Raw genomic sequence first — 72089 nt, 5'->3', positions numbered from 1 at the left:
CTGTCCGCGAGGCCCGCGGAGTTGAGGCACCATTGCCGCTCCGCGTCTCATCACCAGACGGGTAGGCCCGACCCGGTCTCGGCCTCAGGCCCGCCTCATCCTTGAGGGTGTTCTTTTTCTTGGTTTTGGATATGTTGTCGGCGCCGTCTGTGAAGTAAAATTGTATAAGTGTTGCCATGTGCTCGCGTAATCGGTATTAGATCTGCATTGTCGCATTTGCTTTTTGTGTAAAATTGCATTGTGTTTCTCTTCTTTTCTATGTGCTTTTGGTGGAATTGTATATGTGTGCTTTCCGTTCATCGCGAATAAATGTGCTTTGTGTTGAACTGTTTCCCGCTTCGCTTCGTCATTTCTTTCATTGAATCCTCATCTTGCTTTACGTAAAGGGTTGGTAGTGGGCTGAATACGCCCGATAATTAATCGAACCGTCGAGGCCGACGATAACACCGCTCGGTTATCCCGATAGTACGGAACGGGTCGCTTAAGTGGCCCGTGTCCGAAGTCGACCTGCGGCGAGGTGCGATCGCCCGGTCTACCCTCCGTGTGGGTACTTCGTAGGTCGAATTTGGCGAGCAACCCTATCCCACGCGGGGGCCGATTGGCTCGATCACGGTGAGACCGAAAGGTCCACCCGTGACTGGTTCCCGGCGTTAGTCCGAGAGGGTCACGACTGGATTGTCCGTCCGGTGGGCGACGTGCCGCGATTAGAGTTACGTGGCCGTCCGCACGCCGGCGGGCGCGAATCCGAAACAATATTTATGTTTTAAACTGTGCTACATGGAACTCACCAACCACTGCAGGGTTGATCTATCTGAAGAAAAAAAAAAACTATGACCAAAGGTCATGAACGCAAACTTACTTTCAAGATCATCACACAAAACCACACTTGGTGTGACAAGTAACATTGTAACTAAATTAAATTTGTAAATTGTAAAACTCTCTGCCACCACCAAGTTATTGGGAGGTACCCGGTCCATTCACACCCCATGAGTCCCCAGCACATGGTACGTGTCACATACATTGTAGTTTTTGTAATTTGAGAGATGTGTCTGTGTAAATTATTTTTTGTTCTCCATTTTAAATTGTTGTTTCCACACTTTGTGAACTTTAACAGTTTAAAATGAATAATAAAAAAACATGGAAGTGGACCAGTTGAACCAGTGTGCTGGTGGTTTTACTCTGTGCTGGTTTCATTTTATTTTCCTCCAACAAAGGTTTCTCCACTTCAAGGTAGAATGGGCAGCGTTTATTTTCTTACACATGTACATGACACAGTGTGAGTGAATGCAGAAGACATGATGTTCCATGTGTGAGGTTGCCGAGCTCGTGTTCCATTGTGTTTCCTGATGAGTCTCTGCTTGTTTGCTCTGAGGTGTAAAGGCACAAACTAAATGATGGATGTTCATGTAACCTGTACTGATAAGGTGAGGTTGGGGCTTTGATATTTGATTCCCAGGATCAGATCTTTTCACAAGGATATTAAAAGTTAATCCCTTGCTGTTTCAGAATGAGATTCTCATTGTTTAAACTTTGTTCTTGTCCACAGAATGTGGTGCAAAGATTGTATTCACTCCCGTTGTTCAGTTCTGCCATGGATGAGTTGGTTCAGTCCTACAAGAGAGGGAAGGAATCTCGGCCTGTTCTTCTCTCTGTGGGTAATATGGTGGAACAGGGCGTTACGGGAGTAACTGTGATCGTCTCCAGTGGGATCCAACCAATCGCCAGGATTCTTCATCCACAGAGTGAGTGATTCTGTGCACATCGGACATGTCCGAAATTCTGTTTATATATTTATTTTTAACTTTGTGGACTTTTTTGTTTTTATTTTTTCCCATTTATTCTCAGTTAAGTTTGTTGACGAACTCGCTTGCCGGGGTCTGGATCTTGTGGAAGCGAAGGTCCCGATCTTGCAGCAACCTGCCAACAAGGTACGGGGAATGGGGGAAGTGATTGTGAATCTTTCTGTAGTAAAATGTAATTTGGTGGAGACGTGTATATGTCTGTTTTCAACTGGAGAAATAAATGTATCCTGTAATTTAAATGTTCCACTGTGCAGTAATTGATGGACATTTACTTGTTTGCAGGTTCTTGATGATGTGAAGAAGAACTTAGAAAATGCTCAAAAACAAATGGGGGTTCTTCTGGATTGGTCCAAGTCCCAGGTCGGAGCGGGTTTGGAGAGATCCAAGCAGGCCGTGTTGGACGGTACAGACTCGCTACTGAAAACCAAGTTTGGACAGGTGGTCATGTCTGGTGCAGACTCCATGCTTTCTCAAGTGGATGGATACCTGCCACAAGAACAGACAGGTAAGTTTGTGAAGTGTGGACATGATGCTGTTTTTTATTTTTCATACTTCTGTCGAGACTAACACTTGTACATCCTACAGAAGGTGAGAGTAAGGAAGAGAAAGTTGTCATACCAAGCTCCTCGGCCCTTGATTTTTACCGTCGGCTCTTTGCTGTGTCAAGCAAGGCTGGGCGAGAGCTGTTCAGGAAGAGTTCTTCTGGGATCCAACTTGCTGCAGAGAGTGGTCGTGTTCGTTTAACCGACATTAAGAAATCTCTAAACACGGTGTTCGACTCGATGCAGAAGACCCCGTTGAACGGGGAAAAGCCCGAGTCCACTCGCTCTGGTGATATCTGTCAATCGAGCGGTGCAGAGGCTCTGGGTAAACAAAGCAAATGAGAAGGTCTGCAGCTGATTTCTGATTCTGTAAATGTTTGTGCAGCTTCACATTGAATTGAATGGATTGGATTTCCTAGTTTTGTTGGTAATGGAAATAAAATTATTGCTGAAAGTGATTTTTGTTTTTTTGGTCCTCAATTCATTCTCCTCTTGGTTGTAATCTCGTCATGCAGACCGTCATGTTTCAGTTTAACAGCCCGTCATTCTTGGATAAACCCGAATTCCTTATTTGTGAATTCCCCCCCCCCCCCCTTCCCAATTCAAATGGAACACCAAATGCAGCATTGCATTAGTCAGGAGGAACCTGAAGAAGCAAAAAGAAAAGGGAAAGATGGTCATTTGAGGGGAGGAGGGATGATCTCGACTGACTTGTGATTTGTGCCATATGTTCTTTAAGGCTGGTGGATTTGGAGTTTTTGAGCGGGCAGGAGTTAATTTTTTTTTTTATGGTGTCCAGTGTAAGGGACTGAGTAACCTCAATTTTTTGTTATTCCGATGCAGATTTTTTTGGGTAAATTTTTTTTTGGCTTAAATTCTCGAACCCCAAGTCTGACAAAATATTTTCACCATAGTATGTATCGTTTGATAGCGTACTTGATAATTGACATCACAGGTGACATGGTATGGCAGTCATCTTGAAGAAAAAAAAACCCCCCAAAAACTTCACCTCTATCTCAAACTGTGCAATGAAAAATGTCACTTCACATGTTAATGAACTCCCCAGAGGAACACTTTTTTGTTGACTAGTGAAGCGGTGTCTTGGTAAATTTTTGACTGCTGCGTGGGAATAATTTGAAATTTCTTGAGCGTCATCGACAATTCAGTTGGGGAAAAAAATTGACGTCATCGGTGACTGGTCAGCCTCTTTATTGTTTTGAGAGAAAAAAAATTTAATCTTCCGAATGGCAAACAGATTGAGGTGAAACTTTACACACATTCCTCAACATCCTTTTACAAGTTTGTTAATTTAAAATTGATCAGTCACATGGTTTGGTGATCATATTGAATTTACCCGCAAACATCTCCAGAATGTTTGGTCAGATCAAGGGGAAACTTCAAGGTATTCTCCTTAGGTAGGGAATATAAGTTTGCTAAAGAATAATGCACAGGTCACATGGTTTGTCAGCCATATTGGATAGAAGAAAACTATTTTCTCTGGAATGACAACCAATGGAAGCAAAACTTTGCAAGTATCTAACACCATGGTGACACATGGTAAAAAAATTATGACATTACATGGTTTGGCCGCCATGTTAGAGAGAGAAATGAACCTCAACCGATTAACACGAAACTTCACGTGCATGTTTCCCTACCCGCATTGGAGGGAGAATGAAAATTTAAGATGTCATAAGTCATCGGGATTGTCAGCCATATTGGATTGAAAATTAATAAATTTTTAAATTATCCTCCAAAATGGCTGGACAGATTGAGGTAAAATTTCCATATTGAAATTGGTGGCCATATTGAATTTACCTGAAAACCCTCAAACATAATCGCCAGAATAGCTGGTCAGATCAAGTGGAAACTTCACTCACGCATTCTCCTTGGTTGGTGGATATAAGTTAGTTCATGAATAGCTGATAGGTCAGATGGTTTTGCAGCCACATTGGATAGAAAAAAAAAAAAATGTTTTCTCTGGAATCACTGACCCAACCAAAGCCAAACTTGGCAACTATCATCTAACGCCATGCCTGCATATAGGATAAAAATTACGTCAAGTCACATGGTTTGGTGGTGCTCTTGCATAGAAAATGGCACCTTGTCCGATCAACACGAAACTTAACAAACATGATCCACTACCCAATTCGAGGGCGAATTTATCTTTATTATTTAATAGATCACGTAGTACGGCAGCAATATTGGATTGAAAATTCTAAAATTTAAAAGTCTTCTTCAATGAAACAGCTGAACAGATCGAGGTAAAACTTTACAGGTTTGCTCCACCTATGCATGACAAACAAAAAGTTCCCACCTCCTTTTGATGTTGGACACATCATTCAGCAGCTATATGCGATTGAAGGACTAATATTAAATAAATATAACGTTTATTCTGGAACCACTGCATCAATAAATGTGAATCTTCACAGTTATGATGCAACACTCATGTGGAATGAAGGATTTAAATTTCAACCCAATCGGCAACACGGTTTGGCAGCCATATTGAATTGAAGGAAAAATATTAAATAATATATACTCTGGAACCACTGCATCAATGAATGTGAAACTTCAAAATTATAATCCAGCCAGGATGGGGAAAGTAAGTGTTAAATTTCAACCAAACTGGCCACATGGTTTGGCAGCAATAATAATTTAATTATTTGAATCTGAGAACTTTTAGAATTTTTTTTTTTTGCATCAGTCTCACTTGGTTGCACCAGCATGGGTTTGAGGGTATCGCAGTGGCAATTTGATCGATACCGATGATGGCCTCAGGAAAAATGGTCAATTGTGTACCAAATAAATGGATGGAACGTGGCCTGTTCTTCGGTCCATAACTTGTGAATCCAGCCTCTTGGAGAAACGTGTGGAGCCTCATTAGATTCAGAAAATCCTGCTGATGGTGCCCACATTTATTAACTTGTGTTCACTTTATTGAAACACCAATTAAATTGCTGCCGACTATGGATTCAGGAAAAATGGCTAACTGCTAACATAATAAATAGATTGAATTTGGTGTGTTGCTGCGTCCATAACTCATCAATCCCACCAAGAAGAGAGGTGCATGTGGGGGGGGGGGCTTACAATTACTCTGAGGAGTCCGGTTTACATTGTGGACCCACGGTGACATTTCCCACACATTTCTTGCTTCGTGTTTAGGTAATTGAAATGCCAATTCAATTGATACCGACGCTATCCCCACTAAAAAGGGCTAACTGCATACGTAATAAATAGATTGAACACTTTGTGTGACTCAGTTCGTAACTCGTCAGTCCTGCGTTATATCGAAGCAGGTCGGTATTTGTATCAAAATCGGACGTCTGGGTACCCGGTCATCACTGCCAGCAGTTATAAAGTTGCAGTTCCAGTTGTATATATTCTTTTTTTTGGTGCAAGACATCAAATTTATACTTATCAGATAAAGCTTTCCATTTGTATAATTGACTTAATACAGGCACCTATTACATAAATCTTTCACAATGGGGAGTTCTTGACATGTTCTGAGTCAACAACAAAAAAAAAATAACCATGGAGCAGTTTCAGACAGAGGTCCAATGTTTTTCTTTTCCAACATGGCTGCCACACCAAATGACCAATGACTTCACAATTATCACTGAAAAATCTACATGAGTCACTCATGTTGAAAATTTTGTGTCTCACTCCAGCTGTTACAGAGAAAATTAATTTAAAAAGTAATAAACAACCAAAATCACGAGGGAAAGATGATTGGACTACTGGGCCCTGGCCAAATGTTATCACGCAAATTTGGCAACATTCTGACTGTTGGGTCGGGATGAGAAGATTTTTTAAGTCATTTATGTAGTTCCACCCCCGCCCCCCAAATTGATGAAGTTGGCAATTTTGACACATTTCTGGCCAAGTGATTGACATGACTGGCAATTTAGCATCCCTACCCTGGTCTAATGTAATAACCCAAATTTTGTGGGTCTGGAGAAGAAAATTTTGGAAGGAATTTGCACGACCACCATTTTGACACGCTTCTGACCATTTGACCAGCACAGCCTCCACAATTTAGCATTACAATCCTAACCTCATGTCACCAAGATATGGTAGCATTCTGACTGGAGGGTCTCGAAGATTTTTGAAGGAATTTATGCGGTTTCCCAAAAATTGACGAAGTTGGCCATTTTGACAAACTTCGGGTGATGTGATCAACATGGCCTCTGCATTTTAACATCAGGAGTGTGTTGTAATCCATCCATCCATTGGGACCATACTCTGTGCAGAGCGTTGGTGCTGCCTCAGCAGTCTCCTGGGTTATTGGGCACAATCCTGGATGGATCGCCACATCGACGCAGGATACCAGCATGCTGGCACTCATTTTGCCAACCTCAGAAGGATGACAGGATGAATCAACCCCACCTCGTATTACTTCAACATCCAAGCAGGATTCGAACTCAGGATCCTCGGATACCAAGTCCACCACTCTCCACGAGCTATTATGCTAACACCAGGCATGTGTTCTAATGTTTTAATCCAAATTTGGTTGCATTCTGACTGGTGGGCCTGGAGAAGAAGATTGTTAAAGCAATTTACATGATTTTCTAAACAATTGATTGTCGGCCATTTTGACACACTTTCGGTCACATGATCGGCATGAGTTGCGCAATTTAGCATCCCTACGCTGACCTGATATTGTAACCCAAATTCTGTAGCATTCTGATTGGTGGGTTTGGAGAAGATTTTGGAAGGAATTTGCATGACCGCCATTTTGACACATTTCCTGTGATGTGATCGGCATGACCTCCACAATTTAACATCCCTATGCCGGCCTTATGTTGCAACCCAAATTTGGAAGCATTCTGACTGATGGGTTTGGAGAAGATTTTGGAAGGAATTTGTGTGACCGCCATTTTGACACATTTCCAATCACATGATAAACACAGCCTCCACAATTTTACATCAGGACCATGTCCGAATGTTGTAACCCAAATTTGGTCGCATTCTGACTGTTTTGTCTGGCGAAGAAAATTTGTGAAGAAATTTACTCTGTCGGCCATTTGACCTTAAGTCTTGTGACCAGAACGAGGTTTGCAATCCCTGTTGCAAGTAAGGAGAGGAACGTTGCTGTGAAATTTCTGCCGTGTCAGCCCAGCGGTTGGGTTGGCGAAGTTGAAAAAGAATATGGACGGATGGACGTACAGATGGTTCGTGATGACAATACCTTATCTGGAATACATTCCAGACAAGCAAATAATGTGGAGACATCAAGGGGGCCTTTGAAGGGGGTATGTCTACCTCAGGTAGAACAAAGGCCAACCTCTTTGTTTTTTATCATGTATTTATTTCTTTTTCAATTCATCGATGCGTCACATTTATGAAATGGAATGTTGACTAAAAATATTTTGGGTTTATTATCTTGCCAAAACGAAGTTTTTGCAAGATATGTTAGTCAGCTTGTATATATTTTTTTTTTGTTTGTCAGTAATCACATATAAAAAATTCTGCAGAGCACAGTTATCATTGGAAATTTTTGTAACTTCGCATATCAGAGGCCTATAGAGGTCCCTTTCAGCGCACAAAAATTTGAAGGTCAAGGTCAAAGGTCAAGGTCACTTTGTCCAAATCATGGGAGTCGACGAAACCCTTATTTTTTGAGTAATTTTGATCGGATCGTCTTTAAACTTCATGGGAATATAGTTCATGGTCTGGCGCTCAGCTGATTAATGTTTGGTGGCGATTGGCCTTGACCTTCATGGCTAGCTCCGAAGGTCAAACATATTTGACCCCAAGGTCAAATTTTCAAGTTTTAGGAACCATATAGCGTGGGACTTCAAATTGAACACCTCGATGAGTGCTTTCTAGATATGTCAAGCTTGAGACATTATGACGTCATTTGGTGACGTTATGAAGCAAACGCATATTTTTCATGGTTCCTCTGTAGAACGATTCTCATCGGAAACTCTCGTCGGCAGATATTCCTCAAGGAGACGCTCCTGGTGGATAGCAGCTCTGTTCACCTCAGTGTGACCTTAAAGAAGTCACACGTGGTCAACTTTTGGCAAGATACGGGTCACCCTGCGGATGACATTGGTTTATCTTTGTTTTTCAGCCGTCTCCATGGTTATGCTCAATTTTTTTGAAGTATTCAAAAAAAATTAAGACATGGAAATAACTTTGCCAATGAAGGACATACAGACATGGATTTAAGCCAAAATTACTCTTTCTGTGTTTTCTACTTGTTCCAACACATTTTTCTTTTTTGTATACCTTGTCGAGGCTCGTATGAGAGCTAACACACAATGTACAGCAAGGGGGGCTTGAGACAAGAGGGGTGGAAGAGGGAAGGACAAAACAGTGGGAAACAGAGACATTAGGAGATCTGTGGAAGGGAGAGGGATGGGGTGGGGAACATGGGGAACACAAGATGGACACCACAGGGACTTTCAGGAAGGAAAGCAGGGAATTTGAAGGAGGTGGGTTTGGGGTGGATTTATGGGGCATAAAGTCATCATGAAGTGATCACTCAGCACTTGCACATCTCTAATTTCCATAAATCCAAGATGGCCGCCACTATTGAACATGTTCAACTTCAGAACATTATTTTGCACCTTCTGGATAGAATTTTTGAATTCTCTAAAGTTTTAAAATAATCTCCACATTCAGGAGAAGTTTTTTTAAATGAGCAACTTTTTGATAGCATTTGCCCTTTATTTGCATCTATCCAATATGGCTGTCACTGTTTATGATCATTTAATTTGAGGAAATCTGGATCTTTTCGTGTTGAAACCGCGTGATTTGACTCCGTTTGAAAACTTATTTTTGTTTTTCTTTTTCTTTTTATCTCCGTCACCGAGGGTGGAAGGAGGTTATATTTTCATCCCTGTCTGTCTGTTTGTTTATCTGGTGTTTGTTTGTTTGTTTGTTTGTTTGTTGAAATTTCAACATCGAAGATTTTTCAAGTATATTCGTCGGTCGATTTGTTATTCCGCTGTTTTTTACTTGGCAAAAAAAATTTCCCCAAGTTTGTTGGTCTGTTGCATAAGTTTGTGTCTGTCTGTCTCTGTTTTTTTTCTGGCCACAGTTTTCAAGCAATCGTTCTGAAATGTTTTGTGTGTGGTGACCAGCCAAGGACGGTCTAACGTTTATTTCTGGTGAACATCCATCTGCGAATTTTTTTGCAGATGCGAATTTTTTTGAGTGATTCTTCACCATTGAGAAATAGGGCCAAAAACAATGTATGTGACATCTCCAAAAGTTGTGGATGACTTGTGACAAAATGAGGTGGAGGAGTTGGTTTGGAAACGAGAACAAGCCGATTCGATTTTGGTTTCCTCCGTCCCATCAGTGGGATACAAAATGTAAATTGTCCAACCTGGTGGAGGTATCGGCTCCATGGCGTGCCGTTCCGTTTCAAACAAGTGTGGCTCCATGAGTGATTGTTTTTTTCTGTCTGTCTGTCTGTCTCTTTGTCACACGATGTTTGGCCACAGTTTTCAAGCAATTGTTCTGAATTTTTTTTGTTTTTGTAGGTGACCGGCCAAGGATGACAATTCTTAATTTTGGTGAATATCCAGATCTGAGAAATTTTTATGTGATTCTTCCCCATTGAGAGATCGGGCCACAAACGATATAGTCCTGAATAACATGATATTTCATGTATTGGGAACAGGTATAACGTGGCTTGGTATGTACTCCACCGAGTGCCCTTCTCATCTTCACAACTTCCATGTAAACTGCCATGTTGGAAAGAAGTGTTGAACACTCTGTTCAGTTGGAATGTTTCCTTGAGACCTTTGACGAAATCAAACTGCTTGGCGAGCGGGAAGGAAGACGTGTCCACCTGTCGTATGTGTTACCTTGAACATCGATATTAATGAAATAATAATAAATCCAACTCTCGTTCACAGAGATTACGTAATCATTCCACAAATCACATTCAAATTCACATTGAGATTTTATGAAATAAATCATTAAATCAAAGACATTAAGTTCCACTCTGAGGACATTTAGGGATGTCAAGCCGGTTGTCTCGTCTGCATGAAGTTGTGCACATGAAAATCCATTCGAAAGGAGAAGGCCAATGTGTACTGGTTCCCTGTCCTGGAGATGTTGAACGGGTCCAGATGCTGTTTGAAGGTGTTTGGTCTGAAAGGGTTCATGATTTGAACGTGAGAAAATTGATAAAGCACAGTTATAGAGGGCCAAACGACCACCTGCCATGAGCAGGCACAGGCATAGTGGGCCAAACGATCATTTGCCATGAGCAGGTACACGTATAACGGGTGAAACGACCACCTGCGTGTGCGGTTTCCATGAACATGTTTATGATGACAAGATTGGAATAAAACACATAAACGAAGTCACGTGGAAACATCGAGAATGTTCCATGTTTGTGTAAATATCATTGTTTCAATAAATTTTTGGAGTGGAATAAAATGATAATTTGGGTGAAATTCCTGATTGTGAGTGCGCAACTGTGTGACGTCAGAGTAACACGTGTTCGTGTTTTTGTATAAAAAGGTAAAAAACAAACAAACAAAAAAATCCGTTCGTTTTGCCCTTCCTTCTCTGTCTCTGTCTCTGTCCCTGGTCCAGGTTCCCGTTCCACACCTGGTGGTTCTCACCTTGATTTAACCCTTGTCGGTCCAGGTAATCCTCCCCGTTTCTCTCCCCGTTAAACGGTTCTCGGTTTGAACGTAATGGCCGTGGAGGTTCAGACCGTCGGTGCCAAGGTGGGTTCGTTGGTTCTTCATCTGAACCTGGTGGATCGAGTTCGGGTTCGAGTTCGAGTTCGAATCTGATTCGTTGGGATAACTGGAGCAAATCCCCGGGGATTTAAATATGATTCGTTTGAATTGTTGAAACGTTTTAATGGAGGGGAACTGATGGACAGGTGTGGTGGGTTGGGGTTTGGGTCCTTCCTGTATGTGTTACACCCTAAAGTTGTGGTTTATTTAAACATCCAATTTCATTCTAAACGGTTCATGTGAATGTTCTCTGAAGGTTTGGATCCTCATCCTCTATTCATCTCCTAATCCCTCATTTGTTCTGACAGTGTTTGAGGGTGAGACTCGTGATCGTTATTAGTGTGTGTGTGTGTGTGTGTGTGTGTGTGTGTGTGTGTGTGTGTGTGTGTGTGTGTGTGTGTGTGTGTGTGTGTGTGTGTGTGTGTGTGTGGTGTGTGTAAAATTACCTCAATGTGCAGGTCCAGATAACTTTACAATGTTGGCTGTTGTTGTGCTAATGTCACAAAACCATTTGGCTGTTGTCGTAGTTCCTGAACCCACACAGTGTCAAGAGGTTCAAAGATCAATTTTTATTAGAAATATAAAATTAAAGTACGAGGTGTTAAAATGATTCATGTCCTGAAACATTTATTTGTATCGATATATATATATATATATATATATATATATATATATATATATATATATATATATATATATATATATATTTTAAACTGTACCACACATCACACCCCAACCACTGCAGGGTCAATGTATGTAAAGAAAAAAAAAATTATGACCAAAGGTCATTAACGCAAACATACTTTCAAGATCATCACACAAAACCACACTTAGTGTGAGCAAGTAACATTGTAACTAAATTAAATTTGTAAATTGTAAAACTCTCTGCCACCACCAAGTTATTGGGAGGTACCGGTCCATTCACACCACATGAGGCCCCAGCACATGGTACGTGTTACTCACATTGTAGTTTTTGTAATTTGAGAGATGTGTCTGTGTATAAATTATTTTTTGTTCTCCATTTTAAATTGTTGTTTCCACACTTTGTGGACTTTAACAGTTTAAAATGAATAATAAAAAACATAGAAGTGGACCAGTTGAGCCAGTGTGCTGGTGGTTTTACTCTGTGCTGGTTTCATTTTATTTTCCACTTCAAGGTAGAATGGGCAGCGTTTATACACACAAACACACAAACACACAAACACACAGTGAGTGAATACAGAAGACATTATGTTCAATGTGTGAGGTTGCCGAGCTCGTGTTCCATTGTGTTTCCTGATGAGTCTCTGCTTGTTTGCTCTGAGGTGTAAAGGCACAAACTAAATGATGGATGTTCATGTAACCTGTACTGATGAGGTGAGGTTGGGGCTTTGATATTTGATTCCCAGGATCAGATCTTTTCACAAGAATATTAAAAGTCAATCCCTTGCTGTTTCAGCATTAGACATCCTCTCATTTTAAACTTTGTTCTTGTCCACAGAATGTGGTGCAGAGATTGTATTCACTCCCGTTGTTCAGTTCTGCCGTGGATGAGTTGGTTCAGTCCTACAAGAGAGGGAAGGAGTCTCGGCCTGTTCTTCTCTGTGGGTAATATGGTGGAACAGGGAGTTACGGGAGTATCTGTGATCGTCTCCAGTGGGATCCAACCAATCGCCAGGATTCTTCATCCACAGAGTGAGTGATTCTGTGCACATCGGACATGTCTGAAATTCTGTTCATATATTTATTTTGACTTTAACTTTGTGGACTTTTATTTATTTATTCCCATTTATTCTGGAGAATGATTGCGGTTGTTTCAGGCAGTTGTTGAAGTTTTTCCCTTCCGCATGTTAAGTTATTTCTCTGATCTTTGAGGTTCACACTATGTGTTTTCTCAGTTGAGTTTGTTGACGAGCTCGCTTGCCGGGGTCTGGATCTTGTGGAAGCGAAGGTCCCGATCTTGCAGCAACCTGCCAACAAGGTATGGGGAATGGGGGAAGTGATTGTGAATCTTTCTGCAGTGAAATGTAATTTGGTGGAGATGTGTGTATGTCTGTTTTCAACTGGAAAAATAAATGAATCCTGTAACTTAAATGTTCCACTGTGCAGTAATTGATGGACATTTCCTTGTTTGCAGGTTCTTGATGATGTGAAGAAGAACTTACAAAATGCCCAAAAACAAATGGGGGTCCTTCTGGATTGGTCCAAGTCCCAGGTCGGAGCGGGTTTGGAGAGATCCAAGCAGGCCGTGTTGGACGGTACAGACTCGCTACTGAAAACCAAGTTTGGACAGGTGGTCATGTCTGGTGCAGATTCGATGCTTTCTCAACTGGATGGATACCTGCCACAAGATCAGACAGGTAAGATTGTGAAGTGTGGACATGATTGTCTTTTTTTTTTTCATACTTCTTTCAAGACTTGTACTTGTACATACTACGGAAGGGGAGAGTAAGGAAGAGAAAGTTGTCATACCAAGCTCCTCGGCTCTTGATTTTTACCGTCGGCTCTTTGCTGTATCAAGCAAGGCTGGGCGAGAGCTGTTCAGGAAGAGTTCTTCCGGGATCCAACTTGCTGCAGAGAGCGGTCGTGTCCATTTAACCGACATTCTGAAATCTCTCAACAAGGTGTTCGACTCGATGCAGAAGACCCCGTTGAACGGGGAAAACCCCGATTCCGCTCGCTCTGGTGATATCTGTAAATCGAGCGGTGCAGAGGCTCTGGGTAAACAAAGCAAATGAAGGTCTGCAGGTGATTTCTCATTTTGTAAATGTTTGTTTGTGCAGCTTCACATTGGATTTCATGGTTTTATTGGTCATGGATATAAAATTCTTGCTGAAAACTTATTTTTTTTCGTTTTTTGGTACTCCATTCTTATCTTGGTTGTAATCTTGTCATACAGCCCATCATTCATGTATAAACACTTCCTTGTTGGTGAACCCCCCCCCCTTCCCAATTCAAATGCAGCACTGTTCGTCAGGAGGAACCTGAAGCAAAAGAAAAAGATGTTTGAGAGGAGGAGGGATGATTTAAACTTACTTAATTTGTGCCCTATATTATTTAAGGCTGGTGGATGTGGAGTTTATTTTATTTATTTTTTGTTATGGTATCCAGTGAAAGGACCGAGTCACCTAAAAATAAAAAAATTCTTCTGTTTGTTATTCCGACGCAGATTTTGTGGGTTTTTTTTTTTCTTTTTTTGGGGGGGGGCTTTAAATATTTTCGGCAACTTTAAGTCTGATCAACATATTTTATCCATCGTATGTATCTTTTTTTTTAATGACATATCTGATTATGACGTCATAGGTGACATACGGCCTTCATCTTGGAAACAAAAAAAACCCCAAACACTTGACCTCTATCTCAAACCATGCAATGGAAAAAAAAAAATTCACTTCACATCTGCTAATGAACGACCCAGGGGGAACATCTTCCTTATCTTTTTTTTGTGAGTGGTATCCCAGAAAATTTGACAATGCTGCGTGTGAAGAATTTGAAACTTCTTCAGCGTCATCTATGCAACAATTCACTGCAGGAAAAAAATTATGACATCGGTGAATTTTCGGCAGCCATATTGTTTTGAAAAAAAAAAAAAACATTTTTTAATCTTCAGAATGGCAAGACAGATGAAGGTGAAGCTTTACACACACATTCCCCATAACATCCTTTTACAAGTTTGTTAATTTATAATTGGAAGGTCACTTGGTTTGGTGGTCAAATTGAATTTACCTTCAAACTTCTCCAGAATGATTGGTGAGATCAAGGGGAAACGTCACAAACGTAATTTACTTGGTTCGGGAACACAAGTTTGTTAATGAATAAGTCATGGGTCACATGGTTTGTCAGCAGTATTGGATTGAAGAAAATATTAAATATTTTCTCTGGAATGACAACCAATCGAAGTGAAACTTTGCAAGTATCATCGAACACCATGGTGATATTCATGATAAAAACAATTATGACATCACATGGTTTGGTGGCCATCTTGGAGAGAAAAATGAACCTCAACCGATGAACACAAAACTTCACATGTGTGTTTCCCGACCCCTTGGAGGCAAAATGAAAATCGATGTCAAAGGTCATAATTATGGTTTGTCAGCTTTATTGGATTGAAAATTAATAAATTTTTTAAATCTTCTTCTCCGGCATGGCTGGACAGATACAGGCAAAACGTCATGCAACCTTTCCCAAAGTCATTATTTTCCTGACTTTTACTGACAAAATTTTGCCAAAGCACTTCTTCACTTTTGTCTCATATCGGCTTCCGAGCTCAAAGGATGGCTGACATATTGTCCAGATGAAAGATAAAATAAATAAGTAATTAATAAATCGGTGATAATATAGCGGGCCAAATGACCACTTGCTGTGTGCTGGTACAGGTATAATGTGCCAAATTACCACTTGCCGGATGCAGACACAGGTATAATGGGCCAAACGACCACTTGCCGTGGCAGGCACAGGTATAACGGGCCAAATGACCACCTGCCGTAAGCAGGTACAGGTATAACGGGCCAAACGACCACTTGCCGTGAGCAGGTACAGGTATAACGGGCCAAACGACCACTTGCCGTGAGCAGGTACAGCAAAAACGGGCCAAACGACCACTTGCCGTGAGCAGGTCCAGCTATAACGGGCCAAACAACCACTTGCCGTGAGCAGGTACAGGTATAATGGGCCAAATGACCACTTGCCGTGAGCACGGACAGCTATAACGGGCCAAATGACCACCTGCCGTGTGCTGGTTTTCTTTGACATGTTTATGATTACAAGATTTAAATAAAACACATAAATGGAGTCACGTGGAAACATCTAGAATGTTCCATGTTTGTGTAAATATCATTGTTTTAATAAATCCTCGGAGTGAAATAAAATGATAATTTCGGTGAAATTTCTGATTGTGAGTGTGCACCGTTGTGACGTCAGAGGAACAGGTGTTCATGTTTCTTGTATAAAAAGGTAAAAAAATCGGTTCATTTTGGCCTTCCCTTCTCTATCTCGTGGTTCAGGTTCCCGGTCCCCACCTGGTGGTTCTCACCTTGATTTAACCCTTGTCGGTCCAGGTATTCCTTCCCGTTTCTCTTCCTGTTAAACGGTTCTCGGTTTGAACGTTATGGCCGTGGAGGTTCAGACCGTCGGTACCAAGGTGGGTTCGTTGATTTTTCATCTGAACCTGGTGGATCGAGGTCGAATCTGATTAGTTGGGATAACTGGAGCAAATCCCCGGGGATTTAAACATGATTCGTTTGAATTGTTGAAACGTTTTAATGGAGGTGAACAGATGGACAGGTGTGGTGGGTTGGGGTTTGGGCCCTTCCTGTATGTGTTGCACCCTAAAGTTGTGGTTTATGTAAACGGTTCATGTGAATGTTCTCTGAAGGTTTGAATCCCCATCCTCCATTCATCCACTAATCCCTCATTTGTTGAGCAAACCTTTCTAATATGTCCTGACAGTGTTTGGTGGTGAGACTCGTGATGGTTTATTTAAGTTTTCGAGGCTCGTATGATGATATATATATATATATATATATATATATATGTATATATATATATATATATGTATATATATATATATATATATACGCGCGCACACACACACACACACACACACACTGACGATGGTTGGGAGAAGGATGTAGTGGGTACACAGGTTAAACAAGATGGACATGACAGGGACTTCCAGGAAGGAAAGGAGGTCATTCGAAGGAGGAGGGTTTGGGGTGGATTAGTCGTGGTACAAACGATTGAGGTTTTGGATGGGAGAAGATTCAAGATGGTGGTGAACAACTGTTTGGAAGTCCTGGAGGGAGGACTGGGTTTGAAGAGTGTAGGAGTTTGGGGGAAAAACAGAGGAATGAAAGGGTGAAGAGCAGTGATTCTTGATTTTGGTAGTTTTATCAGGAGGAGGTTGTTACAAATAGTAAAATACCACATCAAAAAAAAAAATTGGATCATATTCTCATTCATCTTCATGGCCTTGTGGTCCACGTGGGTGGGGTACCGCTTGAGTCTTGGTTTGCCTTTAATCAAACCCACATGTGCTTGGGTCAGTGTGGAGATTCTACGTTCGTTATTATTGTTATGATGGAATTATTTTTTTGTCATCGTAATGCCATGATGTGTTTTAAAACGTGGGAATTCTTCTGGGTTTTTGTGGTTAGCCCAATCGACTCGAGAGATCATGATGATCATTTTGATGTATCGCATTCCACATCGGAACGCAACAGTGGAACTCAACCAACTGTGTGCGTGCATCCGTCCGTCCCCTCCCAAATGCCCAACGATATAGGTTGATGCATTGAGGGTAACTGCGGGTTGCCGAGCAAGCACAAACATCAATTGACTTGTCACCTCGAAGGGTTTCCCCATCTGACACCATTTAGCTGAATTGCTCTCGTGAGAACCGTGGGATTGCACAGGTTAACGAGAGCGAATTGTTTGGGATAAAACTTCCCATCTAATAATAACACGGACTATTCTGGACCATTGGAGGAAAGGACATGAGCGAGTTTGAACGGAATTACAAGGGTTTATGGTGGCGTGTAGATGGGTTTCTACATTAGGGATCAAGAATCTTGATGTGGTGTGATTCATGCAGTAAAGGGACAAAGTATAAACCCGAGCTATTTATCTTGGATTAACGTGACTGGCACCATCAGAATCTCACTGCAGAAGGGAAGATGAGCAAGACTGATAAAAACAAAAGCTGAGCCAATGGTGACCCCTGGCTTATCCAGCACATATATGATCAACTTTGAGTCAACATAAAGGGGGGCAGTGTCTGGGTGGTCACCAAGACATGTGGTGTTGGGTTTTTAGAGGGCAAGATGTTGCGAGTCAGTAATCTCTCAAAGGAGTCATTGTTTGGGCTTTGTTCGCTCATGGCTGTGTCCAGGGTCGACAAGTCAGGAAAGGATAATGTGTAAATTGGAACTGTATCTTGTGGGGTTTCAAAGTTCGTGTTCCAATGTGTGTACTGATTTGTGTCTCTGCTCATTTGCTGTGAGGTGTAAAGGCACAAACTAATTGATGGATGTTCATTTAACCTGTTTTGACAAAGTTAGTGTGCGGAGTTTTTTTTTTGACTCTCAGCATCGGCTTTTCTCGAACATTAAATTAAAAACCAATCTCATGATGTTTCAGAATGTCCTGATTGTTTAAACTTTGTTCTTGTCCACAGAATGTGGTGCAGAGATTGTATTCGCTCCCGTTGTTCAGTTCTGCCGTGGATGAGTTGGTTCAGTCCTACAAGAGAGGGAAGGAGTCTCGGCCTGTTCTTCTCTCTGTGGGTAATATGGTGGAACAGGGAGTTACGGGAGTAGCTGTGATCGTCTCCAGTGGGATCCAACCAATCGCCAGGATTCTTCATCCACAGAGTGAGTGATTCTGTGCACGTCGGACATGTCTAAAATTGTTTGTGCATTTATTTTTTAACTTTGTGAACTTTTTTTTGTTTTTATTTTTTCCCATCTATTCTCAGTTGAGTTTGTCGACGAGCTCGCTTGCCGGGGTCTGGATCTTGTGGAAGCGAAGGTCCCGATCTTACACCAACCTGCCAACAAGGTATGGGGAATGCAAGAAGTGATTGTGAATCTTTCTGTAGTGAAATGTAATTTGGTGGAGACGTGTGTGTGTGTCTGTTTTCAACTGGAGAAATAAATGAATCTTGTCATTTAAATGTTCCACTGTGCAGTAATTGATGGACATTTCCTTGTTTACAGGTTCTTGATGATGTGAAGAAGAAGTTACAAAATGCCCCAAAACAAATGGGAGTCTTTCTGGATTGGACCAAGTCCCAGGTCGGAGCGGTTTTGGAGAGATCCAAGCAGGCCGTGTTGGACGGTACAGACTCGCTACTGAAAACCAAGTTTGGACAGGTGGTCATGTCTGGTGCAGATTCGATGCTTTCTCAAGTGGATGGATACCTGCCACAAGGTCAGACAGGTAAGTTTGTGAAGTGTGGACATGATTGTCTTTTTTTTTTTCCATACTTCTTTCAAGACTAATACTTGTACATCCTACAGAAAGTGAGGGTAAGGAAGAGAAAGTTGTCATACCAAACTCCTTGGCTCTTGACTTTTACCGTCGGCTCTTTGCTGTATCAAGCAAGGCCGGGCGAGAGCTCTTCGGGAAGAGTTCTTCCGGGATCCAACTTGCTGCAGAGAGCGGTCGTGTCTATTTACCTGGCATTCTGAAATCTCTCAACAAGGTGTTCGACTCGATGCAGAAGACCCCATTGAACTGGAAAAACCCCGATTCCGCTCGCTCTGGTGATATCTGTAAATTGAGCCATGCGGAGGCTCTGGGTAAACAAAGCAAATGAGAAGGTTTGCAGGTGATTTCTCATTTTGTAAATGTTTTGTTTGTGCAGCTTCACATTGGATTTCCTGTTCTTGTTGGTGATGGAAATAAATCTTTCTGAAAGTGATTGGTGTTTTTTGTTTTTGATATCTTGGTTGTCATATAGACCGTCATTCAACTGGCCATCATACCTGTTTCAGATTAACAACTCGTCATTCCTGTATAAACCAGAAATTCTTGGTTTGTGAATTCCCCCGCCCCTTCCTAATTCAAATGGAACACCAAATGTAGCACTGTGTTGGAGTCAGGAGGAACCTTCTTCTTCCTCTTTCGGCTTGCTCCCGTTAGGGGTCGCCACAGCGGATCAACTATCTCCATTTCGCTCTATCCTCCACATCTTCCATTGACACTCCAACCACCCGCGTGTCCGCCCTCACCGTATCCATGAACCTCTTCTTTGGCCTTCCTCTTCTCCTCCTGCCTGGTGGCTCCATCTTCAGCATCCTTCTCCCGATATACTCCGCTTCCCTCCTGTGCACATGTCCAAACCATCTCAATCTCGCCTCTCTCACTTTGTCTCCAAACCGTCCTACCTGCGCTGTCCCTCTAATATACTCATTTCTTATCCTATCCATCCTCGTCACTCCCAAGGAGAATCGCAGCATCTTTTACTCTGCCACCTCCAGCTCCGCTTCCTGTCTTTTTGTTAGTGCCACCGCCTCCAACCATACAACATAGCTGGTCTCACTACCGTCTTATATACTTTCCCCTTCACTCTTGCAGCTACCCTTCTGTCACAAATCACTCCTGAAACTCTTCTCCACCCACTCCATCCTGCCTGCACTCTCTTTTTCACTTCTCTCCCACACTCTCCGTTACTTTGGACAGTTGATCCCAAGTATTTAAACCAATCCACCTTCCCCACCTCAATTCCTTGCAACTGCACCATACCACCACCCTCCCTCTCATTTACGCACATGTACTCCGTCTTACTCCGACTGACTATCATTCCCCTTCTCTCCAGTGCGTACCTCCACCTCTCGAGGCTTGCCTCAGCCTGTTCCCTACTCTCCCTACAGATCATGATGTCATCTGCGAACATCATAATCCATGGAGACTCCAGTCTGATCTCGTCCGTCAACCTGTCCATCACCATTGTAAACAGGAAAGGGCTCAGAGTCGATCGTTGGTGCAATCCCACTTTTACCTTAAACCGGTCCGTCATTCCTACCGCACACCTCACCGCTGTCACACTGTCCTCATACATATCCTGCACGATCCTCACATACTTCTCCAACACTCCCAACTTCCTCATACAATGCCACAACTCCTCTCTTGGCACCCTATCATAAGCTTTCTCTAAATCCACAAACACACAATGCAACTCCTTCTGACCTTCCCTATACTTCTCCATCAACATTCTCAGCAAACATCGCATCAGTGGTGCTCTTTCCTGGCATAAACCCGTATTGCTGCTCACAGATCATCACCTCTCTTCTCAACCGAGCTTCCACTACTCTTTCCCACAACTTCATGGTGTGGCTTAACAACTTTATCCCTCTGTAATTTCCACAGCTCTGCACATCACCCTTATTCTTGAAAATCGGAACCAGTACACTTAATCTCCACTCCTCCGGCATCCTCTCACTTTCCAAGACTTTATTAAACAATCTGGTTAACAACCCCACTGCCATCTCTCCTAAGCACTTCCATGCCTCCACTGGTATACCATCTGGGCCAACCGCCTTTCCACTTTTCATCTTCATAGCAGTCCTTACTGATCCACCCCACTTTATCTCCTCCTCCTCCTCCTCCCTCTCCTCTCCTTATAAACCCTTTTCCCCTTCTTTTGTATCCATCTTCTCATACAGCTCGTCATGTGCCTTGGCCTTTGCCACCTCTCTTTTTGCTTTTCGCCGCCACTCCTTGTGCTCCTGCCGACTTTCTTCATCTCTCTGACTATCCCACTTCTTTTTCGCCAACCCCTTCTTCCTTATACTTTCCTGTACTTCCTCATTCCACCACCAAGTCTGCTTATCTTCCTTCCTCTGTCCAGATGTCACACCAAGTACCTTCCTAGCTATCTCCCTCACAACTTCTGCTGTCGTTGCCCAATCATCCCACCCATCTTTACCACCATCCAACGCCTGTCTCACCTCCTCCCTAAATTTCACGCCACAGTCTTCCACCATCTGGTCCTTGGTTCAGCCCTCACCTCCAAAGTCATCCTACAGACCACCAATCGATGCTGTCGAGCTACACTCTCCCCTGCCACCACCTTACAGTCACTAATCTCTTTCAGGTTGCATCTCCTACTTAAGATGTAATCCACCTGTGTGCACTTTCCTCCACTCTTGTATGTCACCCTGTGTTCCTCCTTCTTCTTGAAATACGTATTGACCACTGCCATTTCCATTCTTTTTGCAAACTCTACCACTATTTGCCCTTCCACATTTCTCTTGTTGAGACCGTACCTACCCATCACCTCCTCATCCTCTTTATTCCCTTCCCCAACATGCCCATTGAAATCTGCTCCAATCACCACTCTTTCATCCTTGGATACACTCTCCACCACTTCTAACTCACTCCAGAAATCTTCTTTATACTCCATCTCACACCCCATATGTGGGGCATATGCACTGATGACATTCATCATCACCCCTTCAATTTCCAACTTCACACTCATCACTCGGTCAGACACTCTCCTCACCTCCAATACCCTCTTGACATAATCTTCCTTCAGGATTACCCCAACACCATTTCTCCTCCCATCCACACCATGGTAGAACAGTTTGAAACCACCTCCAATGCTCCGACACTTGGTCTCTTGTACACACAGTATGTCCACCTTTCTTCTCTCCATCATATCAGCCAACTCTCGCCCTTTGCCAGTCATCGTCCCAACATTCAGAGTTCCAACTCTCACCTCCACACTTCTACCCTTCCCCCTCTCTCACTGCCTCCGGACTCGCCTTCCCCGTCTCCTTCTCCTTCTTCGCCCAGCAGTAGCACAATTTCCACTGGTACCCTGCTGACCACCGGTACCGGTGGCGGTCATTGGTAACCCGGGCCTCGACCGATCCGGTATGGAAATTCGTTTTGTTGTCCGCATAATGATTTGGCATAGGTTTTTACACCGGATGCCCTTCCTGACGCAACCCTGGTCACCTCTTACGACACACAGGGATATGGTACACCTATTCTAACCGGGGCATACACCGGGCCCAGTACAACTGGTCCTCATTTCGCCGACCTCGGAAGGATGGCAGGCTGTGTCAACCCCCTGGTGTTTTCGACTTGGTTTATATTTACATATATACATATATATATATATATATATATATATATATATATATATATATATTCAGTGTCCCAACGGGGCTTGAACTCAGGACCATTTGGGTCCCAAGTCACTGCCCTAACCACTGCGCCAACACCAGGAGTCAGGAGGAACCTGAAGAAGCAAAAAAAAAAAAAAAAGGGAGGACTGATAAATTAGACTGACTTTTAATTTGTGCCACATATTCTTCAAGGGTGGTGGATGTGGAGTTTTGGAGCGAGCAGGAGTTAATTTTTGTTATGGTATCCAGTGTTAGGGACTGAGTAACCTAAAAAAAAATTCCTCTGTTATTTCGACGCAGATTTTTGGGTTTATTTTCTTTGGCTTTAAATATTCTCGGGAACCCTGTCTGATCGACAAAATATTTTGACCATAGTGTATATCTTTTTTTTTATAGCATACTTGATAATTATGGCCATCATCTAAGCAAAAATCCCAAAAACTTAACCTCTATCTCAAACCGTGTAATGGAAAAAAAAAAAAATTTCACTTCACATATGTGAATGAACTCCCCAGGGGGACACGAATTTTTTTTTTTTTTTGTGAAGCGGTATCCCAGTAAATTTGACAATGCTGCGTGGGAAGAATTTCATATTTCTTGAGCGTCATAAATGCAACAATTCACTGCAGGAAAAATTATGACGTCAATGATGACTTCAGCAGCCATATTGTTTTGAAAAAAAAAAATTTTTTCGTCAGATTGAGGTGAAGCTTTGCACACACATTCCCCATGACATCCTTTTACAAGTTAGTTAATTTATAATTGATAGGTCACATGGTTTGGTGGTCATATTGAATTTACCCTCAAACTTCTCTGCAATCGTTGGTCAGATCAAGGGGAAACTTCACTCACATATTCTCCTTGGTTCGTGGATATTAGTTAGTTCATGAATAATTGATATGTCAGATTGTTTGGCAGCCATATTGGATTGAAAAAAATATATAAATAATGTTTTATCTGGAATCACTCACCCAACAAACGCCAAACTTGGCAACTATCATCGAACTCCATGCCTGCATATAGGATAAAAATTATGTCACAGTCACATGGCTTGGTGGCCATATTGGATAGAAAAAGGCACCTTGTCCGATGAACACGAAACTTAACAAACATGATCCACTACCCAAATAGAGGGCGAATTTAAATTTATGATGTAATAGATCACATGGTACGGCATTATTGGATTGAAAATTCAAAAATTTTAAAGTCTTCTTCTCTGAAACGGCTGAATGGATCGAGGCAAAACTTCGAGGCAAATGACAAACAAAAAGTTCCAACCTCCTTTTGATGTTGGACACATCGTTTAGCAGCTATATTAGATTGAAAGACAAATATTACATAATATTTACTCTGGAACCACTGCATCAATGAATGTGAAACTTCAAAATTATAATCCAGCCAGGATGGGGAAAGTCAGTGTTAAATTTCAACCAAACTGGCCACATGGCTGGGCAGCCAAAATAATTTAATTATTTGAATCTGAGAACTTTTAGAAGTTTTTTTGTTTTTGCATAAGTTTCACTTGGTTGAACCCACATGCGTTTGAGGGGACAGCAGTCGCAATTCGATCGATACCGATGATGACCCCAGGAAAAATGGTCAATTGTGTACCAAATAAATGGATGGAACGTGGCCTGTTCTTTGGTCCATAACTTGTGAATCCCGCGTCTTGGAGAAACGTGTGGAGCCTCATTAGATTCAGGGAATCCTGCTGATGGAGCCCACATTTAATGCTTTGTGTTCACGTCATCTAAACACCAATTCAATTGCCGCCGCCTATGTATTCATGAAAAAGGGATAACTGCTTACATTATAAATAGATTGAATTTGGCGTGTTACTGCGTCCATAACTCATCAATCCCACCAAGTAGGAACTAAAGATGCATTGGGTGGGTTACAATTATTCGGGGGAGTTCCCGTTTACCCTGTGGACCCACGATGACATTTCCCGAACATTTCTTGCTTCGTGTTCAGGTAATTGAAATGCCAATTCAATTGATACCGACGATATCCCCACGAAAAAGGGCTAACTGCATACGTAATAAATAGATTGAACACTTTGTGTGACTCGGTTCGTAACTCGTCAGTCCTGCGTTATATCGAAGCAGATTGGTATTTCTATCAAAATCAGACATCTGGGTACCCGGTCATGACTGCCAGCAGTCATAAAGTGGCAGTTCTAATTATTATTTTTATATATATATATATATATATATATATATATATATATATATATATATATATATATATATAAATGTCGAGATCAGGGTCTGCAATCAAGCAATGACTACACCAATCGTCGTAGAGAAGAGGTTTAATGCGCATCAAAAGTGTATACACGAGAGTAGAAAGGCACAGAATACGTACAGTATACCAGCCCAGTCAAAACTCTGGCCCGCAAGCAGTTTGGTTTACTTTATATATATTTTTCCTGTTCATCTGGTTTCTTTGAAAGTAACAACACCCCAGCAAATATTCTCTCCTGGCCTGACAAAGCCTTTATCTTTTCACAAGCAAGAAGATCTGTTATTGATCAGGCAGATCTTTATCACAATATATATTATCGTCTCATTCTGCTGCAAGATGTTCCCCTTTGAACTATACCAAAACAGTGCTGATTTATAATTGGACTTCTCTGAGCCCAAGGCTCAAAGAATGTTGTTACAAGGGCCAACAAGAAAGCCAGATGTTCAGCTGCACGACAAAGAGACAGAGACAGAGACAGAGAAAGAGACACAGACAGAGAGAGAGTGAGAGAACACAGACAGAGAGAGAGTGAGAGAAAGAGAAAGAGAAAGAGAAAGAGAAAGAGAAAGAGAAAGAGAAAGACAAAGAGAAAGAGAAAGAGAAAGAGAAAGAGAAAGAGAAAGAGAGAGAAAGAGAGAGAGAGAGAGAGAGAGAGAGAGAGAGAGAGAGAGAGAGAGAGAGAGAGAGAGAGAGAGAGAGAGAGAGAGAGATAGAGCCGACTTGCTTTGATTACCAACAGTCAAAAATGGTAGCTTACTGAGAGCATTTTAAATGCTTTGGCTTCCTCAATTAAATGCTACATTCAATTTTAAGAAAAGGTAATCCTGTTAATTTGGCTGCTTTCATCTTGGGAGCTGTTCAACAGCTCCACATTTGCCCCTCTGTTACTTAGAAACATAGTGGAAAAGGAACACCACAATTATAATATTTTTTAGAGATGGGATCTTGATGGAGCGGCAAGGTGGTAAAAGGGAGTCTCGTCCAGAAGTGGCCCTCTCTTCTGAGTAGCTCCAAGTGGGTCATTACGTCACGAAAGCTCCGCCCGCACTTTCTTGCTTCATAGAAAAGCCCCCCCCTCCACCATCCCAACCGGCCCATCAAGACCCCACCCCTCTATAGAACAATGGATACATTTCAACAATTATAACTTGAATATAGGTCATGAGGAAGCAAAAATTACCTAACAAAAACAACTTACACAAAAAGATACATATATTTTCAACTAACTATGGTTCTTTATGACCAAGAATATAATTTTTATACACAACAAGTAAGAATCTATATATCGTGTTCTTTATGAACCAACAAAGAATATCAGCAAACAAGAATATAATTTGTATAAACAACAAGCAAGAATCTATATATTGTGTTCTTTATGAACCAACAAAAAATATCAGCAAACAAGAATATAATTTTTATAAACAACAAGCAAGAATCTATATATTGTGTTCTTTATGAACCAACAAAAAATATCAGCAAACAAGAATATAATTTTTATAAACAACAAGCAAGAATCTATATATTGTGTTCTTTATGAACCAACAAAAATATCAGCAAACAAGAATATAATTTTATAAACTGCAAGCCAGAGTGAAAGAAAAATTTAAAAGAAAAGTCCCAACATTTTCCAACAAGGCAATGTTTAGATAACATTTCTTTCCATCTTCGTCATCGGTGTGAGCAAGTCGAGACACTCATCCAATGTGAGTGTAAGCAGTGGGTCAACAGTCCCATTAAGTTCACAGTACTTTTCAGGGTCTATGGGTTGGGGAGGAAAACCAGAGTGAATTATCGGGGAGGGTAGAGACGGCGGAGGTGTTGGCAGCGGTTTGACCACAGCAACCACAGCAGGCTTCCCCAGGACCGTCTCCGGTTTTGTTGTTTTCTTTGCTGTAGAAGAACAATGTCTCACGCACTCCCTGATTAGATTTTTAATACAAGTGATGACAACAATCACTGCTATGAAGATCATGAGCCCTATAAACAACCAATGGATTATCCAGGCTCCCCAACTCCCCAATATTCCCTTCAACCAAGATCCCATTGACCATCCCTTGTTAAAATCATGATATTTTGCACCTTCAGCTTTAATTTTTTCAGCCAAATTATCAATTTCTTCTGAATTATCTGGAATGTATGTGCAGCATTCCACACCTATAACCGCACACGTCCCTCCTTTTTCTGCTAAAAGCATATCCAGAGCAATGCGGTTTTGCATCACGGTTGTCCGTATAGCTACCAGCTCGGCACTCGTTTTGTGAAATCCTTCGCTGGTGGTATTAGTAAGCTTTTCCAAAGATGCTGCCAAATTGATAATTTCCCTTGCACTTTTGCCTGCTCCATAAAAGGGGAATGCAATCATGAAAAACCTCTCAACTTCTGAAATGGCTCTTTTCGATCTGACCTGTGGTACAAAGGGTGATTGGTCAGTGATTCGAATCCTGGGTAGTATAAATCCCAAAAAACATGATACCCTCCATCCCACTGGTAGCCATGAGTATGCCTTATACCCACACACAAAATATGTACCATTTAGGAGTGCCTAAGGTTCAAGCAGGTTATTTACTTCGATTTTTACAGGTATGGTTGTTCCATTAATTCACCCTTTTATGGTCACCATTTCATCCCCATGTCTAGCATAATACTGGCATGTTGATTCTCCTAAATGGGGTCCCCCCCCTTGTCCTCTAACTAGACAAATCAATCCAATTTGTTTGTGCATGAGCTGAAAATGTGGGGGTACTTTTCTAATCCCTCCCCCTTTTTCAATCCATCATAATTCGTTACTTTTATTGCTCTTGCCGGGCCCTGTCCCACAGCCTTTTGCTTAATAGTTCTGTACTTAGGGTAATACCAATGCTCATAGTTCGTGCAATTATAACCCCCTTCTCCCAATTACTTTTTATCTCTACTATTCTACCTTCCACTGATGCCTTCTCTACTTTAGTTAAAACTGGTCTATCTTGTCTACGGACTATGTACCCACACATGTTCTCCCCCTGGAGTGGAACTGCAAACAAGGGTAATCCGTGTTTTCCCATATACGCCTTCCTAATGCAATTGATCCCAATGTTTACCTTTTTTCTTCCCTGTGCACCCTGTCACAACCCATTCCTTGTTTCCCCTACCATTGACCTACCAAACATTCTGATCTCGATGACATTCCCAAAATGTCCTCACTATCTGTTATTGTCCATATTATCACGATTATACTCATGCTAATCAAACACTGCCACATCTGTCATAAACCTCCAGTAACATTCTTTCTCTTTTCGATTTCCTGTATCCTTTTGCAATGAGATGTGTGAATCCATGATTGGCTTACCTTTTCTTGACAGCTCCTTGGGTAACCAATAATACCTGAAAAAGTCCAGTCCACTGCATCTTTAGGACGTTCCTCCATTCGAACACTCTGTTGTCAAACTCTTTCACAATATTTATTCGCATCACAAGAGTTAATATTCATTTATACATGTCCATATATTTTACAGACATTCTACCAATAATTATATGTACTGTTTGGTCGTGCCCTTAAATTGGTGACCAGGATCCCAGAGCCCTGAGCTCAACTTTCATTTACCACTAAACGAACCCCGAGGGCTAACTCAGCCTGTCACTCCTTTAAGACTGGCAAAAAAAAAAAATGAACATCAGTACACTGGTAATAGGGACACCACATCAGCAGCACAGTCATGCTCCAACCAGTGATGCAACCAACAGCCCAAAGGCAGCACACACCACAAACATTTGATAACACATAGCTTCTTCCAAAACTTTCGATTTTACAAATTTTCGATTTTCTCCCACCTCTGCAAGTTCTTGAGTGTACCATATTCTCAGCACCTCCTTCTAAATCATCCCCCTTTTGTTCGTGCAGCTCATTTTTATGAGCCAAAACGAGCAAAACCTTTTGGGTAACCACTTTGTTGTGGGGGCTGGGTATCAGCAGCAAGCACGACCGCTAGAGGGAGCAGTAGAGTTAGTTCCCCCGACCGCACCCTTCTTTCCCATTCATAAGTTGGTCGTCATCAGAGAGCGTACATAGCCCCACGGTCTACCATTATGACAATACAATGCACAGAGAGCCTTCCCAGGTACGGTGGCTGCTATGATATGTAAAACGCGTTTTTAAAATACCAACCGATGCTGACGTCAGAAGACAACAAATTCAGATCTCAACGTAAACAAAGATGTGAATTCTGCCTGTCTGAACCGACCCATGGGTTCACACCACTACCTTCACCACAGATGCATGTGCTCACCTGCACCCACTATTTGCTCACCCACTGACCCAGATGATCCTGATGGTGCAATTATCCCAATCGCCCCTTGGCGTCCTGGTGTTGCAGACTCCCCTTGCAGACCCCTGTCTCCAGCATTGCCATCCATGTTTACCAGGTGCTCCTGGCCTACTCCCATCACCATGAGGGCCAATCATGACCACTTTGGCCCGGAGGTCCGATAGGACCTGAACCACCAACAGTTCCACTGCCTCCCGCTTCTCCAGGCGGTCCAGACAACCCAGTGGCTCCTTGGGCACCATCATGAAGCCCATAAGAAGCACATAAGGGCAGAGTCATTAGAATATAAAATAAATGGAAATTTATACACAAGCACCCATACAGGTGCTGCTTAAGGACTGGCCCCCACCAGACACACCCCCCCCCCAAAGGGACCCCGTTGGGTCGTTATTGATACTCCCCCTCGGAGGGAAGGTGAGCTGGAGGTGAGAAGCTTCCTTGGACCTTCCTGCCTTGTGCAATCCTTGACAATCCGGCTCGATGGTACTCGCACCTGCAACTCGATACCGCTGCAAGCACCAGGTAGTTAGGTAGCGTTGATTGCTAATGGAACTCCCCCACAGGCGCTTGGCACGTATGCTTATCGGAAAGGCCAATGGTGGAAGGTAGTCAGGGAGGATGTCGTTGTTGTAGTTTTTTTCTTCATATGTGCTCAATATATTACTATCGATTTAACTATTCTTGACTAGCACACTTTGCGACATTAAATATCCTCTTATTTCCACAGTTACCCTACATTGTGCCATCTGTACAGTATACACATATCAGGAATATGCTTTCACCCTCGGCTAGATTGCATACCGCAATTAGCACAGAATCACTTTCCAAGATGTTATTCTCAGTGTACACTACATACCCTGACAGTTATGTCCAGTATCGGACATCTTTCGATTACCACATTTTACTCCAGCAGTGAGTCAACCAACACTGCCTAATCAGATATCATCCATTCATCCATTTGGACCACACTTCTGCAAAGCATTTGGTGCTGCCCAAAATAAAATAAAATAAAGTATTTTCCTCTGTTCCCGGCTGAGTTTTGTATGTAATTATGTCCACAGCCACAGTTGCGATTTTAACTCATTCTTCATTCAAACATGTGATGGTAATTGTTTTTAAAATCTGCCAAATTCTCAATTATCCTTTACATGAGCCTAAAGTAAATCCCAACACACACTCCGCACCTCACTTACACGATTTGCATTTCCTCTTTCAAACCGTCAGAGCACACTGTCTATTGTTTGTGGCTCTTGGCAACTCCTGACTCTCAGTATCCCTGGTTCCTGAGGTTGACTCAGCCTGTCATTCCTCCCAGGTCGGCGAGATTATTTATTCCAATGTGTGTATCGGTGGAGGGACACTGCATCATTTGCACTAACACGTTCTTGTGACAATTGATACTAATCTGTCGCCACGTACTGCACACAACTGACGACTCGAGTCCCTACCCATGCCAATCCTGACAGCAGCTGTGCCCCTGCACGTTCGAGCAGCAGTTTTGTAGCTTAATGTTCAGGGTGCCTGGAATAACTTGCCAACTCTTCGCAAAAAGCATCGTGGGATCTTTAATGTCCACGAACCGATGTTAGCAGATCTCGCAGTGCATGTGAAACACCAGGGTGGCAGTTTAGAGCTGCGTTGAGATTTGAACCGAGGCTGCACAGCTCAAAGGGCAGCCATACCTCCAGACTCTTCGGAGGTGCAGGGGGCTGGAGGGGGTTGGCACATTGTGGAATTTACTCAGGGTCCAGCACACAATGGTCTTGTCCATTTGCACATGTGTACTTGCAAACTTACAAGGCCAGGATGAACTGCTTCGAAAATTTACACAGCACCCTCGGCACGGCCGATTTCATTGCGGCCCAGATGTTGACCACACTCGTGCTTCGTGCTCCATCTCGCACACCGGACAGCCCTCCCTCCTTCGAGGGCTTCACACACGGCTTACTTTGTACATTCAACCACAGATGCCTACGACGATTGATTGTAAAACCGAGCTCCTCACAATAATGATGCAACCAACCGTGTTGATAATTTTCCGTGCCTCACTCGGTTAAAAAAAAATATATTTCTTTTCCAAATCCTCTCCCCGTGTTCAGGCAAACTTCACGCAGCTCGACTCTCCCAAGCAAAGATCGCGCACAGCCCGCACTTCACATCAGGGCACCAACACATTGAGCACGATAACCGCTTTTATGGTCAATTTTAATCCAAATAATTTATCCTTACAGATAGAGGCTCATATAAGGACAACAAACAAGCTCCTCTGTCCGCTTTCGTACAAAAAACTTGATCGCGCCAGGCAGAGGATTAATGCTCCGTGACAAGGTCCGCAATGGCTGCGTGTTCAAAGACCACGAGTCATTTCCCCCAAAAACATTTCTGCAGCTTGCCGAATGTCTTTGTCCTGGTTCTTGGATGTCATTGTTTCATTCACCGACGAGTGGAGACACAGCACGCCTCTAGGCACAGCATGTGCACTTCGACACAGCTAGCCCCCACCTTTTATCCTACCCCTCCTTCCTTCGCACCTTGGTCCCGCGTCTCTCCCCATCTCCACATCCACAACAAACTGCGTCCATGCGTTCGACCCACACATTAAAACGTATACAAATTAATTTAAACACATTTCAGAACTATTTGACTCTATATAAAATTCCCTTTTATTTATTTCCAACCGCGATTAAATAATTCCCAATTTAATTCGTGTTGTATGGACTCCTGGACTTGGAGATCACAATCAAGGCTTTATTCGGCACATCTGACACAAATTTTCCCGTTGACTCGTTTTTGAGTCGTTAAAAAACTCTCAAAGAGGAACACGACCCCCACTTTTACCCTTCAGGCAAGGCGCACACATTCCTCCACTTCACAATGGGGCATCCTTCCCTCTGTGGGTTATCATTCCCACCCACCTTCCATTTCCACACATCGTTTTCACGAGCAGCCGAGCTTCGTCCGCTGTTCTTTCAGAACTTCGCTTTAAATTTCCAAATATTATCACATCAGAACTAATCTCAATTCCTGTTCTTTTAATGGATATTTTACCGATTTTGAGTTTGCTGCACTGTAACCTTCCCTTCCGCCTGCGTTTTTCCGCCACCTCCTCACCGGGAAGGCAAAGGTCGTGGCCAGCGACCTCGTACCTTCCAGGTTTGGACACAACCTCGACGGATTAAGGAAACCCTCGGATGGGTTACCTGGTATTCTCTCTTGATTTCCTTGCTCCGTGCACTGCAGTTGCACGGGTGGGGCAAGGTGTTTTCTCAACTTATTCTTTTAATCTTAACACTTACAACTTTTCTTTTTCTTTTTCCAATATTATTTATTTGTCATGCTTCTTCCCTACACATCTTACAAGCTTCAAGTTTGGTTCGGGCTTATTCACAAATGCATATCTTAACCAATATTATTCTAGGAATGCATATGGGTACTTTTATATTCATTCATAGCATGATTCTAATTGATCACATTACCTTGGTCCATAATTTCCGTGACAGCTTTATTTTCCCACTTTCCCTGAATCATTTCTAGAGTATTCTTGGACTGGTCAGTGTTTTGCCTGGGGTGATCTTGGGTTGGGTTGAGTGTCTTTCACACCTTTCCACGAACCCTCACACTCCCTTGCACACCTTGCACGTCCTCAATCTCCCACAGAAATACCTTGTCTCTTGGAGATTTCTCAGATTACCCTCCCGGGCTTATACCTTACAATCTCCCCTTTAGACACTGTTCTCCAGGGATTTCTGAGATGAGCCTGTAAGCATCAGCTGCAACCCCCCCTGCGAACACTTAACCCCCCGGGGTACCCTTCTTTTTGATGCGCGCAAAGCTCTCTCTTTTCTCGTTCTCTTAAGATAAGTACAGATCACAAAGAGCAACAAACTTGTATGTCCCGGTGCGAGAAAAAGAGGCAGTTCTTACCTTATCTTTAAGCCGGCCGGCTGCTGTCCTCTTTTTGTCTCACCAAGCAAGAAGTTCCCCTCTTTTGCTCTGTTTTTACCCCCTTGCCAACTACGCCAAAATGTCGAGATCAGGGTCTGCAATCAAGCAATGACTACACCAATCGTCGTAGAGAAGAGGTTTAATGCGCATCAAAAGTGTATACACGAGAGTAGAAAGGCACAGAATACCTACAGTATACCAGCCCAGTCAAAACTCTGGCCCGCAAGCAGTTTGGTTTACTTTATATATATTTTTCCTGTTCATCTGGTTTCTTTGAAAGTAACAACACCCCAGCAAATATTCTCTCCTGGCCTGACAAAGCCTTTATCTTTTCACAAGCAAGAAGATCTGTTATTGATCAGGCAGATCTTTATCACAATATATATTATCGTCTCATTCTGCTGCAAGATGTTCCCCTTTGAACTATACCAAAACAGTGCTGATTTATAATTGGACTTCTCTGAGCCCAAGGCTCAAAGAATGTTGTTACAAGGGCCAACAAGAAAGCCAGATGTTCAGCTGCACGACAAAGAGACAGAGACAGAGACAGAGAAAGAGACACAGACAGAGAGAGAGTGAGAGAACACAGACAGAGAGAGAGTGAGAGAAAGAGAAAGAGAAAGAGAAAGAGAAAGAGAAAGAGAGAGAGAGAGAGAGAGAGAGAGAGAGAGAGAGAGAGAGAGAGAGAGAGAGAGAGAGAGAGAGAGAGAGAGAGAGAGAGAGAGAGAGAGAGAGAGATAGATAGATAGATAGATAGATAGATAGCCGACTTGCTTTGATTAATTACCAACAGTCAAAAATGGTAGCTTACTGAGAGCATTTTAAATGCTTTGGCTTCCTCAATTAAATGCTACATTCAATTTTAAGAAAAGGTAATCCTGTTAATTTGGCTGCTTTCATCTTGGGAGCTGTTCAACAGCTCCATATATATATATATATATATATATATATATATATATATATATATATATATATATATATATATATATATATATACATATATGTATATGTTTTTTGGGGGGGACAAGACATCAAATCTATACTTGTCAGATAAAGTTTTCGAATTGTATAAGTGACATATTGAAGGCACCTATGACATAAATCTTTCTCAATCGGGAGTGCTTGACATGTTCTGAGTTAGAATTAAAAAACATTCCATGGAGCAGTCTCAGACAGAGATCCAATGTTTTTCTTTTCCAACATGGCTGCCACACCAAATGACCTATGATGTCACAATTATCATTGAAAAATCTATATGAGTCACTCATGTTGAAAATTTTGTGTCTCACTGAAGCTGTTACAGAGAAAATGAATTTAAAAAGGAATAAACACCCAACATCATGGGGGAAAGATGATTGGACCACTGGGCCCTGGCCGAATGTTATCACGCAAATTTGGCAACATTCTCATTGGTGGGTCTGGATAAGAAGATTGTCAAAGGAATTTACATGATTTTTCTAAACAATTGATTGTCGGCCATTTTGACAGACTTTCGGTCACACGATTGGTATGAGTTGCCCAATTTAACATCCCCATGCTGACCTGATATTGTAACCCAAATTTGGAAGCATTCTGATTGGTGGTTTGGAGAAGATTTTGGAAAGAATTTGCATGACCGCCATTTTGACACATTTCCGGTCATGTGATCGGCATGACCTCCGCAATTTAACATCCCTATCCTGGCTTGATGTTGTAACCCAAATTTGGAAGCATTCTGACTGGTGGGTTTGGAGAAGATTTTTGAAGGAATTTGCGTGACCGCCATTTTGACACATCTCCGGTCATGTGATCGGCATGACCTCCGCAATTTAACATCCCTACCCTGGCTTAATGTTGTAACCCAAATTTGGAAGCATTCTGACTGGTGGGTTTGGAGAAGATTTTGGAAGGAATTTGTGTGACCGCCATTTTGACACACTTCCAATCACATGATAAACACGGCCTCCACAATTTAACATCAGGACCATGTCCGAATGTTGTAACCTAAATTTGGTAGCGTTCTGACTGTTTTGTCTGGTGAAGAAATTTACTCTGTCGGCCATTTTGACCGAAAGTCTTGTGACCAGAAGGACGTTTGCAATCCCTGTTGCCAGGAAGGAGAGGAACGTTGCTGTGAAATTTCTGACGTATCAGCCCAGCGGTTGGGTTGGCGAAGTTGAAAAAGAATATGGACGGATGGACGGACAGACGGTTCCACGATGACAATACCTTATCTGGAATATGAATTCCAGGTAAGGCAAATAACGTGTTGACATCAAGGGGGCCTTTGAAGGGGGTGTGTCTACCTCGGGTAGAACAATGGCCAACCTCTTTGTTTTTTTATCATATATTTATTTATTTTTCAATTCATCGATGCGTCACATTTATGAAATGGATTGTTGGCTAAAAATATTTTGGGTTTATCTTTGTTTTTCAGCCGTTTCCATGGTTATGCTCAATTATCTTTGAAGTCTTTAAAAAATTAAGAAATGGAAATAACTTTGCCAATGAAGGACATACAGACATGGATTTAAGCCAATATTATTCTTTCTGTGTTTTCTTCTTGTTCCAACACATTTTTCTTTTTTGGTATACCTTGTCGAGGCTCGTATGAGAGCTAACACACAATGTACAGCAAGGGGGGCTTGAAACAAGAGGGGTGGGAGAGGGAAGGACAAAACAGTGGGAAACAGAGACATTAGGAGATCTGTAGAAGGGAGAGGGATGGGGCATGGAACATGGGGAATACAAGATGGACACCACAGGGACTTTCAGGAAGGAAAGCAGGGAATTTGAAGGAAGTGGGTTTGAGGTGGATTTATGGGAGTATAAAGTCATCATGGAGTGATCACTCAGCACTTACACGTCCCTAATTTCCATAAATCCAAGATGGCCGCCACTATTATACATGTTCAACTTCAGAACATTATTTTGCACCTTCTGGATTGAATTTTTGAATTATCTAAAGTATTAAAATAATCTCCACATTCATGTGAAGTTTTTTTAAATGAGCAACTTTTCGATAGCATTTGCCCTTTATTTGCATCAATCCAATATGGCTGTCACAGTTTATGATCATTTAATTCGAGCAAATTTGGCTCTTTTCGTGTTGAAACCGCGTGATTTGGCTCCGTTTTAAAACTTATTTTTCTTTTTCTTTTTCTTTTTATCTCTGTCACCGAGGGTGGAAGGAGGTTACATTTTCATCCCTGTCTGTCTGTTTGTTTCTCTGGTGTTTGTTTGTTTGTTTGTTTGTTTGTTGAAATTTCAACATAGAAGATTTTTCAAGTATATTCGTCGGTCGATTTGTTATTCTGTCTGTTTGTTACTTGGCAAAAAAAATTTCGCCAAGTTTGTTGGTCTGTTGCATAAGTTTGTGTCTATCTGTCTCTGTTTTTTTTCTGGCCACAGTTTTCAAGCAATCGTTCTGAAATGTTTTGTGTGTGGTGACCAGCCAAGGACGGCAACGCTTAATTCTGGTGAACATCCAGATCTGTATCCGGATCTGAGAATTTTTTGAGTGATTCTAAACCATTGAGAGATTGGGCCAAAAACAATGTAAAGCATGATATCTCCAAAAGTTGTGGACGACTTGTGACAAAATGAGGTGGATGAGTTGGTTCGGTAAGGAGAACAAGCCGATTCGATTTTCGTTTCCTCCTTCCCATCAGTGGGATACAAAATGTAAATTGTCCAACCTGGTGGAGGTATCGGCTCCATGACGTGTCGTTCCGTTTCTACAAGTGTGGCTCTACGAGTCATTGTTTTTTCTGTCTGTCTGTATGTCTGTCTGTTTGTCTGTCCGTCTGTCTGTCTGTTTGTCACACGATGTTTGGTCACAGTTTTCAAGCAATTGTTTTGAATTATTTTTTGTGTTTGTAGGTGACCGGCCAAGGATAACAATCACAAAGCTTAATTTTGATGAATATCCGGATCTGAGATCTTTGTAAGTGATTCTTCACCATTGAGAGATCGGGCCATAAACGATATGTCGCACAATTTCTCAAACAATTATGGATCGATTCAGACGAAACTTGGGGGGCAGGTTGGGAGAGCCACGAGGAATAATTGATTCCGTTTTGGTGAAGATCCGAATCCAGATCTGGATACGACAGTTATTTAATTTTTTTCTACCACAAATTCCACTCATTTTCCACAATAATGAAAAATTGCACTCATGTGGTTATAATTCCAAAAATCACATTCAAATTCACATTGAGATTTTATTCAATAAATCATGAAATCAGAGACATCAAGTCCCACTCTGAGGACATTTAGGGACGTAAAGCCGGTTGTCTCGTCTGCATGAAGCTGTGAACATTAAAAAATCCCCTCGAAAGGATAAGGACAATGTGTACCGGTTCCCTGTCCTGGATATGTTGAACGGATCCAGATGCTGTTTGAACGTGTTTGGGACGAAAGGGTTCATACATTGAACGTCAGAAAATTGATAAAGCACAGGTATAACGGGCCAAACGACCACCTGCAGTGAGCAGGCACAGGTATAGTGGGCCAAAGGACCACCTGCCGTGTGCAGGCACAGGCATAGCGGGGCAAACGACCACTTGCTGTGAGCAGGAACAGGTATGGTGGGCCAAATGACCACTTGCCGTGAGCAGGTACAGGTATCGTGGGACGAATTACCAGCTGCTATGAGCAGGTACAGGTATTGCGGGCCAAACGACCACTTTCTGTGAGCAGGTACAGGTATAGCGGGCCAAATGACCACCTGCTGTGAGCAGGTACAGGTATAGCGGGCCAAACGACCACTTGCTATGAGCATGTACAGGTATAGCGGGCCAAACGACCACTTGGTGTGAGCAGGTACAGGTATAGTGGGCCAAATGACCACTTGCCGCGAGCAGGTACAGGTATAACGGGCCAAATGACCACTTGCCGTGAGCAGGTACGGGTATAACGGGCCAAATGACCACTTGCCGTGAGCAGGGACAGGTATAGTGGGCCAAATGACCACTTGCCGCCAGCAGGTACAGGTATAACGGGCCAAATGACCACTTGCCGTGAGCAGGTACGGGTATAACGGGCCAAATGACCACTTGCAGTGAGCAGGGACAGGTATAGCGGGCCAAATGACCACCTGCTGTGTGCGGGTTTTCTTAAACATGTTTATGATTTCAAGATTTAAATAAAACACATAAACGGAGTCACGTGGAAACATCTAGAATGTTCCATGTTTGTGTAAATATCATTGTTTCAATAAATTCTCGGAGTGAAATAAAATGATAATTTGGGTGAAATTTCTGATTCTGAGTGCGCACCGTTGTGACGTCACAGGACCAGGTGTTCGTGTTTTTGTATAAAAATGTAAAAAAAATCCGTTCGTTTTGTCCTTCCCTGTCCCGTGGTTCAGGTTCCCGGTCCCCACCTGGTGGTTCTCACCTTGATTTAACTCTTGTCGGTCCAGGTAATCCTCCCCGTTTCTCTCCCCGTTTCTCTCCCCGTTTCTCTCCCCGTTTCTCTCCCCGTTTCTCTCCCCGTTTCTCTCCCCGTTAAACGGTTCTCGGTTTGAACGTTATGGCCGTGGAGGTTCAGACCGTCGGTACCAAGGTGGGTTCGTTGGTTCTTCATCTGAACCTGGTGGATCGAGGTCGAGTTCGAGTTCGAATGTGATTCGTCGGGATATCTGGAGCAAATCCCCGGGGATTTAAACTTGATTCGTTTGAGTTGTTGAAACGTTTTAATGGAGGTGAACTGATGGACAGGTGTGGTGGGTTGGGGTTTGGGCCCTTCCTGTATGTGTTGCACCCTAAAGTTGTGGTTTGTTTAAACATCCAATTCCAATGTAAACGGTTCATGTGAATGTTCTCTGAAGGTTTGAATCCCCATCCTCCATTCATCCACTAATCCCTCATTTGTAGAGCAAACTTTTCTAATATGGCTGACAGTGTTTGGTGGTGAGACTCGTGATGGTTTATTTACGTTTTCGTGGCTCGTATGATGACACACACACACACACACACACACACACACACACACACACACACACACACACACACACACACACACACACACACACACACACACACACACACACACACACACACACACACACACACACACACACACACACACACGAGGGTTGGGAGAAGGATGTAGTGGGTACACAGGCTAAACAAGATGGACACGACAGGGACTTTCAGGAAGGAAAGGAGGGAGTTCAAAGGAGGAGGGTTTGGGGTGGATTAGTCGTGGTAGAAACGATTGAGGTTTTGGATGGGGAAGTTAAGTGTTGGTGAACAACTGTTTTTGGAATACCTGGAGGGAGGGCTCGAATCAAACACTGTGCGAGTTTGGGGAAAAAACGGAGGAATGAAAGGGTCAAGGTGAGCAGTGATTCTTGATTTTTGGTAGTTTTATCAGAAGGAGGTTGTTACAAATAGTAAAATACCACATCAAAAAAAAATTGGATTGGATCATATTCTCATTCATCTTCATGGCCTTGTGGTCCACCTGGGTGGGGTACTGCTTGAGTCTTGGTTTGCCTTTAATCAAACCCACATGTGCTTGGGTCAGTGTGGAGATTATATGTTCGTTATTATTGTTTCCTTATGCTACTGTTACAATTTTTTTTTTCTCTTCAAGTCATCAGAATGCCATGACTTATTTTAAAAAGTGGGAATTATTCTGGGTTTTTGTGGTTAGCCGAATCGACTCGAGATCATGATGATCATTTTGATGTATCACATTCCATATCGGAACGCAACAGTGGAACTCGACCAACTGTGTGCATGCATCCGTCCGTCCCCTCCCAAATGCCCAACGATATAGGTTGATGCGTTGAGGGTAACTGCGGGTTGCCGAGCAAGCACAAACATCAATTGACTTGTCACCTCGAAGGGTTTCCCCATCTGACACCATTTTCCTGTGGAGTTGAATTGCACTGGTTAACGAGAGTGGATCGCTTGGGATAAAACTTCCCATCTAATAACACGGACTGTTCTGGACCATTGGAGGAAAAGACATGAGCGGGTTTGAACGGAATTACAAGGGTTTATGGTGGCATGTCGATGGGTTTATACAATAGGGATCAAGAGTCTTGATGTGGTGTGATTCATGCAGTAAAGGGACAAAGAATGAACCCGAGCTATTTATCTTAGATTAACTTGACTGGCACCATCAGAATCTCACTGCAGAAGGGTAGACGAGCAATACTAATAAAAACAAAAGCTGAGCCAATGGTAACCCCTGGCTTATCCAGCATGTATATGATAAACTTTGAGTCAACATGGGGAACATAAAGGGATCAGCGTGTCTGGGTGGTCACCAAGACGTGGTGTTGGGTTTTTAGAGGGCAAGATGTTGCGAGTCAGTAATGTCTCAACGGAGTCATTGTTTGGGCTTTGTTCGCTCATGGCTGTGTCCAGGGTCGACAATTCAGGATAATGTGTAAATTAGAACTGTATCTTGTGGGGTTTTAGAGTTCGTGTTCCAATGTGTTTACTGATAAGTCTCTGCTCGTTTGCTCTGAGGTGTGAAGGCACAAACTAATTGATGGATGTTCATTTAACTTGTGTTGACAAAGTTAGTGTGTGGACTTATTTTTATTTTTTTTTACTCTCGGCATCGGCTTTTCTCGAGCATTAAATTAAAACCAATCTCATGTTTCAGAATGCCCTCATTGTTTTAACTTTGTTCTTGTCCACAGAATGTGGTGCAGAGATTGTATTCACTCCCGTTGTTCAGTTCTGCCATGGATGAGTTTGTTCAGTCCTACAAGAGAGGGAAGGAGTCTCTGCCTGTTCTTCTCTCTGTGGGTAATATGGTGGAACAGGGAGTTATGGGATTAGCTGTGATCGTCTCCAGTGGGATCCAACCAATCGCCAGGATTCTTCATCCACAGAGTGAGTGATTCTGTGCAAATCAACTGTGACGTATCAACTTCTGTTTATTTTAACTCAAACTTTTGAACTTCACCCTCTCCCATTTAATGGATATTTGTTTTGTGATCTTTTTCTGGTGAAGGGTTGAGGTTGTCTCCGTTGAGTGTTCCATGTTCAGTGATTTCTCGTGATCTGTGATTGAGTTTTCCACCAAATATATATATATTTTTTTTGTTTGCAGTTAAGTTTGTTGACGAGCTCACTTGCCAAGGTCTGGATCTCGTTGAGGAGAAGGTACCGATCTTACACCAACCTGCCGACAAGGTATGGGGGAAGTGATTGTTGATCTTCTTGCAGAGAATGTAATTTGGTGGAGACTCGTCCATGTCTGTTTTGAAATAAGAAGTAATTTAAACGTTCTACTGTCATACTTCATACACACTTCCTTGTTTGCAGGTTCTTGATGATGTGAAGAAGAACTTACAAAATGCCCAAAAACAAATGGGAGTCTTTCTGGATTGGTCCAAGTCCCAGGTCGGAGCAGGTTTGGAGAGATCCAAGCAGGCCGTGTTGGACGGTACAGACTCTCTTATGAAAACCAAGTTTGGACAGGTGGTCATGTCTGGTGCAGATTCGATGCTTTCTCAAGTGGATGGATTCCTGCCACAAGATCAGATGGGTAAGTTTGTGCCGTGAGGACATGATGCTGTTTTTATACCCCTGTAGAAACTAATACCTGTACATCCTGCAGAAGGTGAAACCCATGAAGAGAAAGTTGTCATACCAAGCTTCTCGGCCCTTGATTTTTATTGTCGGCTCTTTGCCGTATCAAGCAAGGCCGGGCGAGAGTTGTTCAGGAAGGGTTCTTCCATGATCCAAGTTGCTGCAGAGAGTGGTCATGTCTATTTAACCGGAATTCTCAAATCTCTCACATGGCGTTCGACTCCGTGCGGAAAACCCCGTTAAATCTTGCTGTCGAAATGAAGCACCAGGATTCCGATCACTCCGGTGATGTCTGTAAATCAACCGGTGCAGAGGCTCCCGGATAAACAAAGCAAATGAGTGAAAGTCCACAGGTGTTTTTTATTTTGTAAATGTTTTTGTTTGTGGTTTCACATTGAATGGATTGGATTTGTTGGTGATGGAAATAAAATTCTTGCTGAAAATTATTTTTCTTATGTATATTTATTTATAATCTTATTTGCACTTGGTTTTACTCGTATAAATGGCAGCCTCCTGTTTTGACTTTGCTTGTGATGAAGTGCAAAGCTGGACCGGTTACTTTGAGCGGTTGTACCAGGCTGATCCACCCACTGTTGAGTTGGATGTCAGGGGTGTTACAATCCCTATTGCTGACCCTCCAATCAAATGTGATTCACATTCCTTTGTGGAAACACAGGCTGTGGTAAATTGGTTGAAATGGGATAAAGCTCCTGGGATCTGTGACATCCATGCTGAACTTCTCAAGGTTGGGGAAATGCTGTACTCGTGTCGTTGCATTCAGTTCTGTGCTCTGCCTGGAACACAGGCATCATCCCAACTGACTCAAAGAGGGGCCTTGTTGTCCCTCTCTGGAAAGGGAAGGGTGATCGTCAAGACTGCAACAACTACCGAGGGGTGACGCTGCTCTCAGTGCCGAGCAAGGTCTTTGCTCGGATAATCCCTGATCGGGTTCACCAGCATCTGCTTGAGCACCAGCATCCAGAGCAGTCAGGCTTTACACCAAAGAGGTCAACGATTGCACATGTCCTTGCTTTTCGTGTCCTCATCGAAGGCAGACGAGAGTTTCAGCAGGGGCTGCTTGTAGCCTATGTTGATCTCTGCAAAGCATTCGATTCAGTGAATCAGGATGCCCTTTGGAAGATTTTTTTTAATCTCTGTGGGGTGCCACCAAAACTGATTAATCTGATGTCTGAACGACACTCTGGTTCTGAGAGCGCTGTGAGGTGTGGTGGTTCCATCTCCAACTTATTTCCGTTGTTACTGGCGTTCATCAGGGGTGTGTACTGGCCCCCACACTTTTCTGCGCTTGCATGGACTGGATTCTGGGGAGGATGTCGGAGAGATCAAGTTGCAATACATTGTTTGGGAATGTCAAGATCTCTGACCTTGATTTCACAGATGATGCGGTCATCTGCAGAGACTCTGGATATCGTTTTGGGGGCCCTCGAGGAGCTGAATGAGGAGTTGGAGCCCCTGGGATTACGGGTTTCCTGGGTCAAAACTCAGATCCAGGATTTGAATGACATCGTGGATGCTGCTAGCTTATCTGTGCCCGCTTGTGGTGAGGATGTTGAGGTCATGGAGATCTTTACTTACCTTGGCAGTGATAGTCATGTCTCTACTGGCTGTGAGCCAGAGGTCAATAGACATGTGGGTTGGGCCTCGGGAGTCATGGATTCACTGGAGCATGGGGTGTGTCACTCTCGGTCACTGTGCAGGAGGATGAAAGTCCAAGTCTTCAAGTCATTGGTGCTTTCCATCTTGCTCTATGGAAGTGAGACTCGGACTCTGACCAAGGATCTGAGATGGAGACTTGATTCCTTTGCTACCAGGTCTATTTGTGGAATCCTTGGTGATCGCTGGTCAGACTTTGTGTCCAATGATCAGTTGTTGAGAGAGACTCAAATGAGATTTGTTACCTGTGTCGGTTGCAGCTGTGTGGACATGTGGCTCGTTTTCCTGACGCTGATCCTGCCCACCAGATTCTCTCAACGAGGGAGCCTCATGAGTGGAGGACGACAATGAGCTGACCTATTGGTTGCAGTCGGTTGATTAGCATCTCAAGAAGATGGGGATGAGTCAGGCATCTGCCTGAGAGATGGCCAGACGGAGGCCCCTGGAGTCCTGGCGGAAAGTGGACACAACGACGCGCTGCTCCAGTGCATGTTCCATAAGCAGGTGGCTTGCTATCGATTTCCAAGCCAGTCGTTCTGTCTTGACCGTTCCATTTTGATCACTCATCAGGTGATTAAGAGTGTTGCTGATTGTTGCATTGGCCACATGGAGCTGATACTCTTTGTCCCCCACCTTTTGGGTGGTATGAGGCATGGATCCGTGAAACATGAAAACCAAAACTTGAACGGTTTTTGAAATATCGTGTGCACAAGCCAAATAACTGTAATGGTTGCTGTGGCAACAAAATTCAGCCAATCATAGCCATGATCTCATCAGGCTACAATAATGTCATGAGGAATAGATATGTGCAATATGAAAGCGAAATGTTCAAGGGTTTTTGAAATATCGTGTACGTATAAGTACATGGACAGACGATCGGTCATGGAGAGAGTTCATTTTAATGTCTGTCTCCAACATTCTTGGTGGGGTGGGGGACAAAAATGGCCACCGTCGTCAGATTCAAAATGATACCACAAGCAATAGTCCAGCGACCTGAAGGGGTCTTTGAAGGGGCTACCTCTACCCAGGATAGAACAAAGGCCAAACTTTTTTTTTTAATTATTCATCGATGCACCACATTTATTAAATGGATTCTTGGTTTAAAATATTTTGGAAATTCCATTTCCATAATTACGCCAAATTTTCTTTAAAACCAAAAAAATAAAAAAAAATAAAAAAAAACTTTGCCAATAAAGGTCATACAGACATTGATTTGATGCCAAAGTGATGCTTCCTGTGTTTTTATACTTGTTCCAACACTTCAAATGATGATCGACTCTCTTTGCACTTTCATGTCCCTAAATTGTATAAATTTGTATAAATCCAAGATGGCCACCACTCATTTCACATTCTCAACATCTTCACATTATTTTGCACCTTCCAGATGGAATTTTTGAATGATCTGAAGTTTTAAAATAATCAACACATTCTGGAGAAGTTTCTCAATTCAGCAGCTTTCTGATCGGATTTCCCCTTTATTTGCATCAATCCAAGATGGCTGCCAACATATAGGGTAATTTCATCCGAGCAAATCTGGCTCTTTGGTGTTGAAACCACATGATTTGACTCCGTTTGAAAACTTGTATTTTCTTTCTTGTTTCCACGGAGACTGTCATGTTGTAAAGCGACGCCAAGCAAACCGCTTGGCGAGCGGACGGAAGACGTGTTCACCTGTTTGTGTTACCTTGAAAATCTTCAGGAATGAAATAATAAAAAGTAGCGGTACATTCAAAGTACACCGTCCCCATGCCAAATAAATAAATAACAAATCCTCCAGCACGTAATACCTGATCCATGAGAACACATCGGGCCCAATACATGTTTGAAATATCACGTTATCCACTACTATATCGTTTTGCGCCCCGTCTCGAAATGGGGAAGAATCACTTAAAAAATTAAATAACTCTCATTTCAGATCCAGATTCGGATCTTCACCAAAATCGAATCAGTTTGTCCTTGTCACACACCCAACCTGTCCACCAAGTTTCAACCGAATCCATGCACAACTTTTTGAGATATCCTGTACACAGACAGACAAACAAACAAACAAACAGACAAACAGACAGACGGACAAACAAACAGACAGACAAACAGAAAGGGGTGAAAACAACCTCCTTTTCACCTTCAGTGGCAGAGGTAACGAGGAAACAAACAACCGGAGTGAGAACTGAGTACTCCCTGCGGCACTGGGCGATGGCTTCATGCATCGCCTGGATAGGGAATTGGGGAAGGAGTGAAACAAGAGAAAAACACAACTCTCCTTCACAGAGATGACGTCATCATCCCACAAATCACATTCAAATTCACATTGAGATTTTATCAAATAAATCATGAAATCAGAGACATCAGGTCACACTCTGAGGACATTTAGGGACGTAAAGCCGGTTGTCTCGTCTGCATGAAGCTGTAAACTTGAAAATACCCTCGAAAGGAGAAGACGAGTGTGTTCCGGTACCCTGCTCTGGAGATGTTTAACGGGTCCAGATGCTGTTTGAAGGTGTTTGGTGGGAATGTGTTCATACATTGAACATCAGGAAATTGATAAAGCACAGGTATAGGGGGCCAAACCACAACCTGCCGTGAGCAGGCACAGGTATAGCGGCCAAACGACTACCTGCCGTGTGCAGGCACAGGTATTGTGAGCCAAACGACCACCTGCCGTGTGCAGGCACAGGTGGAGTGGGCCAAACAACCACCTGCCATGTGCTGGTACAGGTATAGTGGGCCAAATGTCCAACTCTCGGGTGCAGGCACAGGTATAGTGGGCCAAACGACCACCTGCCGTGAGCAGGCACAGGTATAGTGGACCAAATGTCCAACTGTCGGATGCAGGTACAGGTATAGTGGGCCAAATGACCACCTGCTGTGTGCGGGTTTTATTTGACATGTTTATGATTACAAGATTTAAATAAAACACATAAACGGAGTCACGTGGAAACATCTAGAATGTTCCATGTTTGTGTAAATATCATTGTTTCAATAAATCCTCGGAGTGAAATAAAATGATAATTTGGGTGAAATTCCTGATTGTGAGTGCGCACCTGTGTGACGTCAGAGGAGCAGGTGTTCGTGTTTTTGTATAAAAAGGTAAAAAAAATCCGTTCGTTTTGTCCTTCCCTTCTCTGTTCCGCGGTTCAGGTTCCCGGTCCACACCTGGTGGTTCTCACCTTGATTTAACCCTTGACGGTCCAGGTAATCCTCCCCGTTTCTCTCCCCGTTAAACGGTTCCCGGTTTGAACGTAATGGCCGTGGAGGTTCAGACCGTCGGTACCAAGGTGGGTTCGTTGGTTCTTCATCTGAACCTGGTGGATCGAGTTCGAGTTCGAATCTGATTAGTTGGGATAACTTGAGCAAATCCCCGGGAATTTAAATATGATTCGTTTGAATTGTTGAAACGTTTTAATGGAGTTGAACTGATGGACAGGTGTGGTGGGTTGGGGTTTGGGACCTTCCTGTATGTGTTACACCCTAAAGTTGTGGTTTTTCAACATCCAATTTCAATCTAAACGGTTCATTTGAATGTTCTCTGAAGGTTTGAATCCCCATCCTCTATTCATCTACTAATCTCTTATTTGTGGAGCACACTTTTGTAATATGTCCTGACTGTTTGTTTGATGGTGACACTCGTGATTGATGCCACAGTAGATATTTTTGCTTTTTAAAAAAAAAAAAAAAAAAAAAACTATTATTCAATGCTTGAAAGCACAACATTGTGTGATGGATTTTAAAATACATTTACCATAATTACCTGTGTATGTGGAGGCTTCAGATTGTTTGGTTATTCCAAACGGTCATAACCTGCAGTGAGGTGAGTGGGATAACTGAGGTGTCCCATCAGGGTGTCCTTGATGCTTTGACAATGACCATCGGTTAAGGGGCTGTCACACCTTGACGTTTTCGCCAGCGTATGGCAAGGTATCAAAATGTACGTAAAACGCTGGCTTGCGCTGAACTATTGATGTTTTTTAGAAAAGTTTTGGGCGTATATTAACGTGTTGGACGTATGCGTAACGTACACAGAACGTTTCATTCACATATAGATAACTTGTACCAACAAATGCTGAGCGTGTTGTCAGCGTTCACAACCTATGCCCAACGATAGTCTAACTTATGCATAGCGCGCGGCAGCGTATCGCCGACTATCATGTGGCATAGGCTGCGGCTCGATGATTCAAATCGTAACTGCACTTGACATCGAAGTGTGAAGCCGCTGTCACACCTTGACGTTTTAGCCAGCGTATGCCGACGTATGAAACATTTGCCGAACCAAGCTGACACGTCGAACACGTTATGGGTAAGTTTTGTATATGTTAAGAGTACGCTGGCATACGTCAATTTTCAGCATGTTGAAATTTTCTCGACGTACTCTGCGTATGACGCACATTCCGCATACGCTGGCCATAAGTTGTAGGCACGCTACGCGATCGTTGATACACATCAACGTACGTTATTCATAAGTCGAAACGCGTCGAGGTAATGGTTCGAGTCGGTTAGGTAATGGTTAGTTCCAGACTCCCTGATTTTTATTTTTTATTTTTTATTTTTTTTTTTCCTTTGGTATGCGGGTCATGTTGACACTTCGATTTCTCGTGCGGTTATGATTTAAATCGTTGAGCGGCAGCCTATTAATTATATTATAACCTCACTAGAAATCGAAGTGTCAACATCACCGTCATACCAGAGAGTTGGAACACTGATGCTAGCCATTACCTCGACGTGTTTCGACTTATGAGTAACGTGTGTCAACGATCACGTAACATGCCTACAACACGCTACTCATAAGTTTCGGGTACGCTATAGATTACCTCGCTGTGTTTCGACTTGTGAGTAACGTACAAGTAGTGTCAACGATCGTGTAACTTGCCTACAACTTGTGGCCAGCGTTATGCGTAAAGTGTGAGTCGTATGCTGGCATATGTCGAAAAATTTCAAGCATGGAAAATTTGTCGAACAGCTCGGCGTACTACGACATATGCCAGCGTGCTCTTAACGTATACAAACTTACCCGTAACGTATTCGACGTGTGCCAGCGTTTTAGCCAAATTTTTCGTACGTCAGGCATACGCTGGCTAAATCGTAAAGGTGACGGGGCCCTTTAATTTGCAACCTCAAGTGGAAGTTCCGTCCTGCTGCTGTACATGGACTGCGATCTAAACACCCAAATGTTGAAACCCTCAAGTCTGAACGAACGTTCAATGACTTTGGCTCGTCAGATCCTGTGTTTATCAAGGAGACTCTCGAAGTTATTCAATGTTCCGTTATCAATGTAACTCGTGAGACTTGTGGCATGAAAACATCTCAGTGGGAAACTGCCATATTTATCTGCAACTACACCTCAACTGGGTGCAAGAGGCAGGCTCTGGGCACTCCAGAATTCATAGGCCTGAGTAATGGGGTCAAACGTGTCAAAACTATCTTAACGAATGGTTGATGGGAAATGTTAACTGAACCAAGTGTCCTGGGATCATGATTACAAAACTTGAAAAAATCCTCAATATATATATATATATATATATATATATATATATATATATATATATATATATATATATATATATATATATATATGAAATGAGAGCGAGAGATGAACCTTCAGAGTTTAGGCTTTATTCCATTTGATTGGAGCCGCTTCTGTGGACACACCAGGAAATACAGGTTCAGCTAGGAGTACATAAGCAGAAACGTATACATGTGCAGTTAACCATTGCAGACTAATCCGCGTAAGCACGGAGTTCGATATAATTTCCATTCTCACCAGTCAATGAGCACCTTCAGTTAACGAGCATCAAGTGGACAGCCGATGTCAATAGCAATGCCCCGGGGACAATCCACTCGTGCCGCAGAGACCTCCCCTTATACGCGAGACGCACAACATGTGATCCCGCGTCATGTCCCTTGATTCACGTTAATTCACCACATTCTCCTCACCTTTAAAATGTAACTAGGGGCCCATCTTACACACCATGATTGCTTTAGCACTATAGGAGTATACATTTCAAGCAACGCGGACTAATTGATCTACAGAAGCATACATGCCAAGCAGTGATTATTTTGAGTTGTAGGAGCATGGAAATGAGCATCGATATATGATATAATGGGCATATAGGAGCATGAGCAGCGAGAATGCCGATAATCCCCTTTACAGATTGAGTCGTCGAGGGGGCCTTATTCGTCGACCTCTCCGGGAGTAAACGGCAGTTTCACTTGAGGGAGACTCCCGATCCTCTTGGTGAGCCTCGACTTGTGCCGGGGATGACTCCTCGATCGCTCTCGGGGGTAACACGGCAGCCCCGTCGCCTGGCGGAGTTCCTGGGGGGAAATGTCAGAAGGAGGAGAGCCAGGAGGTGGTGTACCGGCGGGAGGAGTACCGGCGGGAGCCAGATGGCGAACCGACACAGTGGTCTCCCTGCCATCCGGGAGCCTGACATGAGCATACTCTGGATTAGTGTCAATGAGTTCGACCCCCTCCACCAGCGGTTCATACTTGCTTTGTCGTACCGGGCGTCTCATGAACACTGTACCGGGGTGGGTCAGCCAGTTGGGCACCGTTTGACTGTCAACATAACGTCGTTGGTGAGTAAACATACGTTCGTGAGGAGTGGCATTTGTGGACGTGCAGAGCAAAGAGCGTATGGAATTCATTGCGTCAGGAAGAGCAACCTCCCATCGCTCGGGGCCCAGTCCTCTCGATTTCAGCGCCAGAGTTATGGCTTTCCAAATAACTCCATTATACCTTTCCACCTGCCCGTTTCCCTGTGGGTTGTAACCCGTCGTTCGACTAGTTGCTATGCCGTGCTCTAATAGGAATTGCTTTAGCCCGGCCGACATGAAACACGGCCCTCTGTCTGAATGTATGTACGAAGGTCTCCCAAACATAGCGAAGACGTCAGAGAGACATTTTACGACAGTGCCCGAGGTCATATCCGAGCACGGAAATGCGAAAGGGAACCTTGAATATTCATCAACAACGGTGAATATGTATCTGTTGTCTGTCTCGGTGGGCAGGGGCCCTTTGAAGTCGATGTTTAGTCTCTCGAAGGGGGAAGTAGCCTTGATCAGTCTGCCAGATGCCGCGCCAAAGAATCTGGGTTTTAGTTCAGCACAAACAGGGCATGAAGCATTCATTTGTTTAATATCTTCAACAGAATAGGGAAGATTTTGTCTGCGTACGAAATGTGCCATCCTGGTTACCCCTGGGTGGCACAGAGACACATGGAGGTCTTGCAAAGCCCGACTGATTGTTGCCGAACTGTAGACCCGGGAGAAGGTATCTGCAGCAGGGTTTTCCTTCCCGGGCCGGTAAACAATGTCGTACCTGTAGCAGGCTAGGTCTATCCGCCATCTCATAATTTTTTCATTCTTAATTTTCCCGTTATTTTTCCCATCAAACATGAAAGCCACGGATCGTTGGTCCGTAACGAGCGTGAAGTGGTTTCCCAGTAAATAATGTCTCCATTTACGCAGCGCTTCGACGATGGCGTACGCCTCCTTCTCTATTGCCGAGTGTCTCTGCTCGCTTCTAGAGAGAGTTCTCGAGAAGAAAGCGACCGGCCGCCCAGACTGATTAAGTGTTGCAGCTATGGCGTGATTTGAAGCGTCGGTCTCCACCACGAAGGGCACCGAGCTGTCGATCGATAAAACCACGGACTTACTGATATCATCCTTGAGATCGTGGAAAGCTTTCACGACAGCGGCATCTGGTGGAAAGTTTTTGCAATGCACTAGGGGATATATTTTCTCGGAGTATTGCGAAATCCATCTCGCATAGTAAGCGAACATCCCGATCACCCGGCGCATTGTCTGCAAGTCCTGAGGTGGTGGAAGCTCACGGAGCGGGCGCAATCGCTCAGGATCAGGCTTAATTGTGCCGTTGGCTATCGTGTAGCCGAGAAGGTCAATTGACCTTGCCGAGAATACGCATTTCTCGTAGTTGAGAGTCAGATTATATTTTCCAGCAATGCTCAAGAATCTGTCCAGATTCCTATCATGTTCCCTCTGATCCCTACCGCACACTGTGACATTATCCACGTAAACAAAAGTGTCTTCGAGGTTTTCATCTGAGATGATGTCGTCCATAACCCGTTGGAAGCAAGCTACTCCATTCGTGACACCGAATGGTATCCTTCTGAACTGGTAGAGGCGCCGCCCTGCCTGGAATGCAGTGTACGGTTTGTCTTCCTCTCGGATGGGAATTTGATGATAGGCGCTTCGCAAGTCGATGGTACTGAATACCTTATAATTGGCCACGCGTTCGACCATCTCGTCTATGCGCGGCAGGGGGTAGGCGTCGAGTTGGGTGAAGCGATTGACCGTTTGGGAATAATCGACAACCATCCGTCTCTTATGGTTCTGACTGCTGGTCACTAACACCTGTGCGCGCCAAGGCGAATCGCTCGGTTCTATAATTCCCTCCTCCAGTAATCGCTTGGTTTCTGAAGTGATGAAATTCATGTCAGCAGTGGTATATCGCCGCGATTTGATCGCTATCGGTTTGCAGACCGGCGACAAGTTAGCGAACAGCTGGGGGGACGTCACCTCCGCGGTGGTCAGCGCATTTAAAATTAGACGAGGCTTGCTTCCTCCAAAGGGTATTTCGATGCTCGTGTGCTGCTTGAGGACATTATGACCCAGAATTACGTCTGCGCACAAATCACGAAGCACCAGCACCTTTACATCCCGATGCGTGTACCCTTTTACGTCCAATTCAACATTGCAGTACCCTCGTACACGGGATTGTAGTGAGGTGGCGGCCATGCATACCGTATTGTCAGTCGGGTGGATTACCCATTTCCTGCCCTTCACTAGCGAGCTGTTGACGAAACTTTCAGAGCTACCGGTATCAATCAGTGCCTCAGCCATATGCCCGTTAATTCGCACGTTGATGATAGCCTTGGATAGATTCCCGGGGGAGGCTGCAGTCAATTTATTTTGCGAGTAGAGAGCCGCAGAAGTGGGTTTATTCCTCCTTAGAGTAGATTTACATACCCTGGCATAATGCCCTTTCTTGTCGCAATTCATGCATGTGGCATCTCTGGCTGGACATTTTTGACGAGGATGCCTTTTGTACCCACAAAAGAAGCATTTACCGACCGGAGCAGTTGCTGAGGAGTTTGACGAGGTCTGGGTATCCGGCTCCTCGGGTGTTTCTCCATCCCTCATGTCTGGCTGTGTCTGTGCCAGTGGGGTTCCTTGGGTTCCCATCGTAGCAGCGTTCATGAGCAGCATCGGTGTCCCAAATGACTCAGATTGCTGCTGAGCCGTATCCATCGCTCGAGCCTGATCGACTACCTTGTCAAGAGTGGGTTGCGCTTTCTCTAGTAAGCGTTGCCGTATGTGGGCTGATCTGAGTCCTTGGATGAATGCCTCCCGTGTCGCTTCCTTTCGGTGTTCCTCGGCGCTTACGGCCCGGAAGCTGCAGTCTTTTCCCAGCTGATTCAGAGCTTGCAGGAACTGATCGATTGTCTCCCCGGCTGCTTGCTTGCGTGTGTTGAGAAGATGTCGTATGTATACCTCGTTCTTGGGCTTCACGTAGAGCGCCTGCAGTACGTCAATCGCTGCTTCGTAAGTGTCGCACCCCGAGAAGAGCCTGTACACGCCGGGCGAGACATGATTCACGAGAGCGGCAAATTTGTCAGCTCCCTCCGCGATGATGGTCAGATAGTGTGAGAAGGAGCAGAACCAATGTGACCATTTCATTTCTGCGTCAGTCGTGTTTGGGTCTGCGTCGAACCTCTCTGGTTTGTAGATCTTGTCCATCTTTGGTTGAGAGAGCCGAGAAAATCAAATGGAATAAATTGAAATGAGAGCGAGAGATGAACCTTCAGAGTTTAGGCTTTATTCCATTTGATTGGAGCCGCTTCTGTGGACACACCAGGAAATACAGGTTCAGCTAGGAGTACATAAGCAGAAACGTATACATGTGCAGTTAACCATTGCAGACTAATCCGCGTAAGCACGGAGTTCGATATAATCTCCATTCTCACCAGTCAATGAGCACCTTCAGTTAACGAGCATCAAGTGGACAGCCGATGTCAATAGCAATGCCCCGGGGACAATCCACTCGTGCCGCAGAGACCTCCCCTTATACGCGAGACGCACAACATGTGATCCCGCGTCATGTCCCTTGATTCACGTTAATTCACCACAATATATATATATATATGTTGGTTGGATACAGTGTTGTGCTGGTGTTGTTGTACCATAACCAACAGTTTCAAGAGCTTCAAAGAACAATTTTCTGTTATTATATTTTAATTCTAAAATTAAGAATAAGCGAAATTGATAAGAAAGCAAGGTGTTAAAATGACACGTCCTGAAACTCACATTTCTCTCTTTTTCTAATTATTTATTTATTTATTCTTTCAGTGCCGCACATTACTCCCCAACCACTGCAGGGTCAATAATGTATGTATGGGGAATGAATCAAGGTCAATCGCACGCACATAGTGGCTATAAAGTCCCGATGCACTCGGTTATAATTTATCTGCATGCTTCCCTCCATTCTCCGCACAAATTTGGATTTTTTTTTTTCTTCCCCCCTGCTTTCCTCCCCTATTTCTGGACATCTTTGTTGAGGTCATAAAAGCAGCACCTGATAGCTGTTTTGAGGTCTTCAACTGTCAGTTATCCTGCAACAAGATGGTGCACCAGCACGTTATTCTCTTGCAGTTGGAGACTGTCTTGACGAATTCAGTGACTTTGATGTGGTCACCGAGAAGTCCGGCCTTGACAACATGTGACGACTCTTTGGGGCATTGTGAAAGAGGGAATTTATCATCTCTGCCTCACAGTTGAAGACTTCAAAACGGCTGTCAGGGGCTGATTTTATGATCTTTAACCCTCAACATGGAAGATGTCCAGAAGAACGTGGAGAATGGAGGGAAGCATAAAGATGAATTGTAACCGTGCAAAGGGACATTGTCCACTCTGTACATACTGTCAAGACCAAAGCACAAAACAACACTTAATGTGAGCAAGGAACACTTTGTAACTAAAGTAAATTTGGAAATTGTAAAACTCTGCCACCACCAAGTTGTTGGGTGGTACACGGTACATTCACACCCCATGAGGCTCCAGCGACAGTGTCCAAATTAAACTTTTTCAAACTTGAATGATGTGGCCGTGGGGTAAAGTTTTGCCTTTTTATAGTTAAATATACATTAGATTTTTACTCCAACAGTTTAAAATGAAAAAAACAAAAACTTGGAAGTGGACCAGTTGAAACGGTGTTGTGGTTGTTTTACACCTTGCTGTTTTGAACTTGTATATTTTCTTTGCTTCAAGATCGAACAGGCAGCATTGACATGTTTTTTTATATATATATATATATATATATATATATATATATATATATATATATATATATATATATATATATATATATATATATATATATATATATATATATATCCGAGCGCGGCCGCAATATTATATATTTTTATTATTTTATATTAATTTTATATATAGATATATATATATATATATTATTTTATTTATATATATACATATAATGAGCTTGTGTTCCATTGTTGTATCTGCCACCGAATGTGAAGGAGGTTGTTTTCACCCCTGTTTGTGTATAGGATATATCAAAGTTGTGGACAGGTTGGGTGTGATGATTAAGATTAATTAACTGATTCGATTTTGGTGAAGATCCAGATCTGACTTTTTTTTTAAAGTGATTCTTCACATTTGAGGACATCAACAGGCCAATCCCATGATGTTTCAACATGAGACATCCTCATTGCTTTAACTTTGTTCTTGTCCACAGAATGTGGTGCAGAGATTGTATTCACTCCCGTTGTTCAGTTCTGCCGTGGATGAGTTGGTTCAGTCCTACAAGAGAGGGAAGGAGTCTCGGCCTGTTCTTTTCTCTGTGGGTAACATGGTGGAACAGGGAGTTGTGGGAGTAGCTGTGATCGTCTCCAGTGGGATCCAACCAATCGCCAGGATTCTTCATCCACAGAGTGAGTGATTCTGTGCACATCGGACATGTCTGAAATTCTGTTTATATATTTATTTTTAACTAAAAGTTTGGAACCCCCCACCCTCTTTTCATGATCTATTCTGGTGAAGGATTGAGGTTGTTTTGGTAGTTTTTGAAGTTTGCCTTCAGAAGGTGATTTATCCATTGATGATGTTTGAGTTTTACACTTATAATTTATTTTTGTTTGAAGTTAAGTTTGTCGACGAGCTCGCTTGCCGGAGTTTGAATCTTGTGGAAGAGAAAGTTCCAATCTTGCAACAACCTGCCAACAAGGTATGGGGGGGGGTGGGGGTGATTGTGAATCTTCCTGAAGTACAATGTAATCTGCTGGAGACTCGTCTATGTCTTTTAATTTGGAAAATCTTGTAATTGTTCATGGAGAAGTAATTTAACTGTTCAATTGTGCAATAATTGATGCACATTTCCTTGTTTGCAGGTTATTGATTTGAAGAAGAACTTACAAAATGCCCAAAAACAAATGGGAGTCTTTCTGGATTGGTCCAAGTCCCAGGTCGGAGCGGGTTTGGAGAGATCCAAGCAGGCCGTGTTGGATGGTACAGACTCTCTTATGAAAACCAAGTTTGGACAGGTGGTCATGTCTGGTGCAGATTCGATGCTTTCTCAACTGGATGGATACCTGCCACAAGATCAGACAGGTAAGTTTGTGCTGTGTGGACGTGATGCTGTTTTTATACCTCCTGTAGAAACTAATACCTGTACATCCTGCACAAGGTGAAACCCATGAAGAGAAAGTTGTCGTAACAAGCTCCTCGGCCCTTGACCTTTACCGTCGGATCTTTGCGGTATCCAGCAAGGCCGGGAGAGAGCTGTTCAGGAAGAGTTCTTCCATGATCCAACTTGCTGCAGAGAGTGTTCGTGTCTATTTAACCGGAATTCTCAAATCTCTCAACACGATGCACCAGCAACACGATTCCGATCGCTCCGTTGATGTCTGTAAATCAACCGGTGCAGAGGCTCCGGATAAACAAAACAAATGAGAGTCCACAGGTGATTTGTCATATTGTAAATGTTTGTTTGTGCAGCTTCACACTGAATGGATTGGATTTTTCTGGTTTTGTTGGAGATGGAAATAAAATTCTTGCTGAAAGTGATTTTTGTTTTGGGTCCTCAATTCATTCTCATGTTGGTTGTGATCTCATCGTGCAGACCGTCATTCACCTGGATATCGTACCTGTTTGGGTTTAAGCTTGGGAATGTTTGTTTTAACAGCCTGTGATCCCTTGACCAGCAAGGATGCTCTGGACAACCCTGACTTGTGTGGATGAATGTATTTTTTTTTTTTTTTAATCCTGCCCCCCCCAATTGGTTTGTTTATGCTGTACAGCAAAAGGATTAGACTCAGTGAGAATGTAATTTGGTTTTTATTTATTATTAAATATTTGCTTTGATTTATGCTCTCAGTTCTCCAAACGTTTTTATCCAAAGCCCAAAATTTGAATTCACATGACATCTGGTGGCAGTTTATTCAAATGCTTTTGAGTGTTCACTAATATGTAATTTCCCATTAGAACCCTGGGAGTCGATCTTTGCTCTTGGCCCCTGTTCACTAATTTCTGATTGGGGTCGATGAATATACCCCATCGTAATCTGCCATAAATGAAATCGAATTGACCCGATGTGAAGCGTAAGTAACATCACAATATGGTTCCAGAATACACACTGTACTTCCAGCCTGGTTCACCGTAACAGAGAATGTGGAGGTGGTGCCCAATGCATGCATTGATGGAGTACCCCCAGTATGTCTGACCATGTTGAGTTATCAAATGAAGGAAATGATCCATTCTTCATCTGCACAGTTTTAATTTTAGAATTTTTTTTTTTTCATGGTATAGACAAGGAAAGAATGTTCTGGTTTTTGTGTTAAAATCTTTACAAGCATGAAATGTGGAATTCAAATCTTTGCCAGGTGATGGTAGCAATTTCAGTCATTAACCATAATTGTGTTCCTGCACACAACAGATGTGCAAGAGTAGTTGGGTTTGTACCATTTACTGCTAATACTATAAGTAACTGGTTCCTGAGCCACAATATAAATTTCTACATCGATTGATGTGCGTTTATAACCACAAACAACCATGCCAATCCAATTACAACACCCACTTCACCCACTCCCCCTCTAAAACATTGTCAATATTGTTTCAAACTCCCTGTGCATTGTGCCATCCCTCCCCACCGCTGTTAAGCACAAATGTTTAGTTAGAACGGATACATCTATGAACCTTTGGCCTTTCATGAGCCCACATTGTTGGGAGGTTTTGCAATATCGACTTTGGAGGAGATGATCCTTGTGCAGACACAGCTCACTCAAACAGGTGCACTTACTAGTATTATTGGTTTATAAGTGGTTTCATTCTACAATCCTTCTGTGGGAGGCATGAAATATGTCCAGGCTGCCATGATTTTCATTACTAAACCTTTCTGTGAATGCCAAGCAATCTGAGGAGTTTATTTCAAAAGTGGTGTATTGACTGGATTCTTACCTTTTCTGGAGAAAGAGGGGCTTTGGGTGGAGAGTTGAGTGAATTTCACAAAATGTTAGGGAGAGGGGGCTATTCCTTGCCACCCTATGTATCGTGCCTGAAAAGAAAGAAATGGATCAATGGTGGCTTCAGGAACCATTTCCCAACAGGGACGGCACACTTTTAAGTGTACCTGAACACCGTGTGGAGTATTATGTTCCATAAGCTCTCATTGGTCCTGTTTCACCAACATGCCAGATACTAATCCTGGGTGTTTGCTCAGTCTAAAAAGCAAGTAGGTATTGTGTGTTTTGATGTCACTTTAAGTGTGAATTAACAAGAAGCTGATTATAGTCATCAAACAGAAGGGCACTCGGTGGAATGGATACCTCCACCACACAATTCCTGATCCACGAGAACATATCGGGCCCAATACATTTTTGAGATATCGTGCTATGTATCGTTGTTGGCCGTATCAATGGTGAAGAATCACTTAAACAATTGTCAGATCTGGATCTTCACCAAAATTGAATCAATTCTTATCACACACCCAATCTTTTCACAAAATTTCATCTGGTCCCATCCACAACTTTGAGATATCCTGCACACCAACAAACAAACAAGAAAACGATGTCGTATTGCAGAGCAAGATACTTACAAAATCCATAAAACAAATTTGACTTCAACAATAATTGATAGTTGAATTCAATGACCAAATGTGCACCTCCTCTTCAATTTTAAAGTCAATCCAATGAAAAATGATAATTTTTAGAAACCTGGCCGATGTTGAGTTCAAAAAGAATTGCTGGTTGAATTCAGTGACCTGACATGCAAATCCTCTTCAAACTTCAATCAATGGGATGAAAATTCAGGATTTTAGAAATGTCTCCTTCATTGTTAACCTTTGGCAGAGGTTGGCCTTTTGGTTTATATTGAACATAGGCCTCCTTGTCCACCCTCAGCACACAGTTTTACACCTCAACTCGCTGAACAGCTCAGCAACTCTGCTCAATGGTATCCAATGTCCATAAAAACAAAATTCTTTGCCCTACAACAAGTTAAGACATGCACCAGCAACATCAAGGAGGGTGGTCTGGAAGGCACTCTACAACTCATCAGGTTCCCCAAAACCTCTGAGCTTGTTCGCAAACTTCTCACCAACCCCCTCATCCTTGAGTTTGCCAACATCGAGCCTCAGCTGAGCTGGTCCCATTCTCCTGATTAAGCTGCAACTTCTGAGTTGCTCCAAGCCTTTGTTGAGGAACTGAGCACCCTGGAATCTCAAGTGACCTTTTGAGCACGTGGTCAATCTCATTTGCCACACCACCAGCATTGGAATAATTCCAGCGAGGAGCCTGTGGGTCCTGAAACCACAATATCTTGCAAAGTGAAGGAACTTAGTGCTATTCTGTTTCACAGTTCAAGACCCATAGAGACCAACACACATCTTATAACCATCCCTATCAGTTCCAGTTGATGCATTGAAATCCCCAAAGGACGAGAAGAGTATCGCATCTGGGGCACTGATCAACCAGACTTGAGCATGACATGGAATGTCATTCAAGGCAAAAATCACATACAGAGACCAGGGAATCTTTAATATCATATGATCATTGACCGATGTTGCCTCAATTACCATTGGAATCAACAGCAACTCCTTGGGTATGGTAATCACAGTAAACATACCAATAGGAGGTGTTACCACCCACCATGATCTCATCACTATCCGGTGTCCAACCCCCAAAGAGCGCTGCGAAAACACTGTTCAAACGCTTGAGCTCAGATCATCCTCTTAGGAATAGGACATTGCAGGCACCCACAAGACAGGACCCTCCTCTTAGGGTAACCCAAAGACCATCTGGCAGACACCTCAGCACGACCCCAATCTGACATGGGAAGGTTAACCCACGGTATTCCTCCCATCAGGTGAGTTTCCCTAGAGGGCAATTGCGTTGGAGGTACTCCAATGGAGTGGATTTTCAATTTTCTTTCCGGTGGCTGGAGTGCAAATCCTGGCAGCAATAACCCAACTGGACACAAGATACAGATGGCCACTGGCTCAGAAGGAGCTCCTCCATAAAGAATCTATGCTAAAAAAAAAAATAAATAAATAACAGATACTATGGAGAGTTGAATGGACAAGTTTTACAACCAAGATGAGAATGAATTGAGAACCAAAAACAAAAATCATGTTCAGCAAGAATTTTATTTCCATCACAAAAAACACAGGAAATCCAATCCATTAAATGTGAAGCTGCACAAACAAATCACCTGTGGACATTCACTCATTTGCTTTGTTTATGCGGAGCCTCTGCACCGGTTGACAATTTAGAGATACCACCAGCGGGATCGGAATCAGGATTTTCCCCGTTCAATGGGATTTTCTGCACAGAGTAGAACGCCGTGTTGAGAGACGTGAGAATGCCGGTTAAATAGACACGACCACTCTCTGCAGCAAGTTGGATCACGGAAACACTCTTCCTGAACAACTCTCGCCCGGCCTTGCTGGATACGGCAAAGAGCCGACGGTAAAACTCGAGGAGCTTGGTATGACAACTTTCTCTTCAAGGGTTTCACCTTCTGCAGGAGGTACAGGTATTAGTTTCTCCAGAAGTATAAAAACAGCATCACTTCCACACAGCACAAACTTACCTGTCTGATCTTGTGGCAGGTATCCATCCACTTGAGAGAGCATAGAGTCTGCACCAGACATGACCACCTGTCCAAACTTGGTTTTCATTAGAGAGTCTGTACCGTCCAACACGGCCTGCTTGGATCTCTCCAAACCCGCTCCGACCTGGAACTTGGACCAATCCAGAAAGACTCCCATTTGTTTTTGAGCATTTAAGTTCATCTTCACATCATGAAGAACCTGCAAACAAGGAAATGTCCAATTACTACACAGCCAAGAGGAACATTTAAATTATTTCTCCAGGACGATTACAAAATTTATTTATCTCTCCAGAAGAGAGACCTGGAAACGGTTCCACCATCAATCATTTCCTCCACTCCCCGTACCTTGGTGGCAGGTTGGTGTAAGATTGGTACCTTCTCCTCCGCGAGATCCAGACCCCGGCAAGCGAGCTCGTCAAACTTAACTGCAGACAAAAAAAATAAAAATAAAAAAGGTAGAAAACTCAAACGTCAGAGATCTCTGGAAATCACTCAACATGGAACACACAAAGGAGAAAAACCTGAACCCTTCACCAGAAAAAGATCACAAAACAAATAAATGTCCATGAAACAGGACGGGACTGGGGGGGGGGAGTTTTGCAACAGTTCTAATTAAAAATAAATAAACAGAAGTTGATACATCACATGTCATGTACACAGAATCACTCACTCTGTGGATGAAGAATCCTGGCGATTGGTTGGATCCCACTGGAGACGATCACAGCTACTCCCACAACTCCCTGTTCCACCATGTTACCCACAGAGAGAAGAACAGGCCGAGACTCCTTCCCTCTCTTGTAGGACTGAACCAACTCATCCATGGCAGAACTGAACAACGGGAGTGAATACAATCTCTGCACCACATTCTGTGGACAAGAACGAGGTTAACACAATGAGAGGACGGGTCATTGGTGGTCATGACTATAGTAATTTCCACTTTCATAGATCATTCAGTGAGAGCATCGAGTCAAGTCCTTACAACGTTGTGTCATCGACAAAGAGCTTCAGATTTTAATGGACATCCTCTGGGGGATCATTGAAGAGGATGAACAATAAACTGTTCCCAATAAACTTCCTTGTGGAATCTCTCAACATTCACACTTTGCAATAACTTCACCACAAATGAGAGATTAGTGGATGAATGGAGGATGGGGATTCAAACCTTCAGAGAACAACAACATGAAACGGTTACATTGGAATTAAATTATTAAACAAACCACAACTTCAGGGTGTAACACACACAGGAAGGGCCCAAACCCCAACCCACCACACCTGTCCATCAGTTCACCTCCATTAAAACGTTTCAACAATTCAAACGAATCATATTTAAATCCCCGGGGATTTGCTCCAGTTATCCCGACGAATCAGATTCGAACTCGAACTCGACCTCGATCCACCAGGTTCAGATGAAGAACCAACGAACCCACCTTGGTACCGACGGTCTGAACCTCCATGGCCATTACGTTCAAACCGAGAACCGTTTCACGGGGAGAGAAACGGGGAGGATTACCTGGACCGACAAGGGTTAAATCAAGGTGAGAACCACCAGGTGGGGACCCGGAACCTGAACCACGGGACAGAGAAGGGAAGGACAAAACAAACGGATTTTTTTTTTTTTACCTTTTTATACAAAAACACGAACACCTGTTACTCTGACGTCACACAGGTACGCACTCACAATCAGGAATTTCACCCAAATTATCATTTTATTCCACTCCAAAAATTTATTGAAACAATGATATTTACACAGACATGGAACATTCTAGATGTTTCCACGTGACTCCGTTTATGTGTTTTATTCCAATCTTGTAATCATAAACATGTTCATGAAAACCCACACATGGCAGGTGGTCATTTGGCCCACTATACCTGTACCAGCACACGGCAGGTGGTCATTTGGCCCCCTATACCTGTACCTGCTCACGGCAGGTGGTCATTTGGTCCATTAGAGAACCCGTTGGGTTCCCGTTGTGACAGCGGTTGATTTAAAAAAAAAGATAGCTCCAGCGAACTATACCGCTGAGGTTGTTTGCATTGATCAAATTCTCCCGAAGAGTACTTGACTGAATCGGGAATTGATTTTTGAATAATTTTTTTCGTTGCCCGATTTGAACGACACTTGATACTGCACACCGCAGGAGAATGGTGAGTAAGGTGGGCCAAAAATTTTTGCACTATCGTGTACAGTTTTGGCTGTATTTCGGGAACATGCATACATATATACAAGATGAGACTTTTAGTAATAATAATAATTATAGATATATATATATATATATATATATATATATATATATAAATATGTAACATATGGTGAAACCTAAGCTTGGTGGTGAAAGGTGGAGTGGAGTGAGGAGGAGATTCAGGTGTCAGGCCGAGCGCAGTCATCGGAGCCAATAGCACCAAACACTTACAGACTTGCTTCCACATTACTAGGTTATCTTCTCACACGTTCTTCTTTCTTTTCCGTCTCATCTGCTGTGGACGCGTACTCATAAAAGGAGCATCAACGATCACCTGGGCAAGTCCCGAATGGTTGTCCCTCTCAGGGCAGCCACACTGAAACGCACCTTTTGCAGTTTCCTCTCGGCACCTCATTTGCCCTCACTTGCACATCACCACACCCCTCACTTTCACCTCCCCCTGACCATGCACGTTGGACATCCACAGGATTCTCCTCATTCCCCTTCCTCGGTGATTGGGCTGCATAGGTCCGTCGACCTCGCCTAGTAACAGAGGTTGAAACCACCTCAACTTTTCTCTCTCCCCTATTCTAATTTTTCTCTGGAGTGTTTCTGATAGTGCCTGTCGTGTTGGCATAGATAAGCTTGTGTAAATATTCGATCGGTTTCGCTCTGTCCTGTGTCTTCTCTTTTGTATATAATTGCATTTATTTTGCCGCAACTCACCAATCCTTGCTTTCCCCTACTGCATGTATTTTCTGTAATAAATCCGCTGCCTGTTGTATACATACCTTTCCTCGCCCTTTTAATAATAAATTGCTTGAATGAAAAATGTACCCAGTTCCTGGCATCCTTTAATCCATTGGTCCAGTGTTGTCCACATGTAGCAGTGGCGGGGAAGTTCTACCCCACCGATTGGCTCTCGACGTTAGCCGGTGCATACTTGGCAGCCCTACTCAGCTGCACCTGATCAGGTCAGTTAAGACAAGTACACATTGAGGGCATAAGCCTCCTTTGATACCGTCGTCCAAAGGTAATTTACCCACGCGAAGTAGTGACACCCTGCTTGGATTAATTATCGGTACTGATCGGCAATTGTAGTTACTTAGCAACCCACTGAGCCGTGGAGTTATCCACGACTGGAGGCCTCAGGACTGGATGTTTGGGAGTAGCTCAAGTGCTTCCCCTCGTATTGAACCCCAGGCCGTCATGGTATAATCACACTACTGTCTGCGAGCACATTAATGCGACATCATCAGCCCCTGCCAAATACTTTGGGGAACATGCCTCATGCAGCATGCCACAGCTCAAGAGTTGTTCCATGGTGTGGGAGCCAAGGCCGCATTTGCAGTCTGTTGCGTCTTCACCTGCACTCTAAGCCTGGTGTTGGCTTTGTGGTTAGGGTGGCGGCTTGGGATCCTGGGGTCCTGAGTTAAAGCCCCGTTGGCCGCTGAATTAAAATACACCAGGAGGTTGATTCAGCCTGTCATCCTTCCGAGATCGGCAAAATGAGTACCAGTGTACTGATAAGGGGACACTTCATCCCCTTACCAGAAGGGGACAAGAAGTTACTTCCATTTTATGCACCCATATCTCTTAGCCTAAGATCCTGAATAATCATTTTGAGGGCCAGGGTCAAGGTATCCTGGACCAATCTGTCCACATGTACGTTAAAATCACCCCCAACAATTATTGGGGCAATCTCAATTTTAGAAATGAGGCCTGTGTTGACCTTTTGACCTCAAAAATTATTGGTGGTTGAATTCAATGACCAAATGTGCACATCTTCTTCAAAGTTAAAGCCAATCAGATGAAAATTGAGGATTTTTTTAGAGATCGTACTTGTTGACCTTTGGCCTATGTTGACCTTTTGGCCTATGTTGACCTCAAAAAGAATTGTTGGTTGAATTCAGTGACCGGATATGCAAATGCTCTTCAAATTTCAAGTCAATTGGATGAAAATTGAGGATTTTCGAAAATCGAAAAGGTTGTTGACCTTCGGCCTATGATGACTTTTTGACCTCAAAAAAAATAAATCGTCTTCTGTCGGACCACCAACTCCACCATTTGGTGAAGCTTCGTGACGATTGGTTTAAAATTGTGACTTAAAGGTGAGCAGACAGACAAACAAAAGAGCAGACAGACTGAGCCCCAGGACTCAGCTATCCGGGTCCGCTGTGTGGGAAGGACAACAAAACACTGTTCAGTTTTCTGGATTCACACCCCACCTCTCCCCCCTCCTGGGAAATCCAAGTGACGGGCCCCCATTATGTGTACCAAGTTCAGTGGTCCAACAACGTTCCGTTCTCAAGATGTACAAGATGAGGGAACGGGCAGACACACTAACAACACCACGGAGTGTGACGATGAGGGGAAGCCCACGTGTTTGCGTCTGATTTACCAGATGGGATCGACACAGTCACAGGACAACAAACGTGGCACGTGTTTCTCAACTTCTTCTTCTTCTTTCAAATTTCGCACAAGGCTATGAGGCAGCAGCATTGGCTGACGGCGCGGCTGTACCGCTGATGCAGTCAGTGCACTCTGTCGGTTTTAATTTATTTGTTCAGGGTGCCGGCGATAGCTCCCCGACCCTTCACGTGCAGCAACAGAACTCGGAATGTTTTTAAAGAAATGTTCGTGTGGTGAATGGAAGGTCGTGACGTGTGATCACATGTTGCCCGGCTCGAGCACAGAAGAGATAAAGCTGAGGTTCGGCTCGGCCGCGGGGTTTTGTCCCTGGGGCATTGCCATTGTATGTCGCCGGCTCACTTGGTGCTCATTGAATGGTGAGAATACTGATTGATATATAATACTGATTTATTTTGCGGTGATTAGTTGCGCGTGTGTACCTTACTGCTTGTACTCCATGCTGCGTTTGTATTTCCATGTGTGCCCGTAGAAGCGGCTTCAATCAAATGGAATAAAGCCTAAACACTGAAGGTTCTTCTCTCGTCTTCATTTCAATTTATTCCATTTGGTTTTCTCGGCTCTCTCAACCAACGATGGACAAGATCTACAAACCAGAGAGGTTCGACGCAGACCCAAACGCGACTGACTCAGAAATGAAATGGTCGCATTGGTTCTGTTCCTTCTCACACTATCTGACCATCATCGAAGAGGGAGCTGACAAATTGGCCGCCCTCGTGAATCATGTCTCGCCCAGCGTGTACAGGCTCTTCTCGGAGTGCGACACTTACGAAGCAGCGATCGACGTGCTGCAGGCGCTCTACGTGAAGCGCAAGAACGAGGTATACATACGACATCTTCTCAACACACGCAAGCAAGCCGACGGGGAGTCAATCGATCAGTTCCTGCAAGCTCTGAATCAGCTGGGAAAAGACGGCAGCTTCCGGGCCGTAAACGCCGAGGAACACCGAAAGGAAGCGACCCGCGAGGCATTCATCCAAGGACTTAGATCAGCCCACATATGGCAACGCTTACTAGAGAAAGCGCAACCCACTCTTGACAAGGTAGTCGATCAGGCTCGAGCGATGGATACGGCACAGCAGCAATCTGAGTCATTTGGGACACCGATGCTGCTAATGAACGCTGCTACGATGGGAACTCAAGGAACCCCACTGGCACCGACACAGCCAGACATAGGGGATGGAGAAACACCCGAGGAGCCGGATACACAGGCCACGTCAAACTCCTCAGCAACTACTCCGGTTGGTAAATGCTTCTTTTGTGGGTACAAAAGGCAACTCCGCCAAAAATGCCCCGCCAGAGATGCCATATGCATGAATTGCGACAAGAAAGGGCATTATGCCAGGGTATGTAAATCTACTCTAAGGAGAAATAAACCCACTTCTGCGGCTCTCTACTCGCAAAATAAACTAACTGCAGCCTCCCCGGGGAATCTATCCAAGGCTATCATTAACGTACGAGTTAACGGGCATATGGCTGAGGCACTGATTGATACCGGTAGCTCTGAAAGTTTCGTCAACAGCTCGCTAGTGAAGGGCAGGAAATGGAAAATCCACCCGACAGACAATACGGTATGCATGGCCGCCACCTCACTACAGTCCCGCGTACGAGGGTACTGCAAAGTCAAATTGGACGTAAAAGGGTACACGCATCGGGATGTAAGGGTACTGGTGCTTCGTGATTTGTGCGCAGACGTAATTCTGGGTCATAATGTCCTCAAGCAGCACACGAGCGTCGAAATACCCTTTGGAGGAAGCAAACCTCGTCTAATTTTAAATGCTTTGACCACCGCGGAGGTGACGTCCCCCCAACTGTTCGCTAACCTGTCGCCGGTCTTCAAACCAATAGCGATCAAATCGCGGCGATATACCACTGCTGACATGAATTTCATCACTTCGGAAACCAAGCGATTACTGGAAGAAGGAATTATAGAACCGAGCGATTCGCCATGGCGCGCACAGGTGTTAGTAACCAGCAGTCAGAACCATAAGAAACGAATGGTTGTCGATTATTCCCAAACGGTCAATCGCTTTACCCAACTCGACGCCTACCCCCTGCCGCGCATAGACGAGATGGTCGAACGCGTGGCCAATTATAAGGTATTCAGCACCATCGACTTGCGAAGCGCCTATCACCAAATTCCCATCCGAGAGGAAGACAAACCTTACACCGCATTCCAGGCAGGTAGGTGCCTCTACCAATTCAGGAGAATTCCATTCGGTGTCACGAATGGGGTAGCTTGCTTCCAACGGGTTATGGACGACATCATCTCAGATGAAAACCTCAAAGACACTTTTGTTTACGTGGACAATGTCACAGTGTGCGGTAGGGATCAGGGGGAACATGACATGAATCTGGACAGATTCTTGAGCATTGCTAGAAAATATAATCTGACTCTCAACTACGAGAAATGCGTATTCTCGGCAAGGTCAATTGACCTTCTCGGCTACACAATAGCCGACGGCACGATTAAGCCTGATCCTGAGCGATTGCGCCCACTTCGTGAGCTACCCCCACCTCAGGACCTGCAGACAATGCGCCGGGTGATCGGCATGTTCGCTTACTATGCGAGATGGATTTTGCAATACTCCGAGAAAATACATCCCCTAGTGCATTGCAAAAACTTTCCACCAGATGCCGCTGTTGTGACAGCTTTCCACAACCTCAAAGACGATATCAGTAATTCCGTGGTATTATCGATCGATAGCTCGGTGCCCTTTGTGGTGGAGACCGACGCTTCAGATCACACGATAGCTGCTACGCTTAATCAGTCTGGGCGACCCGTCGCGTTCTTCTCGAGAACTCTCTCTGGAAGCGAGCAGAAACACTCGGCGATAGAGGAGGCGTACGCCATCGTCGAAGCCCTACGCAAATGGAGACATTATTTACTGGGAAACCACTTCACGCTCGTTACGGACCAACGATCCGTGGCATTCATGTTTGATGGGAAAAATAACGGGAAAATTAAGAATGAAAAAATTATGAGATGGCGGATAGACCTAGCTTGCTATAGTTACGACATTGTTTACCGGCCCGGGAGGGAAAACCCTGCTGCAGACACCTTCTCTCGGGTCTACTGCTCGGCGGCAATCGGTCGGGCTTTGCAAGACCTCCATGTGTCTCTGTGCCACCCGGGGGTAACCAGAATGGCACATTTCGTACGCAGACAGAACCTGCCCTATTCTCTTGAAGATATTAAACAAATGAATGCTTCATGCCCTGTTTGTGCTGAACTAAAACCCAGATTCTATGGTTCGGCTTCTGGCAGACTGATCAAGGCCACTTCTCCCTTCGAGAGACTAAACATTGACTTCAAAGGGCCCCTGCTGACCGAGACAGACAACAGATACATATTCACTGTTGTTGATGAGTATTCAAGGTTCCATTTCGCGTTTCCGTGCTCGGATATGACCTCGGGCACTGTCGTGAAATGTCTGTCTGACCTCTTCGCACCATCTGGCACACCATCTTAGACGAGAGAAGAACCTTCAGTGTTTAGAATTTATTCCATTTGATTGAAGCCGCTTCATTCAATGAGCACCAAGTGAGCCGCCGACATAAAACGACAATGCCCCAGGAACAAACCCCGCGGCCGAGCCGAACCTCAGCTTTATCTCTTCTGTGCTCGAGCCAGGCAACATGTGATCACACGTCACGACCTTCCATTCACCACAGTTCGTTTTTTTTTTTGGGCGAATCTGCGACTTGGAATTGCGTAGTTACAGGAGTTTCAGAGATCGTGGAGCGAAGGTTCTTCACTCGCACATTGTTCCACCACCTCGTACTGTACTGTACTGTACTGTACTGTACTGTACTGTACTGTACTACACTACACTACACTCTTCTATAGTCTTCTCTAATTTAGTGTGTACGATGAACCGAGATCTCTCCGGTGAGGAACACAAGGTGAACCCTCCGGGATCCACGAGTATCTCCGATGGAAGGAACGGGGTCGGTCAAGGAGGGTCTCCCATGGATACGGAGTTCGGACCCGGTACGTGCTGTTCTTGTTCCCGTGCGGGGTCCGTGCTGTGCACGATGTAAGTAAATAATTTCTGAGGGGAATCTCACGATGGTCCGGTCGGGTCCCCCTCGTACATGACCGTGTCGATGTCCTGAACCGGTGAAACGATTCCGTTCGTTGTAATCGGAACACGAGCGGTGATTTTGATTCCTGAGAGCAGATTCATTACTGGACGAGTCTGAGGAGTTGTAATCGGAGCTCGAGCGGTGATTTTAATTCCTGAGAGCAGATTCGCTAGTGGACAAGTTTGAGGAGTTGTAATCGGAGCTCGAGCGGTGATTTTGATTCCTGAGAGCAGATTCGTTAATGGACGAGTCTGAGGAGAAGTTCCATGATTTCCCTCTCTTCCCGCGGATTCTACCAACGAGTCCCTCCTTCATAATGAATGCGCGGCTCATTTACTCAGCAGTCTCTCGTGAGGTAAATTTTCAGCGAACAACGTCGACTGCAGACAAATTTTCTCAAAGTAGTGGACAGTGTCCGGTAATTCGCGAGTAATACCGCCAGAGGGCGCTGGAGACGCGGCCATCAGGTGTTGCGTGGTTGCTGCCGCGCAACCCACTTCGTCACCGACCATCTTCCTCATCCGAATCGGATGGGACGTCGTCGTTCAGCGTTCGACTTTCTGCGTTCAAGGTTGTCTGAGCGAGAGTTGCCACAGCCTCTAAAAATGGTGGTGCTGAGAGAAAGCGTGTGAATCTGAGTGTGGCGCAGAAATTGGGGCTAATCTCAAAGTTCGAGTCTGGTGTATCGGTTGCGCCCCGGGGCCCGGGGTGTGTGTCGAGTTCGGTGTGAAGAAACAAACGGTGTCCGATGTTCGTCGAAGTGAGGAAAGGCTCAAACGATTTTCCTTAAAATTTCGCGCGGATAGTTACAAAAGCGGTTCGGCGGTGGTTGCTAGGAAACACAAGAAAGGAACACAAGACTGCAACCACGAAGAGGCGGTGAATCGGTTTGACGTTAAAGAGCAGGTTGCGGGTCACCAAACATGTTCTGAAAATATATCAATATGATTATATGTGCATTAAATGGCTTGATGCAAATTATTGTGGTTGTCTAACTTTGGGGAAAATTAATGAAATTTAACTGCGAAGTTGTTATTTCTCGAGGCTGTTGAAAAAAAAACAGCCGCATGCCCATATATGGATGGTGACGTCACATTCTCCAAAACAAAGTGGAAGCTCACTCTTTCATTGAAGAAGTGTCCAGTTGAGCGGGCCGTTCTTTCGCTTTTTTTGAGCTTGCAACTGTTTATATTATCCTTTTTTATTTTGAATTATTGTAGAACAAAGTTATTTGGATATTTGTTCATCATGCCTCGTACGTGTGTCGTTATGTTTTGCGAAAATGGCTGGAAAATGGGTAATCGCTCCCACCGATTCCCGAATGAATCAAACATTCCCTGGCATTGGATAAGATTTGTACAAACAAAACGGGCGAATTTTCCCTGCCTTTTAAACTTTTAAACAATATCTTTGTGGAAAAAGCGTTGCGACCTAACATCTAGTCAAGGCGCCCTAGGCCCTGCGCGCCATCCAACATAAACCTTATAAAATATCGGAATTTTACAAACTTCACAACTACCGAGTGTTAAGCATCCTAAGCGACTGCAAAAACCAAAAACAGAATTTGAATTGACTTTAAAACGAACCCGCAACGTCGATCGAAGCAAAAATCTCAATTCACCACAGGAATTTACGGCATTATTTAAAACTAGTACGTGCCCGTAAAAAATAAATAAATAATAAGAAGAAGAAGAAGAAGAAAATAAATAAACCACACGGGTCGTTTCTTCGCTCTCACGTGCCCGTACGTGCGTGACCCGGAAGTTCAATATTATTCGCAGTTACGATTATTCGCTATTTATTTTTAATACCCAATTATTCAATTAGCGCCAACGTATTGTTGTGGTTGAGGAAATTCGCAAACCACCATTCAGCTCCCGTAGGTGAGATATCTCTGTAAGTACATGTGTAGTTAGCCCCAAACCCGTTGTTTAGAGGGAATAAATGTGATTCATTCGGGCTGCGACCCTTTAAGATAGCCGTTTTTTTGTTCTATCTTTATTTTGAGCCAACCACGTCTCAACCGCCATCACACAACAACCACCAACCACAACGCCGCTTCACAACAACAACAACGCCAACAGCCACGACCTTTACCTTCACAACTCGCTCTCACAAACATCGCATCACCACCATTCCAAGCGTCACCGTGGCCAGGGATCGCCACTTTAGACCCTCCACCACCTTCACCTCTCCTCCTTCTACCGCCATTCCCGCACCGCTTGTGAACGCCGAGCGTCAGGCTGTCCTGGCCTCATGCGGGACGCGCGCCGAGCCTCGGGTGCAAAAAGCGGCCTTTCCGAGGGGAAGTCAGATCAGGAATGATACACGCCCACTTCTGATCCGTCCAATCATTAAGCGCGGGGCGATTTGGCCCCGCCTCCAGGCGCGTCGGAGTAGAATCGGTATATGCAAATTCGAGGATCAGGGGAGGTTCACGCCCACTTTTCCTCCGTCCAATGGGCGAGCGTGGCTCCGCCCCCGAGCTGATCCTGATCCGGAAATTTGCATATGGGTTCTCCTGCCGCACTATAAAGCGCCGAGCGCGGGGCGAATTCAGTCAGTTTTGTGTTGGGTCGGAAGCAGTTGGAGGCAGTCGGAGTTTTGGGCTCGGGCGAGTTGGAGAGGTGTGGCGGCGGCGGAGTGTGGCAGCAGCAGTCAAGACGGGTCTGGAGGAGAGTCGGTCTGTCGGGGTTCGGAGTCTGTCGGGGAGCTGCAGAGAGGTGAAGCCGGGAGCGCGGTCGAGGTCGCAGTGGAGTCGCTCGTCGTGGGACCCAAGCAAGCCCGCTATCCTCTTTCCCCAGAGCATCAACAATTTCCCCCTTTCCCCCCTCCCCCGCGCTGAGATAGTGCGGAAAGGGGGCCCCGTTC

General features: G+C 43.7%; 3 protein-coding genes and 2 pseudogenes across 6 annotated transcripts in view; 4 read left to right on the top strand and 1 right to left on the bottom strand.

Annotated features, from left to right (window-relative positions):
* LOC147009216 (perilipin-2-like) overlaps positions 1–2802 on the top strand; it is a 4879-nt gene extending 2077 nt beyond the window's left edge. Inside the window, exons 2-5 of one of the 2 annotated variants that reach the window (XM_085861388.1) lie at positions 1547–1742; positions 1846–1928; positions 2085–2307; positions 2391–2802. In XM_085861388.1, coding sequence (XP_085717514.1) covers positions 1547–1742; positions 1846–1928; positions 2085–2307; positions 2391–2686 — 798 coding nt within the window. In that variant the 3' untranslated portion in view covers positions 2687–2802. Of the gene's footprint in view, positions 1–1546; positions 1743–1845; positions 1929–2084; positions 2308–2387 lie in introns of both variants that reach the window. The other variant, XM_085861387.1, reaches the window with a different exon arrangement.
* A 13162-nt stretch (positions 2803–15964) lies between these two features.
* On the top strand, positions 15965–19456 carry LOC147009215 (perilipin-2-like). Its single transcript, XM_085861462.1, has 5 exons — positions 15965–16174; positions 18209–18404; positions 18509–18591; positions 18750–18972; positions 19053–19456. The coding sequence occupies exons 1-5, from the start codon at positions 16142–16144 to the stop codon at positions 19349–19351; spliced, it is 834 nt and encodes a 277-aa protein (XP_085717588.1). The 5' UTR covers positions 15965–16141; the 3' UTR covers positions 19352–19456.
* A 21360-nt stretch (positions 19457–40816) lies between these two features.
* On the top strand, positions 40817–42156 carry LOC147009214 (perilipin-1-like; annotated as a pseudogene). Its single transcript, XR_015052801.1, has 4 exons — positions 40817–41004; positions 41225–41307; positions 41440–41662; positions 41735–42156. The product of XR_015052801.1 is annotated as a perilipin-1-like (transcript).
* Positions 42157–55167: 13011 nt separating this feature from the next.
* LOC147009213 (perilipin-1-like) lies at positions 55168–56478 on the top strand. The gene is made up of 4 exons (XM_085861635.1): positions 55168–55346; positions 55557–55639; positions 55803–56022; positions 56099–56478. Exons 1-4 carry the CDS (start codon positions 55265–55267, stop codon positions 56362–56364), a joined length of 651 nt encoding a protein of 216 aa, XP_085717761.1. The 5' UTR covers positions 55168–55264; the 3' UTR covers positions 56365–56478.
* A 3555-nt stretch (positions 56479–60033) lies between these two features.
* Positions 60034–62107, bottom strand: LOC147009212 (perilipin-3-like; annotated as a pseudogene). Its single transcript, XR_015052816.1, has 5 exons — positions 61947–62107; positions 61190–61347; positions 60865–60944; positions 60499–60718; positions 60034–60426 (listed from the first exon to the last, which is right to left on the bottom strand). The product of XR_015052816.1 is annotated as a perilipin-3-like (transcript).
* Between the last annotated feature and the right edge of the window lie 9982 nt (positions 62108–72089).

This window comes from Eptatretus burgeri, chromosome 17, assembly GCF_056783735.1.
Source record: "Eptatretus burgeri isolate ZD-2024b chromosome 17, Ebu_testis_v1, whole genome shotgun sequence".
Lineage (NCBI taxonomy): Eukaryota > Metazoa > Chordata > Myxini > Myxiniformes > Myxinidae > Eptatretus > Eptatretus burgeri.
The sequence above is the reverse complement of the archived record's forward strand: the minus strand, read 5'-3'. Positions and strand labels throughout refer to the sequence as shown.

What these genes read in the sequence shown, in the direction of transcription:
- LOC147009215 (XM_085861462.1), top strand. Translation starts at nt 16,142, where the DNA reads ATGGCCGTGGAGGTTCAGACCGTCGGTACCAAG. An exon ending in CAGGATTCTTCATCCACAGA is followed by an intron (nt 18,405 to 18,508) that starts GTGAGTGATTCT and finishes ATCTATTCTCAG; the next exon opens with TTGAGTTTGTCGACGAGCTC. An exon ending in TACACCAACCTGCCAACAAG is followed by an intron (nt 18,592 to 18,749) that starts GTATGGGGAATG and finishes CCTTGTTTACAG; the next exon opens with GTTCTTGATGATGTGAAGAA.
- LOC147009213 (XM_085861635.1), top strand. Translation starts at nt 55,265, where the DNA reads ATGGTGGAACAGGGAGTTGTGGGAGTAGCTGTGATCGTCTCCAGTGGG. An exon ending in CAGGATTCTTCATCCACAGA is followed by an intron (nt 55,347 to 55,556) that starts GTGAGTGATTCT and finishes TTTTGTTTGAAG; the next exon opens with TTAAGTTTGTCGACGAGCTC. An exon ending in CCTGCCACAAGATCAGACAG is followed by an intron (nt 56,023 to 56,098) that starts GTAAGTTTGTGC and finishes ATCCTGCACAAG; the next exon opens with GTGAAACCCATGAAGAGAAA.